The 72,089-nt window shown below is 35.2% G+C and overlaps 1 long non-coding RNA gene across 2 annotated transcripts; it reads right to left on the bottom strand.

Moving 5' to 3' along the window:
• Positions 1 to 23,199: 23,199 nt before the first annotated feature.
• LOC140698925 (uncharacterized) lies at positions 23,200 to 31,597 on the bottom strand. 2 transcript variants are annotated; one of them, XR_012076936.1, is made up of 3 exons: positions 31,198 to 31,597; positions 26,190 to 26,358; positions 23,200 to 23,440 (listed from the first exon to the last, which is right to left on the bottom strand). It is a non-coding gene; the product is annotated as an uncharacterized lncRNA (long non-coding RNA). The 2 variants fall into 2 exon arrangements; XR_012076937.1 differs by lacking the exon at positions 26,190 to 26,358.
• Positions 31,598 to 72,089: the final 40,492 nt, after the last annotated feature.

Here is a 72,089-nt window from a genome sequence, read left to right as displayed (position 1 = left end):
TTTGAATTAAAGGCTAAATATTAAAATGAGTTTTTTTTTATTTTTTGGTGGGGGAAGCAATTAGGTTTATTTATTTTTAGAGGTACTGGGGATTGAACCCAGGACCTCATGCATGCTCTACCCCTTGAGCTATACCCTCCTGCCTAAAATGGGCTTTCAAAATTTAATTAGGTCCCTTATTTGAAGGTGCTTAAGTATTCTACAGCAGTAGCTGTGGAGTATATGATAAACGAAAGTAAAGTCAAATGAAAAATAAACTAAAAAAAAGAAACTAAACATCTTATTTAGCAGGCATTTTCTCAAGTTGTTATGGAAATTATCTTTTCATTGACTATGAAATAAATCATTAAATGTTAATGCACAATTTTATTCAGAATTAGAGTTCTATACCTGAAATGTACAGTCTAAATCCCAAATATAAGGGTAACTCAAATTCCTGTCACTAGTGTTTATAATCATACCTTTTTCTTAATTTTAACAGAAATCATTCTCATATGTTCTCAGGAGGAAAATGCCTTCAAGAGCAATTTTTAGAATGATGTCTGTTGCCATTATCTTACAGTTTTAAACCATAATGTCAAACAGACAGGATTAAAAAAAAAAACCTAACACATTTGATCTCTTGGCTATTTGTCTGTAAGCAGTACTTTGGTGCCAGACTTCTCTCAAAAAATTTCAGGGCTAGACAATGTAAATTAGCATCTAGGAATTTTGCCATTGAATTGATGGCATGAGGAAGGAGACTGTAGAAATTAGAGCTACATCATGGATATAATCGAGTCGATGCTTTTTAATTGTGCTGTATCTTTGCTGCTTAATGGATTCTCTCTCTTGATCATGCAGAGTGCAATGACTTCTATGAGGCATGTGGTAGATGGTAAGTGTGAAACCCAAAGCAACCTGTTTGGGACCCTGATTGTTGAAGGTCGATCAGCAGATGAAGCAGTTTGCTTATTCCCTTTCTCTTCCTAATGAAGAAAGTATAGATTTTGGTCAAAAATCTGTAATTGATCAACTGGAAAAGTTTTAGGGTTGGAAAATAACATTGGAAATAAACTACCCCCCCCCTCATTTTGCCTATTTAATTTCTTCTCAGAACACTAGAGGAGTAATTATAAAGACAAAAATTAGGGAGTAGTTTGAAAGACACAGCTGTGCAAACATATACTCCCCTAATAAGCTTCAGAAAATGCGTGAAGCTGAGAAGAGGGGAAAGAAAATAAGGTGGCTAGAAAGAAAAAAAATATACAGGAAAGTGATAAGACAGAAAGGGGACTTTGTGCAGACTTTCCTCTTCATTTGTATAGTATCAACTAGTTAAAACAAGTGATAATATGAAGGTGCTTTCTAAGGCAGTGTATTTTTTTCCACAAAAGAAAAGTGATTTCACTGAACTGCATGGGAAAAGGAGATACTTTAAAGAAAAGGAATTTCTAAGAATAGAATGATGAGAACATGGAATACATTTGACAAAGCACGTATCAGCCTTCAGTTTATTGCTATTTCATGCACACATTTCCTTTTGCTTAGAAACTGATTAGAATATACTTATATTTTCCATTATTTGTTCCATTTCCTATATTTCCCTGCAAAGACACTTTTTATGCTTGCATCGGGTTGTGTTCATAGGCAAGCATGTATAGCAAGCTGTGAGCATTATGCAGAATGTATACTCCCTGCTGGATGCCAAACTATTGGGTTCTCTCTTAAAACTGGCTTGTTGGATTTTCTGGAATAAAATAGAAAATGAAAATGTAAAGAGACTATTTATATGTGATGGCCAAAATGTCTGCAGTTCAAATAGTATACATATATATGAATATAAATGAATATTACGTATATACGTGTGTGTGTGTGTGTGTGTGTGTGTGTGTATACAGGCAGACTGATTTTGTTTTTGATCCAGAAAAAATTTAAAGACGGTTATCATAGCAATCATGGCTAATAATTGCTACATGCCAGACCATATGTTATTTGCTATACTCACATTGCTTCATTCAGTCCTCTCAAAAACGTTATGAGGTAGACACTGCTAATAACCCTTTTATAAAGATGAAGACACTGATATTTACATAAATCATGTATCTTTCCCACAATCCTACAGCTTGGAAGGGACAGGACAATATTTTCTCTAAAAAAATCTGATGCCATAGTTAAGTCCTATTTTTTCCCTTTAACAACAGCAAACAAAAAAGAGTCAGGGAAAGTAAAGATAGAAAAATAAGGGATGGATCTAAAATGAAGCCATAAGTTAACCTAAATTGTATACCATAAAAGTTATTCTCATCAAATGAGTGGCCACAAAGTAGACTAGACATTTAGAAATGCCTACCTACAAACTCTGGTCAGTTATGCATTTTACAGACTCTACAACATTTTTTGAAAACCTCAAAGTTAATACTATTCTTAGAAACAAGATAATTAGAAATTTCACATGAACACGAGCTTAAAAAGAATGCTAAAAAAACAAAACAAAAGAAAAAAGAAGATACCAGTGAACTTATCTACAAAACAGAAACAGACTCAAAGACATAGTAAACAAACTTATGGTTACCAAGGGGAAAGAGAGTAGGTAGGGATAAATTGGGAGTTCAAGATGTGCAAATACTAACTACTATATAAAAAATAGATTTAAAAATTTCTTCTGTTTAGCACAGGGAGTTATATTCAATATCTTGTAGTAACCTATAATGAAAAAGAATATGAAAACAAATATATGTATGTATATGTATGCCTGAAACATTATGTTGTACACTAGAAATTGACACACTGTAACTGACTATATACTTAAAGAAAAATAAATAAAAGTAAGCAATAATCCAGAAAAAAAGAATGCTATACCAAGTAATGCACAATGTTCTAAAGTAATGATCAAACAATAAATAAAACAACACGGAATACTTAATACAATTATACAAATATAGATGGACTTAATGGAGCCGTTTCTCAAGGCATCCGTCAAAGCAATGCTATCTTCATTAGTCCTCCTGTTCTCACTGGAAGAAGACAGTGAAATACCTGGGAGAATGAACATACTGCATAAGTTTCAAGCTCACTGAATGGCGAAGAGTGGAGATTGCATTTCATTGCCAAGTACTTCCTATAGAGGAAATATTTATCGATGTGTAGAATAGAAATGTCTTCATTAAAAAAAAAGGTCAAGTTAGTATTCTTTAATGAAAACCGAGGGACCTACAGTGGATTCCTGCCATTATAGGAGGATGTGCTAACTCTTCTCAGAGATGAACCAAAGGACATTCGCTGTCAACAGTTAGGGAGAAACCAAAATACACAAGAAAGCTAGTGAAGCATCTTTCACAAAGTCTATGTACAAAAATGGTTGCACTTTATTATTGAAAGGTGTCTTAATATCTTCTTCAGAATGGTTAACTGTTGCTGTATCAGTCCTTCTCAAGTACTGGATTTGTCTAATTTCTCCAGAACAAAGCACAGTCGAAGCAGGAAGTTACAGAGCCCAAAGGGACTGTTAGTAGTAGCCTAAGTGCTAACTCCCAGCAAACAGCTGGAGAAAAGAAAGAACTGCTACAGCAAAATACAATAATTAATTGTATCAATTAATACATAATAATACAAAATAATAAACAAAGGGTGTTCAAGAAAGCAGGAAATGCACAGTATATCAGTTTAAGATTTAAATCAAAATAATACATACACCTTTGTTTAGCAAACTGTGTGGAACATAAAATGAAAGCAAAGCTTTTGTTTATCTATCACCAATACCCTCCCCCTTCCTCTAGAAGTAAATACTGCTTTTCATTTCTTTGAGTGGTCACCAAATATAACTTTAAATAAGATAAATTAAATGATACGCTTATGCCTGTTTTAACACATCTACTTCAAACAATGAATCTGATCACTCTTTGCTATGAAAATGAGGACATTATTTTCCTTCTTTTCATGTGTCCTGGCTTTTTAGTCTACCTGGTTTTATTAGTTATTTTAGTATTTTCTATAATCATGATTTATACTATTTGCACTTTATTCAGTAATGCTAATTAAGTCTCTTCTCTGTTATCACAGCAGAATTTCTAAACGGAGGTCCGGGCCACCTGCATCAGAATCTGGTCTGCTCATGGAAATGCACATTCCTGGGTCTACCTGTAGGGAGCTAATTAAGCAGATCTGCAGTGAGGAACAGGGATCTGCACTTTTAACTATCTCCTTAGGTAGTTCTTATGAATACTAAATATCTAGAAATACTTGGGGATTTCAGTCTAAAACTTAAACCAATAAAATATATACTAAATATGCTTCTATACATATTCTCACTGTAGGGCCAGTAAAAAAGATAAAATACTACACTAGTGAAATCAGTATGTCAAAAGAGAATTTTATTATATCAAGTTCTAATGCAATCCCTTTTTTTTCTTTCTGGCTTCCTTCATTTTTGATCTTACTCAACTACCAGGGATTTGTGTCACGTATCACATTTTGCTCTCTTTCTGAGGATTCTTTTATGGTCAGTGTATATTCTTGAGTAATTTAGTAGGCTCATAACTATTAAATGTATTCTTTTTGCTCTTATACTCCTTGAATAACTTGAGCATCAAATTAAAGTTTCAGGTTTTTTTCCTATCACAAAGGCCTAAAGACATTAATTCATTTTATTCTCGTATCCATGACTCTAATGAGACAAGTGCTACCAGCCTGAAAGTTGTTCCTTTTTTGGTATTCTGATGTTGTTTTGTATGTTTGTCCCTCATGAAGGTATTTATGCTTGAAGCTGTGGAATTTCTCTAGGTGAAAAAGCTTTGCAAGGAATGAGATGTGTTCTTGTGATGGAATAATTTCCTACTGATATCACCAATCTCTAAGTACATTAAAGACATGCAAGTTGTTGAGGTCTCTGTGTGAGATGCATATGAATGCAAAATGAACTTTTTTTTTTAAATGAGTAATAATAGTATATAATTTATAGTTAGCTTTTATCACTTGACATTTGAAACTTTCATCTTTTAGCAATACTGTTTAAAATATATTAGGATTCTCAAAAATAAATGGGTTATGATTCATTCTCTTAAGGTGTAATTAACCTGGTTGCTTTACCTTTCTGTGACTCAGTTTCCTCAGCACAATGACCCAAGTGAATCTCAGGATTTTATTTGTGATTGTATCAGGTTGATGATTCAAAATGTCAACATTTTTCACAGATACATACTAGGAATGTAAGTATATGGATATATGATGCTCCATTCATCCCAGAATTAGGTTAAAAACTTCTTAAGTTTCAAAGTTTTACAACTAGTCTAGTCTTCTAGCTAAAGAACTTATGTATTTCATATAAAATTTTTGTTTAAGTCTCTTTAAGCATGTTCAGTCTGTTTCAGTGAAAAAGAATTATACCATTTTGGAAATATACTTTTCTAATAAATAATGACAATATATGCGATGGTTTATAAGCCTGACTTATAAAATATGCTCACTTAAAATTACTTTGATAGTTGCTTGAAGGGAAAATAATAGGTCAGAATATTCTGCGGATAATAAGGCTTTGATCAGATCCCTTCTTAGTCTATGTGGTTGCATTTGCTTCTCAGAAAAATTTTCATGCATATCAGATAGCCAGACAATTGCTTCACCCATTAAGATTTTGCGGTTTCCCTTCCTTAACTTAATTTCTTGTAACAAGACGATTTTTCAGGGTATTGAAATTTTTTATAACAAGGAGAAATACATGCTCTATTACTTCTTTACAAAGTCATTTACATATAAATGAGCTCCTCCTTTTATCCTTGTCTATTGTCTTCATTCTGCAAACATTTGCATATTTGAACAAGACTTTCAGACCACATATTAAGTTCAAAAATAAAAAGAACTGACAATATTGCATTTTGGAAAATGGTGATGCAATATTATTACTTATTTACTCAGTTCCCATGAATTTCTTCTGAGTTAGAGACTATACCTGCTAGGGAAAAGAAAAAAAAAGAAAGAAATTAAAGGAATAAAATTGATTTGGCACATAAGAATAAGAAGGCCCTCAAGAACTTATATCACACACATACATTTTCTGTGTATTAATTATTAACTCACGTGCGGGGAGTTTAAAAAATTCAGTTTGAATCAGTTTGATAATCTACTTCTTAATCAAATTAACTGATAAAACTTCAGCCCTTTGCCTTTCTTAGCTGGTTCAGAATTGACCTTTCTTAGTTGATGGTTTCTCTTTCCTTAAAAAAAAAAAAAAGTAACTATAATTCACCAGATGTCACCAATTCTGTTTTAGGATATTTATGATGTGATTTTACTCTGATCATCACTGTGATTCTAACTACCCGACACTCAATATTCATGACAAAAGTATGAACTCAGCTAAAAATTATTATTTTAAAGTTCCATGTATTCAATTATTTAACTTGTAAACTTCTTTTCATGTATTTATATAATCATTTGAAATACTATATAGTTTCTAGCGTAATATTTTCTGGTTTATATATATTTTTAATTGCAAACAGTAAGATAAAAAAAAAGGTCACAAAAAAGAGGTACTATTTATACTTAATTCTCACCCCCAGTTCTCTCTTCACAAATAGAGATATATTTTTTATTCACTTAAGAATATATTCACAAATTTGATATTCATGCTAGAGAAAGCATGATCAAATATGCTGTTGTAATTCAGGGAGACACGGTTTTCTCAGTTTAAGGATCAACCCCAAATCAGCACAAATAAGACACACACACACACGTGTGTACACACACACACAGGGAAACAAACCTCTTATCTGGACAATCCCCTCAGTTTTGCATTTAACTCTCACCAGCCATAATCACAAATAAATTGTCCTAATATTTCATTGGCTATAATATATTAAATTTTCCTAAAGAGCATAAACTGCAATATCATTCACAAAACATGCAGGGATATCTCTACCACATCTTCCCATGTGGGTTAAGTACCACCCTTTGGTGCAATCTCTTCCTCTTTTGTGTGTTCTGTTCATCACTTCCTTCAAGTATGACTGATAACTTAACTTCTGTGAATTTAATACCTTGATATTTTCCTCTAGCTACTGCCCTTTTGACATAGCCAGGATATCCTAGGTATTTGTTTGAATTTTTCTAGAGTGAAAGAATAAGAATTTATTCCCTGATCACACCAGTGATTAAAATGCTGCTTCTAATCCCGTCCCTCCCCCTAGGTTACTGTTTATCCGTGTGTGTGCATTATGTGCTGAGAGTAGAAATAGAAGAAAGAGATGGTTGGTAAAGATAGTCTGTCTTGAAATGTCAGAAAGTTAGACTTTTTTTCCCTTTCCCATTACATTCAAAATAAAAGATGAATTGGAGAAAATTGAGGTAACTTTCTAACTTTCAAAGAAATAGAGGGATTATAAACTAGCATTTGTTTCCTGGGAAATAACGTGACATTATATAAAAAGCTACAATCATATGTTTTGAAGAAATAGTATTACTTCTGGCATTATATTACAATAAAATTATTAGAAAGTCAAAGCTTTGTGAGCATTACTACATTGTTCTTACCCACATGCCTATCAATTGATCCTGCTTAGATAAATCGTGGTATATACCTTTGCAAAAGATTCAGTCAGCGAAATAGTGCCTATAAAGAAATGTATTAAGAGAGCTATTAACATTCCAAACTGGCATACGTCAATTTAGTATTAGACAACTACAAGTTATTTTGGAATTTTTAGTAGTCACCAGTAACCCTGGGTGAGGTGCAGTGCTCCTTCAGAATTATCCCACAAAAATGTTGAAATGAAAGCAAATCTCTGACCCTTTCTGCCACACGTGCTGACATTTTAAGCAAGCATTTAATTTAAAAAGTGATGCAAAGCCTTCTATAATCTCTCTGCCTTTTTCAGAGTTCCCAAGACATCCTCTATTAAAACTTCACCTGAGACAAATGGGACCATCTTCCAACTACAGTATTCATCCCGCCATTTATCACAGCCATGTAAAGGGAATTTTCAGAAAAAGGATTAACTATTGACCATGTAGGGATCCAGCCTAAGAGATTTCCCAACATTACATTTTAAAGTGATTCCTAAATTATTATACCAAAGTTGGGGGAGGGTCTCTACAATATTCTAGACAATACATTTATCTTCAAAACCATTTCTAATATTCATGTTGGTAACTAACTAATTTCACCAATAAAAGCGTAGTTCTAACATACATTATGTAAAGCAGGTGGTGCAGGTGGGGCGTAGAGATAGCTAGATTACTCACTGAAGCATCCTCTGTAGCGTGGTATCTTTGATAAATGTTAGTTGACTCCTCGTGGAGTGTGAATTACTGATTTGAGAACTAACAGCTCCTAGAGCATGATTTAAACAATATAATACATTACCCATACTGAAGAATTTCACGTTAATTATAGACATCAAAATGTATGTAACACTATATTTGAAAGTCTAACTATATACACACACACACACACACACATACACTATGATTTCAGGTATATTAAAATGTATAGATGCAAAATAGCACTGGAAAATATACCAAAATGTTAATAATGTTTGATTATAATTATTTGTATTTTCTTCTTTATAGATATGTTTTATTTAATTAAAAAAATCCCTTAATGAATATTGTAGAATAAGTAGGAAAAAAAATTATATCACTTAAAAAGAAAATTCACAGGTTGGTGGAGGAGTGTCTCATGAGTTGTGTTCTAGGCAACTGGGACTCTCCAACTTGATTGTATTAGTCAATCGGGGCTGCTGTAAACAAAAATACCATATATTGGGGGGTTTAAACAGCAGAAATTTATTTCTCCCAATTCTGTCTGGAGGCTGGGAAGTCTGAGATCAAGATGCCAGCAGGTTCAGTGTCCCATGAGGGGCTTCTTCCTCCTTTGCAGAGGGCTGCCTTTCCTTGTGTCCTCACGTGGCAGAGAGAAAGAGAACAAAAAAGCTTTCTCATGGCTGTTGCTATAAGGGGACAAATATCATTCATGACGGCTCCATCCTCATAACCTAATTACTTCCCAAAGGCCCACCTGCTACCGTTAGGTAGTTAGATACGTGGGGGCACTGGGCAGATAGATGGAGGAGAGGCAGTGTGGTCCAGAAGATGGTGTTGTGCCCACCTTCAGTATAAAGGGAGTTCACTTCCTCTAATGAGTGCCAGCAAGAAGCCGGTTAGAACCTGACAGCCGCAACTGTGCCGCAGTGAGAACGACCTAACTGGACATGACCCAGTGCTCACTGTAGCATAATCACCATTGTGGTTTAAGCTCCCGCATGGGTTTTCCTGTGTGCACCATGGGTAAGGACATGTGCAAAGGGGCCAAACACGACTAAGCATTCCAGGGACAAGAGCTGTCAATCAATCAAAAGACCACCTCTAAGCCAGGGTGTTAGAGAAGGGGCAACGACCTCTGTGTTTTTCTCTCTTGGATCAGCTGGCCTCCTATTCTTGGAGGTGTATGTTCCCTTTGCTAACAAATCCTTTAAAATCCTTTGGTACTGTCGACTGAAACAAATGCACAACCTAAAAGTTGAGAGTTATGTTTTATTTGGTGGACATTTCTGAGGACTCCAACCCCTTCGAGCCTGGATGACAGCCTCTCAGATGGCTCTGAGGGACTGCTCCGAAGAGGCAGGGGAGGAGCCAGGATATATAGAAGCTTTACATCGAAGACCAGGTAGTTGGAACAGTAAAAGATTACTCGTTAACTAAAGAAAAGCAGGCATCTCAAGTGAAAGAATTGAGCGCTTGATTTTATGTGTGGGAGGTAGCAAACATTTGGGCTCATTGAATTCATTCCTTTGACAGGCACCCAGCTATCTAGGGCCAGCATCCTGTCCTTTCTTATTCTGAGTCCCCTCAGGGTGCACCACTGTGAGTGGCTGCAGAGACTGGGCTGCAGGCCTGTCTTCACTGGGGGGTGGTGGCAGCCGCTGGTGACTTGATGGCTTCAGCGTTCTGTGTTTACTGATGTGGTCTGCAGTATTTTTCGTTCGCACTGCACAATGTTCCGTTCCCCATCCTGTGAATTCTTATCCTTCGGGTAAGACGAGAACTGGAGTCTTTTACCTTCCTGTGTTGGGGTGACACCACTGCTGTCACACTAGGGCTTACGGTTTCACTCTATGAATTTTTGGGGGGGGGCATCCAGTCCATAGCCCCGATCCTTGGTGTGTGTATATATATATATACACCTGAGAGTCAAGTAGTTCAGGATCATTCCATTGACTATGTCATCAATTAGTAAATAGATGCCTCTGACACTTTCTTGTAAAATATTTGTTATATTTTTGTTTTGTTTAAGGAAAATGGTGGTACTGTTGCCAAAAGATCGGCCCCTGTCCCTGAAGAGCCAAATAACCCAGAGACAAGGTCTTGGATCTTAGAAGAAAAGAGGCAATTTTATCGCTTTGCCGGGCAAAGGGGACTCGCAGCAGGCTAGTGCCTTCAGAACTGTGACCCCACCTCAGGGATGGGGTGGGGTGGTTACATAGCCATAGCTCAAACAATAAAGCATTGAAAACAATCAACAGAATCATTTTCTCATCAGAAGACTTAGAATGGTGACATGATGCCTCCAGGCGACCAATTCTATAGAGGCCAGCAGTTAGATCTCTTTATCTCGTAAACACTCAAAGTGTGGTCTTCTTGGTAATTCAGATTATTTCCTAAAGTTACAGTCCTGGGACCTTCTCCTTGGAGAAGGACTCAAAGACCAAGCATGATTGTTACTTTTAATGACTGGAATAAAGTAGAAACAGTAAGATCAAAAGCTTTACTTTTAACAATGGGCCTGGAACCCTGAGTAGAAACCAATCAGTCAGGTCAGTTGACCGTTTCAAGGGCAAGGAGAAGAATAAGCAATGTTAGCCTAAGTGTGGCCACTTTATTAATCCTCCTCCAGCACTGCAAGGGCATGCACAAATTGAAAATGAAAGACATTTCTCATTGGTGAAGGTAAGGAAAATAATTTTCCTGTTTTCCCTTTTCTTGGAGTCTTTACTTTAGAAAACTTGTAATTGTAAATTCTTTTTCTCTCTCTTTGAACTACATGTAAATTTTTCTACAGCTGAATTCTCCTGCCAGCTCTATGACACAAGAACGTCTTTCCCAAGGACCTGGAAACTACCTTTGAACTGTAATCGTCTAGGGAAGACGGTGCCCCTGTTTTCCAGCGTCTGTTGAAGGGCAGGAGCCTAACTTCAGCAACATTCAGGCTCTGGTTTCTAAAGTTACCTCCTTTAATAAAGATATTAGAAGTTTATCCTTCCTTTGTGTAAAACTGATTGACTAGCGCAGATGGGCAACACAGTTACCAAGTTAATGCAGTGACAAATAGTGGTGTCAAGTCCTCTTACTTGTGAACTGGTTATGGTTTATCTTGAGAACATATGTGTGATGGGTTGTATCTGCTTGGCTAGGCATAAATTGGCGATTTCGTTCCACCTTTGCAGTCTTTCAGTAGATTGCCTGTGATCCACATCACAGTCCGATGTATTCAGTAATAAAATTGTTTTCTTTCCCTTCTACCTTTGTAGAAATGTCTGGGTTGGGAGGATATTTTATTTTTTATTATATTTCCCCCCCAAATACATCCCTTCAAATTTTTTCCTACATATATTTTAAAATCCATCCTTTATAAATATCCAGCATTTCCCCCAAGAAATCACCAGTCACGGTGATATGTTTGTAAATTTGCACCTTTTTCTTCTTGTTTTTGAGAGGATTTTTTAAAACCCTATATATGTTTTAATTACAAGATTAACAGAACAATTTAAGATACAAAAGAATACAAAGGAAAGCATAAAAGGAGTTAAGCTCTACCTCTTTTTCCCTTCACACCCAGCATCTCCACTTCTCTGATGTAACCAAGGCAACCAGGTGATATTTCTTTCCATAGCTTTCTCCATAATCCTGTAATTCCATACACAACATCTTTGTGAGCTGTGTAGTGTTAGATTAAATGCAGGTGATTTTAGAATGCCGTAAGTGTAAGATTTAATAATATAAGGTACATTTCCAAGGCCCTCCTTTCCTGTTCCCATATGTGGGTTTTTGAAAGAGTCAAAGAAAACTTGTACCAGATAGAGTCAAACAGATTGCAGTTAAACTGGAAGAAAATTTTTATTTGAGATCATTATATTTTAAATGAAGACTATTGCAGTATGGGGAGAGAGATGAAAATCAACTCCAAGTGCATTGAAACAGAAGATGAAAGAGTTTTGAAGCCCTGGGATGAGTTAGCGGAAAAAGACTGAAGGACATTAGGGGAGGGACTGGTCAATATAATTAGGCCATCTGTGTTTGCTAACTGGCAGTTATCAAATTAGGCATCAATCATCTCACAAAGATTGGTATAGAGAAACCTTGTCTTTCCTGATGTTATATTTCAAAAAATGGCCCCCAATCCTTGAGAAAGACTTGTCTGGGCTGTAAAACTGTCAAGGGTTGGGACATTTGCATCTCAAAGGGGCAGAGAAAGAATTTATAATTGCTCTAAAGTGAGTGCTCTAAGAAAAGGATTTGTGGTCAGGGACCTGTAGTAGGGAAGAAATGTAGCAAAAATTTAGTCAAATTGAGGGGAATATTGAGGCCATCTTGATGATAGTCAATAGTCTGGCTAGAGTTGGGAAATGACCTGGTAGAAAAAGATAAAATTGCATCAAGCATCAGGTGGCAAATGTAGCTACCCACTTAGCTCCCTTTGAAATGTACCAGGCACATTACAGACCTACGAAGCTCATGTCCTAAAGCCACACTGATCAACAGATGGTTGTAAGAAATCAAGGGGACCCCATATGTGAGTAGCATTTGCCAAAAAAATAATATCAAGTTATATCTTAAGCTAGATCATGACATAATCCACGTGAAATCAGCATCTTCATTTTAACAATACATATTAAGAAGAATAAACCATTATGATCACTTTTACCATTTTAAATAACCAAACACTTTTAATTTTCTCCATGTGATCAGTTTATTGTTTCACCATCCCACTGACTGGAAATGGAAACCAGTTATATTTTTCTAGATATTTCAGGAACTGAAACTGAAAACTAAAATGTCAGTAAATACTGATAGAAATCAGCTCAGTTAGCATAGTCTAATGATCTAATAAATTCCTCTTCTTTTGGGTAGTTCTTAATAGAACTAATTTAAGGAGGCTTTATATTCCCCAACTTCCTGCAACTAACCTTTAACCACATCTCTTCCTAATTAATTTAAATATCAAGAACTCCATCCATTGACAGTTTTATAAAATTATGAAATATTTAGAACACTTCTAAGTGTATGTATGTATAAATCTTTTGGGTATTTACTATTTGAAAATAAAAATAAGCAATCATACATAATTTCTCCCCAAAATACCTGTTCATGTTCAATTTCATAAATGGCATAAGTTCTAAGGATACATTATATTCCCAGGTACTGTGCCGTATCATAATGAAGATAATACTTTTTTTTAACTTCCATTTTGTTTTGTTCTGTTTGTACAATACACAGAAAATCACTCAGCTTGTGGTCTAAAGCCAGCAATTAACACCACTTAGCAGCTGTTAAAATGGGTAATCGCCTGTTGTTATCCTCATGTGGCTTAATTCAAATGCTAATTACTCTCTGAGCACTGATCGTAAACCCACTACATCCTGGACAATCCGAAGACATTTTGAAGTGAAGTAAGTCATACTTTTTTTGGTGTTTGTTTTGGTTGAGGTAGTGATGGTGGGAGAGAGACATGTTCAAGATATTTTACTATCTGGATATAGTGAAATGCAATGAGGTAAATTCAAAAGGGACTTATTTTTGTGGTGCTGTTGTTAGATCAAGTAGAGCTATGATGTCCTGGCCACTTAAACACTCACAGTGAGGCCAGGATATATTTAAATGTGCTGTAAGGGTAAAATACACACCAGACTTCCAACACTTATTGCTAATAAAAAAATGTAAAATAGCTCATTAATTATATTTAGATTTATTACAAGCTGAAATGATAACATTTTGTATATGCTAGATTGAATAAATTACAGCAGTAAAATTAATTTGATCTGTTTCTTCTGTTTAATACGTTTACTAGAAAATTTAAAATGACATGTGACTCACTTTATATTTCTATTTCATAACACTGAAGTAGAGTGTGAACACATTCTCAAGGTGTCTGGAAGGAATAGAACAACTGCTGGGGGAGAAAAGGTTATTGCCTCACACAGGAAAGAATTCAAGAACAAGGCATGGTAAAGAGAGAGCAAGTTTATTCAGAGAGTTACACACTCCATGGACAGAGTGAGGTCTGTCTCACACAGAAAGGAAAATGGCTGAGGAGATACACACTCCATAGGCAGAATGTGGACCATCAAAGAAGGTGAGAGGGAGAGAAGCCGAGGTGTGGGGTGTTTAAAGTAAAAGTAGATACAAACGCCATGGACAGAGTGTGGGCCGTCTCAGAAGGAGAGGGCGACAGAGCGAGAGCGACCATGAGGTGCGGGAGTTGTTAGGTTTCATGGGCTCGGTAATTTCATATGCTAATGAGTAGGAGGATTATTCCAATTACTTTGAGGACGGGCAAGGATTTCCAGGAAACACACCCACCCCTGCCCAATTTTTGACATTTTATGGTCAGCCTGGGAACTGTCGTGGTGCCTGTGGGTGCGCCATGAGGCTCCAGATATCCTGGAAGTCAACTCTTCCACCATCTTGGTTCTAACCAGCTCGTCCTGTCCTCAGCGGCTGTGTCATTCCTTTAATGGTTGTGCCCTGCTCCCTTTCCTCCCACTTCACAACCGTCCTGCTTTAGCAGTTATGTGACCTCTGCTTTATGTTGGAAAGCATAAAAACAGGAAGTAATAAAGCCATATATGCAACCAATGACTTTAGAAAATTGATGCATTACCTTTTTTCAAAGGAAATGAAATATCCTCAAATCTTTAAAAAATTCAGTTAAAATACAATTCCCAAAGCCAGTCAAATTTCAAAAATGTAAAGGATAAATGAAACAAGAAAATGTCATTGAGAGAAGTAAAGTAGGCTGTAATTAATCAATTATTGAATAAATGGGAGGAAACAACATGCATTTTTAAAGTCAGACTTAATAAAATACATTTAATTGTGTGCACTCTGGAGCCTTCACTAGGCAGCGGGAACCAACAGTTCCATCTGTGTGCAATTTGAAGTGAAGGCAGATCCCCACCCCTTCCCCCTTTGGCTCCATGGCTAATGAGAAAATGGAATGTGTTTTGGTCTAAATAGCCTTGTTTGAATAGAACACTATTGATTTCCTCATGACTCACTCTTCATTTTAGTGTCTTGAGAGACAAGAGCTCTTATTGGATGAGACATAAAGCTGAAAGTCCTGACCATTTGTGGTCATTAAGCGTCCCAGGGCACATTTTGCTAGAGAGCAGGATGGTTAGCCTATACCCTGCCCAGTTCCAATCCATGTAAGGAGAGTCTAGTGACCTAAATTCTCTGTGTTTGTGCAAACAAGAAATAGTATCTTCTGAAGTTCCATGCCACAAACTCCAAAGTTTTGGCCATTCTTTGCTAATCTCCTGCTGACTTTCACTCTATAAATGCCTATTTTTTTTTTTTTAGTAAGCTGAATGTCTATTTGAAAATATAAAATCTTTTCTTATAAGACCATTGATATTTTGTAGTGAATTAAAGGATTTTAGTATTATATTGTTGCTGGAGAATTGGTTCTTGCCTCACAGAGGAAAGAATTCAAGAGCAAAGCATGGTAGAGTGAACGCAATTTTATTTAGAGAGATACACATTCCATAGACAGAGTGTCTCAGATGGCAAGAGAATGACCACGAGGTAGAGGGCTGTTAGTTTTTATGGGTTCAGTAATTTCATATGCTAATAAGTTGAAGGATTAATCTAAATATGTGGGGGAAAGGGTGGGGATTTCCAGGAATTGCCCCCCGACCCCACACAATTTTTGACCTTTTATGGTCAGCCGAGGAACTGTCATGGTGCCTGTGGCTGTGCCATGAAGCTCAAGATCTACTGGAAGTCAGATCTTCTGCCATCTTGGTTCTAATCAGTTTGTCCTGTCCTCAGTGGCTGTGTCATTCCTTCAGTGGTTGTGCCCTGCCCCCTTCTCTCCTGTCTCAAAAAAATATGATATATTTGATAAAGATATCATTTTAGAAACATGGTAGAATGTCTGTATACGATGGTCCAGCTTATTTCAGTGAACATATATTAAGTGTCTGCTATGTAAATGTATTATATACTACAGGGTAAAGGTACAAAGAACCAAATATAGTCACTATCTTCAAGAAGCTAAAGGTCTGGTAAAAGAGACAGTCAAGTAAAGAGGTGTTTGCAATAACAATAGTAAAAGTGACCAAAGTTGTAAGTAAGGAAACCAAAGAAGATAATTCCCTGACCTCACAGGGGATGGTTGTGGAAGAGACGTTGTGTAAAGCAGCCCCACGTTTGATAGTTTGGTTAACTTATAAAGCGACTATGAATAGAAATTCAACATAGGAAGGGAAGAGAGAAAGCTGAACATAGAGGGAAAAATACCAGCAAAGTCAAAGAGACTTGACTTGGAATGGGACATGCAATAACTGTCGATGATTTTGTCCTGCGAATAAGACAAGTGAAGCAGGAAACAGCAGGAAAAACATAAGAAAGAAAGAAACAGACCCCCAAAAGGGCTTGGATTGTATCTTTTTTTTTTCTTTGTGTGTCTACAGATTACTTGCTTTAGAATCACCTTGGGGACTTATTAAAACATGAACTCTTGAGCCTCCCCATACTTCCAAGAAGAAAACCTGGGTGTCAGGTCTGCTTCAAGTGAAGCTAGCAGAGTTAGAGGAGGAAGGTAATGAGCAATGAGAACTATTAAAGAGGCTTAAGTAGTGAACATGTTATGATCACATGTTAGACTTGTAGTGTAAATGTTTTTTCTTACAGTTAGGACAATTATAAAAGGATAATTTTGAAAAAGGAAAGACTTTCTTTTTTTTTTTTCAGTGTTCAGGAGACTGTCTTTATTTTTTTTTTTAACATTTTTTATTGATTCATAATCATTTTACAGTGTTGTGTCAAATTCCAGTGTTCAGCACAATTTTTCAGTCATTCATGGACATATACACACTCATTGTCACATTTTTTTCTCTGTGATTTATCATAACATTTTGTGTATATTTCCCTGTGCTATACAGTGTGATCTTGTTTATCTATTCTACAATTTTGAAATCCCAGTCTATCCCTTCCCACCCTCTACCCCCCTGGTAACCACAAGTCTGTATTCTCTGTCCATGAGTCTTTAGATTCCACATATGAGCGATCTCATATGGTATTTTTCTTTCTCTTTCTGGCTTACTTCACTTAGAATGACATTCTCTAGGAGCATCCATGTTGCTGCAAATGGCGTTATGTTGTCGGTTTTTATGGCTGAGTAGTATTCCATTGTATAAATATACCACTTCTTCTTTATCCAGTCACCTATTGATGGACATTTAGGCTGTTTCCATGTTTTGGCTATTGTAAATAGTGCTGCTATGAACATTGGAGTGCAGGTGTCATCCTGAAGTAGATTTCCTTCTGGATACAAGCCCAGGAGTGGGATTCCTGGGTCATATGGTAAGTCTATTCCTAGTCTTTTGAGGAATCTCCACACTGTTTTCCATAGTGGCTGCACCAAACTGCATTCCCACCAGCAGTGTAGGAGGGTTCCCCTTTCTCCACAGCCTCACCAGCATTTGTCATTTTTGGATTTTTGAATGACGGCCATTCTGACTGGTGTGAGGTGATACCTCATTGTAGTTTTGATTTGCATTTCTCTGATAATTAGTGATATTGAGCATTTTTTCATGTGCTTTTTGACCATTTGTATGAAGGAAAGACTTTCTGACGTTAGAAAACTGGCTAGAAATGATAAGAACAATGCTAGAAGTAGAGCCTGCTGGTAAAGTGGTTACTTTTCTTGGAATGTGACCCCAAGTTTTGCAAGGAACAAATAAAAATTGAAAACAAAGCCTAAAAAAATAATTGTTTTTTATATACTCTAACAGATCATTTGTGCCCAGGGCTAGACAGGGATTTTCAGAAAAAGCTAAGCACTGAAGAAATGCCATTATCCCCTTTTCTAAAATATTTTCTAAATTTTGTGGTTGTGTATTTCCATATACTTCATCAATTCCATTTTTTTTTATTTAGTGTTCCATCTTTGACAGGTTTTATGTACTGATTGGGTAACATAATATTGTTGACATTTTTGAAAATTCTTCCAAAATATCTTATTAAACTTTTTCATCTTATTTACTTCAACATCAACAGTATTGAATAATTCAAATTTGGTCTTTTGAGGCCTGGTCTTCAGTTAATAGTACAAACAGCTCCTTAGTTTAAGGGGAGACACCATGAACTGAGAAGCCTCCATCTAAACACAAAATACAAATGAAATTGGGAGCAGCAATAATCAAGATAATTCTGTATATTCTAAGTTTGATTTTTTCATGGAACCAAGTGCACTGCCCACTGACTGGAGGCAGATAATGATTACCATCATTCTACAGCTATACCTTTAAACTAAATGTAACGTTTTATCTAGAAAAAAATCATTTATTTTTTATAAATTCATTAAAACATTTGCATTGGTTTGCTAGGGTTTCCATGACATATTACCACAGACTGAGTGGCTTAAACACAGACATTTATTTTTTCACAGTTCTGGAGGTTCGAAGTTCAAGACCAAGTTGTCATCGAGTTGGTTTCTTCTGAGGCCTCCTTTCTTGGCTTATAGATGGCAGTCTTCCCTCTGGTCCTTCCTATGTATGTCTGGGTTCTAATCTCCTCTTCTTATAAGAACACCAGTCGTATTGAGGTCCTGGAGGTTAGGACTTCAATACATAAATGTGGAGGGGAAACACAAATCAGCCCGTAAAAACATCTAAATCCAAAACATTTATAAAGCTGATCCGAAAGCATTTAAGGCTAAATATTAAAAAGGGTGACATAACACATGACAGAAGAAACAGAAGTTTCTAAATCCATCCGTGTAATGTGCCTCAAAGGGCACTTCTGAGAGAAATCCATTCAAACTGCTCCTGGAATAGGAAAGACTGTCAAATGATTGATAAGTAGGAGGCTATGCAAAAATACAACAGTATGAAAATTAATAGAGGGAAAAAATATGGGAGGAGGAAATCAAGTCTATGAGAAAGTACGCACACTTGAGACGTGGTATCAATCCAGGAAATTGTGAGATTCTGGAGACAGGCAGATACGAACAGAGACGGGGGCTTGAAAGCTAAGAACTTGTGGTTTATTTTTGATACAATGAAAAACCAGGACAGACAAATAGGAAGAGAAATGATTTTTCATCATGAGATTTTTGAAAAGCCTGAAGTAAATGAGCCAGGGTGGGAGAGATGTGAAAAATAAAGTCAGTGAGAAGAGCTGGCCACAGCTCTGTACACAATGATACGATGAATCAGAAGAAATTGCTGACTGTGGAGCAAAGCCTGGGGTGTACCCATAATATTTACTAAATATTGAATACATATTCTGTGCCAAGCATCCTGGCTGAGCAGTTTATAATCATTTTTATCTAATTTCCACAGCAATTCTGACATTCAGTGATTTACCGTTGATCACAAACCAAGCAAGGAGCAAAGCTTGTATTTAAGCCCTGGTTCACCTTCTCCAAGGCCCATGCTCTTAACCACCGTACTCTACTGCTTACCAGGAGCAAGAGCTACAGAAGTGGATTTGAATCTCTTCCAGGAGAGTAAAATAAAGGGCAAAAATAAGAGGCATAAAAGAAAACCATGCTCAGCCTTTACCTTAGATTCTCATTTAATTCTCTATTAGAGTGTTAGGAGTTAAACCATTACTATATACATTTTAAAGATGTGGAAACTGATGCAGAAAACAGTAAATAACTTGCAAAATGATACCCTCCAATACGAGGTGGTAGAGCCAGGATGCATGGCAATATTGTGGGTCCTGCTTACATCTGTACTGTCTCCAAGCTCCAACGTAACTTAAATACGAAGATTGTCAACTCCCAGAGTAATGCCGGTCTGAAGGAAAGTCAAAAAGGTCGAATGAGCAAGGGATCTCAGACACAGTGGTTGGAAGATTCAGCGTTTCCGAGAGAGGTAATTGAATTTCCATATTCCTTTCCCCTTTCACTTGTAAAACTGGTTCAGTACATGCATTAGCTCGCTAGTTTCCGTAACAAAGTAACGCACACTGGGTGGCTTAAACGACAATTTGTTACCCCGTGATACAGGAGGATAGAAATCCAAAGTCAAGGTGTTAAAAGGGTTGGTTACTCATAAGGGGTGTGAAGGGAGGATCTATTCCAGGCTTCTCTTTAGCTTGTAGGTGACCACTTAACATGTTTACAGGACCCTCTCTTTGTGGGTGTACCTGTGTGCAAATCTCCCTCTTTTATACGAGCACCAGTTATACTGGTTTAGAACCCATCCTGATAACCTCATTTTAATTTGATTAACTCTGTAAAGACCCTGCCTCCAAATAATGTCCTGGATGTTAGAACTTCAGTTTTGAACCATTTTCTTGGAAATTTCTTCAGCTAAATGTCCAAGCTCATTATTTAAGAAATCTACTTCCAGTTGAATGGGAATAATAAAAACCAAATTAAATGTGTCAATGAGAGTATTAGAGGATAAAGCAGAAAAGTAGGTTTATGAGGCAAGCTTTGAACAATGAGGAATAAACTTAAATATTCTTATATTTTATATTCCCCTATCAAAATTACAAGGGTAATACTCCATCTGAGAAGAAATTTGAAAGCTCCACATAAGATGTTTAAATAAATGCCAATATATTTTTGCTCCACATAAAATATCTTTAGGTCTTTAAACATTAGGTGAGCATTTTATGTAGAAAATAGATAGGTGTACTGGTTTTAGAAGACAAACAGAGATGAGGGGGCATACTGAAGTTTTTTTAAAAGTGTATTTTTCCCTTATAAGAATGTGTGCTCACTATTAAAAGGAGAGAAAAGAAGAAAAACACCTGTATTCTAATTATGGAAAAATGTAACATTTTAACTTGTTTCTAATATTTTTTATTACTGTTTTCCTTTCTGTTAACCTTGTATGAATATTGTTTTAAAACTTTAAGTTGGCAAGAAAATGAATTTAATTCCTCTAATTATTGCTTCTCTTCACCCCTCTGATACTGTCTTGCACCGACACACACATCATGCCTCCCTTTCCTTCCTGCTGATTGGATGCTCAGTCATACCTTCATCATTGTATGTCTTCACCATTATCATAGAAGCAGGACTTCCTTAACCATAGGCATTCCCTGCACTAATGCACTCACCCTATACACTCCAGGTTCATTTTCTTAAAATCTCAGCCACTCACATTTGAGAAATACTTACCAGGGACAGTTTGCTAGCTTTGCAGTGAAAGTGATGTGTAGGGAAACAGAGATTCACAGTGTAGATGTGTCTCCTTGCCTGTGTGTTCTTAATGAGGAAGCACAACACATGACATTGATTACCATTATTTATTGACTGTAACAACTATTGATGCAACAAACTATTCTAAGCAAATGGAATCAGTGTAAGATTTAAACACAGAGCATAGATAATTCTCTTATGTTCCTTCCATAAGTGAAGATAGATATATAGGACAAAGAGTTGGTCAAGTTATTTCTAAATCTTGTAAGTAGAAAAGAACCATATTAGTTCATAAGCTATACCAAATCTCAGTATCAGGGTCATGTGTAATCCTGTTTCATGATACTGACCAGTCTTCTTTTGTAATTTCTCTTATCCTCTGCTCCCCCCCAAAAATATTTTCTTTGCCAAGATTTGTTCATTTCTATTAAAAACTTCCTTAGATTTCAAGGAACTATTTTTAATTTTAGAGCATTTTATTTAACAAATATTATAGCAATAATATTAAAGAAGATTCCTAAGAAAAAATACTAATTTCTGATTAATTTTATTATTACTTTACAGTTTTTACATACTTGATGACTTTTTTTTCCACAGATGTAAATCCTTGTTCTCCTATAAGTTTGCGTTTTTTTGTAATTGTAATTTGTAATTTAAAATTTCAATTTTTTTTTACAAAATTAACCTGTTTCTCTGTTATTATATATTTACTAGCTCAGTAATATTTCGCCTAGTTGAGGTAGCATGTTATATTTTAACAATTCCAATTCCTCCGTTTAGAAATGACCAGCTTGAATATTAAGTGCTAAAACAGAGCAAAGTGGCAACTTGAGAACTGTTCATATTGCCAGCATTATAAAACGGAAATGGTTGATAACTCATGGTAAACATCACATATCTTCTCTAAGACCATTAGGTACATTAAGACAGAGGGGTTCTAAATCCCAGTAATAACGTTACGTACTGGCTTTCGACTAGAAGGAATTTCTACTAAGGATTGGCAAACTACAGTGCTTTGGAAAGATGCCTGCCTGAGTAAGTGAAATCTCACTGGAATACAGCCATGCTCATTCATTTGCATACTGTCCACGGCCACTTCTGCACTATAATGACAGTTAAATAGTTAGGATGGAGACAGCATGGCCTACAAAACCTAAACTATATGCTATCTGGTCAAAACTTTGATACCAATGTTAAGGTTAATCCCTAACACACTGTCCTATGTTCATAGAATAGCAACAAAAGATACATTTTAGCAAATTAGGTGTTGAGTAGGAGAAAAAGAGATTGTTTGGACCAGTACAATGCTTTCTGCTCCATGAATCAGTCTTTCACCTTGACTATAGATTGACTATTCTAACACCAGGATAATAATGTCACTCCACTGCTGAAAAACTAAGTAGTTACACATAGCTTTCAAATAGAGCTTTAATTTTACAGCATGTTTACAGGTGAAATGTGAAAAGATATTCTGATGTCATCATTAAAGTTTCATTCACAGTAGACATATAAAAATTCCTATGACTGTCAATCAGTAGTTGCATATTATTACTTGATGTTTTATTCATAACTTCTGATGTGTCTAGCTTTCCTTACATGAAATATTTTTGTTCAAAATGTATTATTTTATATATGTTAATCCCCTAGTTGAACGTTTGAATACTGTCAGTGCTTCGTATTTGCATAGTCACAGGTCTTACAATAAAAATTCATGAAAGACTTTTTACACAAAACCTCAATATAATTCTTCAAACAGTGTATTAAACTGAAATATGCCTGCTTTGGGTAAAATCCGAAATCATAAAAATACTAGTCAGTAGCATTACTTTGGCTTAAAATAAGCTCCAAAGTCAACTTTTTATTGAAGTACAGTCACTTCAATAAAAACAAAAATTAAATGCAATTTTGTGATGGATCTTCAAAACGTGAATAATCTCCTTCAAAGTGCTGAACTCGGAACGTAGTTTTGCATGTCCCAAAATTCAGGCTGCTTAGGTTTCTAATAATAAGTAACGTAGGACATATGCATTCTTTGTTTTTCCATCCCCACTCACAATGTCAGGCACAAATCTGGAGCATCTGGAAAATACAGAGTGAATGAATTAATACCAAACATTACGTCCATGTATATAAAAAGAAAGTTAGCCTTTGTGGCTTCAATTCTGGCTAGAAAATTCAGTGTGAAAAAAGTGTTGTCCACCTGGGTATAAGATCAGATAGGTTAAAATTAGTATACCTGGATCCTCTTTATATAATGAAAATTCACAGTGAGTAGTCGGCTTAATGTGAGCTTATCTTGGACAATATCCAAGGTAGATACCAGGAGAATTGAAGGCACCCTTGTTATGCCATGGTTCAAACACATATCCATTACTGCAGAAAGGACCACTCATAACGGTGCAGTGAGGCTTCAGTGAGGGCTTTAATCATCATCACAATGATTAAATAATAATATGCTTGCCCAGGAAATTGTGGAGCAACTAGTAGAACTGTCTGAGAATGTTTCTTGGAGCTCTTTTGAGTTGCCCAAACACACTTGTAGAAGAAGTCTTTCCTACCCAGCAGAAGGAAATGCTATATCCAAGCTCACCTTCCCTGATCCTTGGGGGTCCCCATTCCCATCCACAAGCTTGTCTCAGCAAAAGGCACTGCAAAATCCCATTGGCCTTGGGGTCTCTAGATGCTTGGTAGCTGAAGTCTGTTGATAACTCCTATAGTCACCTGGCCTATAAAATCCAGACTGACACCAAATATTGTATTACACTATTGACAAATCCACATTCATGTTGGACTGACAAGAAGAAAGAAAAAAAACTGACAAGAAAAAAAAAAGTTCTTCCTTTGGAACACAGAACCACACTGTTGGCCCAGCAATACCCACGTCCACCCTCCTTTTCCATAAAATAATGGGAGAGTGTGGATCTGTGTTTTTGAATCTCTTCATGCTACGCTCACTATCATTAAGGATTTTCTATTTCTCCAGGTTACCTATTCTGATACTGTGAGACATCATGGAATTTATCCCAAACCCAGAAGAGCCAACCCTTGGTTATAAAAGCTAAGCAACAGTTTGCAAATTAATATTTTGGTTATCTATGAAAAGATGAAACAGCTATATAACAATGTATGTGTGTAGGGAGATCTATTTGAGTGTGTTTAGGAGTGTACATGGTGAGTCTGAAAAAATGATGAATTTAATAGTGTGCCTTTGAGAGAAAGTAACTAAGGCTTACCTCAAGTCAGGAAAGATTAGTTATTCCAAAGACGACCTTGATCTGAATTATCTTGCCAATTGGTCTAAAAGCCTCAGCCAAAGTAAAGTTAAACTGCAGGAAAATGAAGGTCAAGAAGATTTCAAAAGCTCACATGCCAAATGGCCTGGATGATACTGACCTATATTATACCTCACAGAAACTGGCCATCCAGTTCACTCTTATTTGAATTTCTATTACATAAAGAGGCTTCTGTTGCATTAACCCAGTAGCATTGCTATTGCTTCCCTTGCTGGAATGAGATAACTAATCAGGACATATATTTTTTGAAATAAGGTTGATGCGAGTGCAATGGCAAGAATGGAGCTAACCAAATATAGTTCAGATATTAGATTGTTATTTTCATAGCAGGGCAGTTTCCACCATGACGGACCATAAGGCTGGCTTTCCAATAAAGGTAGGAATTTTCTGCCTAGAAAAGTATACATGTCATACTGAGCCTCTAGGAAGTTTAAATTACAAACACAACATGAACAAGCATAACTGGGAACATAAAATCAAATCTATGGATGAAAGAGTTATTCCAGGCACGGATCCCAGAGGATGGCAAAGGAAGAGGAATTAGGAGGTAGGAAACTCACATGTTGTAGAGATCAAAGGCAGGCTGTGGGTCCAGAGCAGCCCACTAAGGCCACTATACTGGCGCCATCAACTTAAAAACAAACAACCAGGAAAAAAACCATGAACCTTGAAGCTGACCTTTTTGCTAAGAAAAAAGTCAATTTCAAGCTGCAGTCTTGGATGATGTTAGAATGATAGTAAGTAATCTCTGTAGACAACAGTCAAAGATTAAGGTGTTTCTTAATTTAAGTTACTCCCCAGAATACCAAGTAAAATGTGTGATTAGTCCCAAAGTGAAACTATCCTTCTAATTGCTTTTTATAGAAAGAGGGATGCTATAGTGAGCGGGTGCCCCAGCAGAAGCTCAGAACACTTCTGGGTACGTGCCAAAGCAAACCTGTGCGTGAAACATAGTAGAGCAATTTCTCCTTGTTTTGTGCGTAAAACCAATAGATCCCAACTTGAGTCAAGTGTACGGTGGCTGATAGTAAAATTATGGATCCTCAAGTAGAAGTTTGGGCTCACCTAGACTGTACCTCACAGATATAGTGGTCTATAGAGTGAATCCTTTATATACAATTTTATCCTGGAGTCATCATGATCTCAGAGATTGTTTCCACAGGGCCACAATGAGAGCTTGAGGACATGGTGTCCCAGAACTTTACTGGTTGTAAGGTTTATACAACCAGTGTACAGAGTTGTTTTTTTTTTTTAATTTCTATTGGTTTTTGATTTCTTCTCCCACTGAAATTTCTCTGATCTGAAATTATGCTCTTGGTGTTTCTTAAAACCGGTTTCCCCTCTAGAGCATCGATGATTAGTCCAGATTCCATGGAATTCCACCTGCTTTCTGTGAACACTCTGAAGTTGTACGGGATATGTTTTGTTTATATGCGTGTACTTTTTTTTTTTTGGTTTTCTTAATTAGTTTTTTCCCTTAGAGTTTTATTGAGAGATCATTGATACTGACATACAACACAAAGCGAAACACACACCTGGCCCAGGCCCTGGAGAAGCTGAAGAGGATACAGAAGATGGCGGAACAATTGTTCCCAGTTGCTGATTCACACCAAATGAGTCAAGAGGTGAGCTGCACAATGTCTGTGGCTTCCCTTTTGTTCTCCAGATCTCCCACAGAAACATTTCTCCTGTAGCCTGCCCTAGCTGAAAAATACAGGGAAGAGAGTTCTAGGAAAGTAAAGTTCAGCCTAGACAAAGTGAAACAAAAAAGTCATCACAAATGTATTTTCTATTCGGTGATTCTTGTAGGTAATAGTAATTGTGCTCACAGCTATGAGCAAAGTCTCTGCAGATTTGCTAAACTGGCAGGAACTTACAGGAAGCCTCAGTGTCTAGGATATTTTGATTTGTCAAGAGAAGTCAGAATTTTGAATTATGTGAAAACGGTCAATTGCTAAATTTTGAAAACCATTATAATGAAAGTTTAAAACACAAACAAACACACTGCAGATAAAACAAACAGGTTTGTGAGTGGGATTTAACTCACAGATGACATCTTGGGATTTCTGTACTAGAATGTAGGCAACTTGAGTGCTGTATGTTAACTATTTCTGAAGCTCCTGAGATATTTTATGTGCGTGTGTGTGTGTGTGTGTGTGTGTGTGTGTGTTTTAAAGAGCAAAATGAGTACATGTACTACTAAATAAATAAATTGGTAAGTTGGGATCTTTGGAGGGTTTAGACACTGGAAAGACAGTCTAAATATGTCCAGACAATGTAATGCAACCCTGGCTATATCAAAGATGCTCTGATAAAGGTTATTTATCGCTATGTCCAATTCAGAAAAAATCAGTACATTTATTGCTTTGACTCATAATCACAAAGTTAAATGGAGATTAAATTGAGAATACGCTAAACTCTTTGAATAGTTACTCATTCCTTAAAGGGATGAAAAAAAATATGAGGGAAAAGACAAACGGTAAATCTAAAGCTGGAGGAATTCAGTTTTCAGGTCTTGGTGGGCAGATATATTCTTTTATGAATTCTTTATAAACTAATTAAAATAGCATAAATCACCCACTTCTGATGGATGCAGATGGGACTCAGTATTGACAGCACACCAGGAAGGACAGTTTTGACGTGACTGTGAAGTGTTCAGTAATTGCTATCCAGTAGAGCAGTTGAGAATTGTAATTTTGCCTATTTTGTAGCCCAAGTTGAACCAGCATTATGTCAATTAGCAAATGTTAAAGTCTCTTCTTCTTTATTCTCTTGCTGGTAGAGTAGCTGTGCGAAGGAACTGATTGGATCTTTGACAAGCAGGGTATCATAACAATAAAGTTAAAGCAGGCATACTGTGAAAATGGTCGTTCTGAATGTAGAGAGGCACACAGGTCTATGTATGTGTATGTGTACATGCACGTGTGGTTAGAGTGGTTGGTTGGTTTTTAACAAACTACTCAGCCTACTAAAGTCTGCACGCAGATTTGTTTCCATGCTTGGGCAGAGACAGAAAGCACAAGAGCTACTCAGTGGTAGAGCCAGCTATGTGAGATAGAAAGCCCAGTCTGTGCTTCACGAGGAGGAGGGAAAAAGGAAAGACAATTCGTGCATGACTTTTGCTTTTGGAAAAGTAGTAGCGGAATGAAGAGTTTAAGGAGGACCAGAAGGGCAAAGTGGAAAGTGAGAGTAAACCAAAGAATTACAAGAAGTCATAATAAAGTGACAGCGGAAACTGAATGCAAAGAAGTGGGAGGTCATTCAATGACAAGATAATGACCAGTGAAAGCATTGCCCTTTTCCAACGGGATTCAAAACATTGCTGAGAATTCCTGCCTGCAAAAATCTACTGGATTAAGTGAAATAGAGGTCAAACACCTTAAAGTTCACATATGTCTGTTTCCATACCTACTATGATGTACTAATTTCCTAAACTTGCCATAACTCATTACCAAAAGCTTGGTGGCTTAATGCAACAGAGATGTATTCTCTCATAGGTCAGTAGACCAGAAATCCAGGATCAAGGTGTTGGCAGGGTTGATTCTTCTCGAGACTCTGAGAGAGAGATTCTTTCTTGTCTCTCTCCTGGATTGTGGTGATTGCTGTCAATCCTTGGCGTCTCTTGACCTGCAGACTCTCTAATCTCTGCACTCACTGCCGTCTTTGCATCACTGTCCTTTTATGTCTCTTCCAAGGGTATTGTCATTGGATTCAGGGCCCACCCTAATCTAGTATTATCTCACTTCAATACTTAACTCAGTTATACCTGCAAAGATCCTGTGTAAATATGGTCACAGTCTCAGATTCAAGGTAGGCGTGAATTTGAGGGAAACACTACTCAACCTACTACTATAAAATTTTTTTAAAATCTAAAGACAGGTTATTTAATTACGTCCTAGGATTTCCTAAAGAAAAAATTTCTTTGTTCCCATCTTTAATAATCAAGAGTTACATAAACATAAACTCAAATCATTATTTTTTATCAAGTGTTATAAGAATTTTTTATCAAGTGTTATATAGAAACCTACACTAATGCTATACAGTAATATTTGGTGTAACCCATTTATAAAAACTAAATATATTTACTGAATCTATTTTTGTTTTATTCTTAATAAAAATTACTTCCTGAATCCTGTACATAATGATTACTTTACTGTTAGATAGAAAGGTATTAATTGAAGTTGTTGGTTGTCTTTATGTTGGAACAATGCTTGAAAGCACTGCTTTTTAACAAGTTCTCCAGGTGATTCTGGTGTTCACTGAAGTTTAAGAAGCACTATGTTAGAGTAACAAGCAATTTCACTTACATTACCCATTTATTTCTTAGGACAAGCCAATAATTTAGGCATCAATTACAAATTCAGACTAGGAGGCTCCAGGTAAAATCACTTGCGTGAGACGATTCACTGAGTTGATGGCAGAGCTGAACCAATACTTTATTTGTGTCATTAACACAATATTTACTCAGTTTCATGAACTGAAAAAATGTGGGAAGAATACAGGATTAAATAATATGTCGTCCACCAAATTCACCTAACTGGAGTATATCTCATTTACATTTCTATTTCCTTTCTTTTCAGGTTGGGTGCAGCAGGGAAAGCCAAAATCCAGTCCGAGACACCAATTTCGTCAGCTGCCAATGCCTTCTGGTTCCCTTTATGCTCTGCTTCTCAACTGTGTGCTCCAGGGGACACGGGCACTTGGAGGACCCAGTATGCAGAAGCAGTGGCCTGACCTCCATGGTTGGATCACTTACCATCCTACAGGGGAATTCTCAGTGAAGAGGAAATGGCAGGGGACATTTAGATTTGGTTATTAAGATTTATGGCTCTTCCCAGGATAAGTCTCTTCTGTAAAAATGAGTGCTTTGCATTCACTGGTTAGCCACACATAGGAGGAAGTTATTCTTATCCTATGTGTAGCAAACAAACATCAAAACAGTCAGCCTTTCAAATATTGCTCTTTGTTAATCAGCAGGAACTGTGAATTACAACTCATGGAATAAACAGAATCTTAATTGCTCCCTTTCATCTTGCCTGCCAAGTTTCATTTTTTCACCTAGAAAATGTGAAAAAAAAAAGCATGAATTGAAAATAAGATGACTAATATATGAATCACATCATATGGGCCAAAAAAGAGACTATGTAATCATATAATATAGTCAGATCTCTTCCAGGTCTGCTCTTAATATGATCTTTTGACCAATTTGGTATCTTCATTTTGTTAATTGAAGGTAGTATAAATGTTATTGTCTTTCTTATGTATATACTAGAACTCACATAATATATATGTAATGTTAGCATTCTGTCAGAATATTTGGCTAAATGTTTTTATTTTGAGGAATATTCAAGTTTGTGCAGTACGATGGATCTATAAATCACCATATTGTTAAAGGTCTGTTAAAGGGACTATTTCCCTACCTTGCTTAGGGGAGGTAATCTAAAGGGAACTAACAATGCTTAAAATTGCATTATCCCTAAGACCAACTGCACAGGTATAAGAAATTATACAAAGCCTCTGAACTATGAACAATATAATCACTTAGAAAGTCTTACAGGGGTGACTTTAAATTAATAACATTTAGAGACCATCAATAGTTCAAAGAGAATTAGAGCACAACCTTGATTTTTTTTTCATGGTTGATCAACCTCTTGGCGTATGTGAGGTTGTAAAATGTCACATTAGAGAAAAGAATGCTGCCAGTAAAGAAGATCCCTGTAAAAGTGCTTCCTCATGTTAGCACTGAATGTTGCGCAAAGAGGTCCTCAGTACTTGCGTTGATCTAGGTTAAAATAACATCTTCACATTACAAGGCATACTCTACCATCTTAAATAGAAACTGTTTCTCCTTAACCTCAGTTTTCTTGCCTTTAAAATAGAATAATAATAACCCAGCACTGTGATGTTACAAGGATTTTAAAATATAACTTTAAGGACTTTGGAGTTTATCTCAGAATGCCTATGCTACTCAAAATGTTAATCACTAGCCACATGTCGTATTTAAAATCACTTGTATGTGAAATCTAAAAAAAAGACACAAATGAACTTATTTACAAAACAGAGACAAACTCACAGACATAGAAAACAAACTTATGGTTACCAGGTGGGAAAGGGGGTGTAGATGGATAAATTGGGATTTGCAGATACTAACTATTGTATATAAAATAGATAAACAACAGGTCCTCCTGTACAACACAGGGAACTATATTCAATTTCTTGTAGTAACCTATAATGAAAAAGAATATGAAAAGAGATGTATATGTATAAATTAATCACTATGCTGTGCACCAGAAATTAACACAGCACTGTAAATCGACTATACTTCAATAAAAATATTTTGTTGTAACCTATAATGAAAAAGAATATGGAAAAGAATATATATATATGTGGGTATGTCTGTATAACTGAATCACCACGCTATATACCAGAGACCAGCACAGCAATGTAAATAGACTATACTTCAATTAAAAAGGATCGAAAATAAATTAAAATTAACTTACATTAAATAAAATTAAATATTCGGTTTGCAGTTGTGATACTCACATTTGAAATCTTCAATAGGCTGGTGGTTACCGTAATGTACAGCAGAGAGATTTTCCATTACCACGGTAAGTTCTATGTGGTAGTGCTGGTATAGGTTCTTGAAATTTAGATACAAGTGCTTGGTGTTAGGCATGGGCATGACATCCAATTTGCACTTCAGATAATTTATGTAGGAGGAAATGTGAAGAATGGATTGCTTGGTGGATTGAGAGTCTCTAGAAGCAGGGCGACCCAGGTGGATCCTGCGCCTGGGTTTCTGAGTCCCACTGCTGGAAGACTTCCTTGACTTCCCCGGTCTGAAATAAGTCCCCCTTTTCTGTGCCCCCGTGGCTGACTACATTTTCCAAATGCAATAGCCCGGTCTATGTGTTCTTACGATGTGACATTAACACTCATCCACTGTGAGGTGAGGTCTGGAATTTGGAACACTCAGGAAGCTGGGCTACAGTGAGGTGGTACTGCGTGCCTTCTGAGACGGGGTCATAAATGGTGATCGGCCTTCACCTGGCTCTCTCTAGGATGCTGAGGTGCCTCTTGAGCTGATATAGAAGTTTGCCTTTCCTTAAGTGGCCATGCTGGAGAGATTATGTGCAGAGACCTCACAGAGATAAGGAGAGATAACTTGTTCCAGTGCCCAGCTGCCTGAGTTTTCCTAGACCAGACAACTTTGGATGATTCCAGTCCCCAGAAAATGCTGAGTGGAGCCAGAGAGTGGTCATTAGCAAACCCTGCCCAGACTGTACTTTCATCAGCTAAGTAAATATTTGAATCCACTAAGTTCAGGACTGGTTTGTTATGCAGCTCTAGTAACTAACAGCACTCATACTATATTGTGCTATTTAATTACTAATTAGGCTTTATTTGATCACCATAATCAGTCTTTAACTATTTCTTTACATAGACAACTCCCATATGTTATCCTTGAAATCAAGAGTTAATTTTGTATCTCCAATGCCATGATAAGTACCTAGCATTTAGCACAGGATAATCACAGATCTCCTTTAAGTATATCCTTATAGAGACAGAGTCAATGTGAAGAAGTTCTGCCTTGGCTATCATTACAGGGTCTTAGTTACAAGGGTAAGGAAGAGCAAGTTATAAATAACATAATTTATCTTCTGGGTAGATATATCCTTGAGGATGATAAGAGAACTTATCGTAACAGCAAAAGTTTTGAATTGTTATTTTTTTGTCTTCCACAAGTCTCTTATTGTATTTATGTTTCTATATTTCTAATGCATACACCTATTACAAGATGAACATAGAGATGTCATGAATTTTACCACTAAGCATACTGTAGAAGAAAACACACACACACACACACACACACACACATATATATGTATATATCATGTCTATTGGATAAATTAGATTAAATTAGCTAAAAAAATAGGAAATAATGGACCTTCCATAGCACTGAGATTCATTTTGTGATTCAACTATCTGATTATTCAGTGATTGAAACAACAAATCCAGCCCGCTAGTAATGTTTCCTCTTCTTGTCTAATTTAAAGCCAACTTTCTTCCAACTAGGGTCTCAGTCATATTGCAAGTCAGCAGAACAACATTTGTACAATTGCAGGAGAGAGTAATTAAGGAAAAGCAATTCTTAATCGACTCTAAACTTATGACTTAGTGCTGGTGCCCTCTGAATATGATAGATGTTTAAATGTCTGCCCTTTTACCTAGTGCATGCTTTAGGGTTTCCTGAGAGACCTCTTTGACCTGAAGAATGTGAGGTACACCCTGGTTCTCTTCTCTCCTTGTCCCACCCTTTGACCAGTGAGTATCAACATCCAGGAGTAAACCTTTATCCCTGCTTACTTAGTGTGAGTGTTAATCAGCTTGGGGTGTGGGGTGACTCGATATTTGCTCAGACATTATGGATGTTTCTGTGAGAGTGATACTGATTGAGGTTAAGCTTTGAGTCAGTAAACTAAGCAAAGCAGATTGTCCTCCCTGATGTGGGTGGGCCTCATCCAATCAGTCGAAGGCCTGAATATCACAAAATGGCCAACTTTTTCCCAAGTAAGAGATAATTATTCCTGCCTAATGTTTTTTGATTAGGACTTTGATTTTTTTCCTTTAATGAAAAAGAATATGAAAACGAATATATGTATGTATATGCATGACTGGGTCATTTTGCTGTATGCCAGAAATTGACACACTGTAACTGACTGTACTTCAATACAAAAAAGTGATGACTTTTAAGTTACAACAAAAATAATAAGTGGAATTTTCACATAATTATTTTATGATGAAGGATATTTTGGGCAAGACCCTAAAGTTAGGGAATAGTACAAGGGGTTAGGAGAATAGCTAGTCATTCATTCAATTGGGAGTACATGAAAAGGGGTGGAATATTTAAAAATGGTAAACTAAATCAGATCAATGGTTATTCAAGAGCATCTTATTAATCAGGGTAAGGAGTTGTACATTTTGTGTGTGAGGGATATATGTATGAGTGTATGTGTTTGTGTATAGAATGGAAAGCCAATTAAGTTTTGGGAGGCTGAACAGCATTATAATTAGAACTCATTTAAGAAGATTAGTCTGACAGGAAATGTAGAATTAAGAGTGCCTGAATGACTGGGTTGTATTCGTGTCTACTCAACTGTCCATAATATATTATTTAGTCTATTGCAAAGGGTTATATAGTAATTAAAAGACTATTTCAATATCACCAAAAGAGCATGTTTTGAAAAGTAATTCACAAGCTAGTTATTTGTAAATTAGATTTTCTTATATGTAGGCATTATTTTAACAAACATCAGAAGCCCAGAAATGCCTCTTCCTTCCCCGTCCACCCCAGATAATAAAAAGAGAAACCCCATTCAACAAGGGATGAGCAAGGTGCATCATTCCACTGATGTCCAAGTATGAGTCTGCTGAAGTGACTTACGTGTCTTCCTCATTATTACGCACACGCCCATCATTTAGGCTGTTGTATGCTTGATGGAAGAGAATGAACTTCCCAGGTACTATTTTGTGTGTGGAAATATATCAGTGGGTTTGGAAAATTTAAATCCTATAGATATTTTGGTAAGAAGAGATTTAATATGGGCAAATAGAAACTTAAAAAATTAATAGGAAGGCTGAGAGAACAAAGGAGAACAAAGGGGTTTTCAGGAAATCTGATAACGCAGAGAGTTCAAGGATGCCATCCCACAGATTCCACCTGCCTGAAGTGCAGAAGAGATGATTTTCAAATTGTTTGGGAGCTGCTAAAAGTCAATAATAATTTCTGCTACCTACCAAAAGTAGCTACCAGTAAATAATGTTTCCTCTGGTTCTGCCTGGCTTAACCTGCTTGGACTGCTGTAACAAAATGGCATAGATTCGATGCCTTAAACTACAGACATTTATTCTCATAGTTCTTGGGGCTGGGAAATTCAAGATCAAGATTCTGGCTGATTCAGTGCCTCCTGAGAGCCCTTGTCTGACTTGCCTTCTCTCTCTGGTCCTCATACCCAGAGAGAAATCAATCTCCCTGCGTCTTATAAATCCACCGATCCCATAATGAAGGCCACACCCTCATGACCTTATTTAACCCGAATTATCTTTCAAAGTTCTCATCTCCAAATACCACCACATTTGGGGAAAGAGCCCCAGTGTACGAAGTTTCAGGGAATACAAATATACAGGCCGAAAACAATGCCTTTCCAATTTTGCATCCTATTCCTCACCACTGAAATCTGACCAGATTTCCTGCTGATGTAGAAGCCTGGAAAAATCCCTTTATCTACATTTTGATTCTTGAGGTATGGAGAAAAGCTTAGACATTCTGAGAAGGTACTGAGCTTCATCTAATGATACCTGATACATTCAAATCCAACTATTTTATTTTATCCATGTATAAATATCCAGAAAAACGGACCAGTAAAAATAACAATACGAGGATGCCTGCTTTTACCCCAGGAGTCCCTTATGCTTTTACCACATATATACTACATTGTTCTGGGTGTCTTCGCCATTTCAATAAGGCAAGATTAAAGTAAAGGGTTCTAAGAATAAAGTAACTATCTCTATTTTAGACAGTATGATCATCTCAGGAGAGAATCCTCAGGAATACACAAAATTCCTTTTACAATTAATACTTGAATATAGTAAGGTCACAGGATTCATGTTAATATAAAATATTAATTGTATTTTGCACAGTAGCAGCAAGCAATAAAAGACAAGTTTTTTTTTAAAAAGCAATGTGATTCAAAATAACATTTTAAAGTCCATAAAATATTTATGAACAAATTTAACAGAGCACATGCTAAATCTTGTCACTAAAAACTGTAGAATATTGCTGACAGAAACTTAAAAATACTTAAATAAATGGAGACATATACTTTGTTTTTGGAATAGAAGGACTCACTATTATAAAGATGTCACTTATTTTTCAAATTGATGTGGAGGTTCGATGCAACCTCAACCAAAATTCCAGTAGGCTTTTTCCTTACATACTACCTGTCAAGTTAGTTCTAGAATTCATATGGAAATGTAAATGGCCAAGAATGACCAAAGTGACTTTTAAAAGAACATAGTTGGAGGTCTTACATTACCAGATTCGATTAAGTATTTTTATATTAGAACAATCAAGACAGTGTGGTAAGGGAAAGAAAGATAGAAATATACATCATTGAAACATGATAGAAAACCCAGAAGTAGATACTCATGTATTAGAAAATTATGTTTTTGACCAAGATTACAAAATAATTCAATGACGAAAAGAAGGTTTTTTTCCTACAAATTTTGCTAGAAAAACTAGGTATGCATATGAAAATAAACATTAAGATCAAACTATACATCACACTGTAAACAAAATATAATTCAAAATGGATCGGAGGCTTAATGATAAAGGGTGAAACTGTTAAACATCTAAAAGAAAACTTAGAAAACATTCCAGCAGTCTTGGAATAGGCAAATGTTTTGTGTGTTTAGGACACATAAAAAGCACTAAGAATTAAAAAAAAGTGATACAATTAGACTTCACGATAGTTAAAAACCCTCAGAAAGATGCCATTAAGGACACAAAGATGGAAGCTATAGAAAAGAAGAAAATATTAGCAATACACACAAGTGATGAAGAACAAGTGTCTTGAATATATTAAGAACACTAAAAACTCCTAATAATAAGAACAAAAACACCATGATACCAAAATGTGCACAGGATCTGAGTAAATTCACCACAATATATATAGAAATGGCTAATAGCACATGAAAAAATGAGCATCTTTTGTCATTAGAAAAATAGGAATTAAAACCATAAAACCACAATGAGATTTAAATTCACATGCATTAAAATAGCAAAAAAAAAAAAAAAAGAAAGAAAAAGGAGAAAAAGAAAAAAGAGGGGAAAAAGGCAAAAAGAAAAGAGAAAAATCTGACTATACCAAGTGTTGATGAGGATGTGGAATAATTAGAACATTCATACACTGCTTATGGGATATAAAATGAGACAATCACTTTGGAAAGCAGTTTATTCAGAAGTTTAATGTCAACCTACCATACAAAAAAGACATTTTACTCCTTGGTTCTTACCAATAGAGATGAAAACAAATATCTGTATAAAGAATTATCTGAAAATATTGATAGCAGCTTTATTCTCCATAGCTGAAAAATGAGAAACAACTCAAATGTCCATCAACAGATCAACAGATAAATTGTGTTGTAGACAACAGAAAGTTACTTAGAAGTAAAAGCTACAAACTACTGATACAGTAACATGGATAAATATCAACATTACCATGATGAGTAAAAGAAGCTAGACACACAAATTACATATTAAATGGTTACATATATAAGATTCTAGAAAACGCAAACTAAAGTATGCCTACAAGAAGCAGTCAGATGGCTGTCCCTGGGTGTGGGCAGAAGGACAGACGGACTGCAAACAGGCCTGAAAAGTACTCCCGTTGTGATTAAACTTCTAAAAAAATATAGATTTGTGGGTCTATGAGTATACTTTCATAAATGTACACAACTGTCAAAATGGATCAAACTGCACATTTCAAATAAATACAGGCAGTTTTACATGCATTATTTCTCAAAGTTCATTTATGGAAAAAACAATATTGTATCTTTGCCTTACATAATGCTACTATCCTTTGAAAAAATGAGTGTAACTGTGTTTCCTCCCATAAAGGCGAACTCCAATGGTCCATAAGTCAATGCATACATCTCAGTGATATTCATTCCTTGTCTAGATTAGTCACAATTATATGTGAGTTCTTTAACTTAGAAAGCAAACTGTGATATCACTTACATGAAGAATCTAAAACAACAACAACAACAACAAACAAGTGAATATAACAGAAAAGAAACAGACTCAGATGTAGAGAAGGAACTGGCAGTTACCAGTGGGGAGAGGGAAGGGGGAGGGGCAAGAAGCAGGTGGAGGATTAAGAGGTGCAAACTGTCAGGTATAAAATAAGCTACAACGATGTATTGTACAACATGGACAATAGAGCTAATATTTTATAATAACCATAAATGGAGTATAAACTTTAAAAATTGAGAGTTACTGTATCAAATACCTGTAACATATAATATTGTACATCAATTATACTTCAATTTGAAAAATATGATATTGTAAATAAATACATTAATTTAAAAAAGAGATAAAAAATAGATGGATAGATAAAGAAGAGGTGGATAAAGAAGAAATGGAATATTACTCAGCCATTGAAAGGAATGAAATTTAGCGTTTGAAACAACATGAATGGACTTGGAGGGTTTTATGCTAAGTGAAATAAGTCAGACAAATACCGTATGATACCACTTACATGTGGAATCTGAAAAATACAACAAACTAGCGGATATAACAAAAAAGCAGGTTCACAGATATAGAGAACAAACCAGTGGCTACCAGTGGCAAGAGGGTAGTGGGGAGAGTCAATGGGAAGCAGCAGGGGATTGAGAGATACAAGCTATTATGTAAAAATAAACTACAGTAATAGATTGTACAACACAGGGAATATAGACAATATTTTATAATAACTATAAGTTTGTGAATTTGTGAGTAGAATCTGCAAAACTGTGAATCACTCTATTGTACACTTGTAACTTTATATAATTTTGAACATCAACTATACTTGAATAAAAAGTTTCAATAAAAATAAAATTTAGAAATGATGGGGGTTAGCCAACACTAGGACCTCATACTAACTAGTAAGAAAAGAAGTGGAGAGAGGAATTGGTTGATATATTTAAACAGAAATAACAAATCAAGGAAGAAAATTACATAGCTATTAAGGCAGTCATGTCTGCATCTGGATATAGGTCTTAGTTAGCACTCTTCTGTGACTACCCAACCCAGCGCTCCCTTTGCTGTCAGCCAGCTTTTCTGCAGGTTGGGGTACTTTTCTTACTGGAGTGATCTTTTCATTCTGAGAAGATCTTAGGGTCGGAGCCATTTCTAATCCTACCTTGTTAAATTGCTCTCTGTTATCTTTATAACATACTCTGAAATAACAGAGTTTAAGTAGGTGACTGGAGAATTCTCTAAATCTAGGCTGAATCCTCTGTGTTCCATAGGTTAATCATCAGTTCTATTTTCCTTTCATAGTCAGTTTGATCCCTCCAGTCAATAAAGTAATACCCTTCTTTGTACATTGGTAACATGATAAGAAAACCCCAAAGAGGTCAGGTGCTATCATTAGCTTACAGCCCATGGGACCATTTTTCTCATGGGAACAGATGCTTATTAGCTAGAACATCTTCATAGTATTACAAGTCCAAAATAAAAAGGAAAAAGTGAAGAAAACATAAGGTAGTTAAAATAACTAGAAGATTTGACCAAGAAAGAGGAGGTAACTAAGGAATTTAGGAAGGAAATGGTAGAAAGGAAGAAAATTAGGAGTATTTGGTGTTAGTGTATTTCCAGAAGGAACAAGGGTCTAATTTGTGGGACAGTGCTCAAAGTTCTGTTCAGATAAAAAGAGAGAACTGAAAATCCTTGTGTTGTTGACATGTGGAAAGTGAATGAGTGGTATCAACAGGAGTCAGACTAAGGTAGGTTGCAAGCAAAAGGAAGATATGGATGTGGAGAAAGCAAGTGGTGATTGCCTTAGGAAATAATGTGGAAGGGATCAGAGAAATAGCTGGAAAGCTTGGAAGAAAGGGAGTTTTAAATAGTCATCGAATGTTTATATGTGACGATTATGATACACGAGACAGGAAGAAACAAATGATTAGGACAGAACAGAAATAAAAATCCTGTGCAGTGAAATTGGACCCTTTAAGCCTCTCTATATTACACATGTAGGCATATAGGGCACTTAACTTCAATCATCATTTGCTATGTCTCTTGCCTCCTTCCCATTCCTGTAATGGTTGATAATCAGATTAAACCCCTAAAAATCCTTCATTTTGGTCCACCCGGTCCCCTCAATTCCACCAGCTCTGTTGCCTTCGCGTGGTAATTGAGGTACATTTTTGGTGTTGCTGGGATTCTTAAAGTCCCAGAGTCCTAACCCAACTTCCCATTCCTAAAATCGCTTATCTCCGCTCCAAGGGGATATTCTTAATCTGGTATAAATTACTCCTCTTTTTTTTAATGTTTCTTTTATAGTCATTTCCTTCTCTGTTTCTCAAAATCAGTTTTACTAGACTTTGAACACAAATTGAATCATAATCTCCTCAATGGCTTTAAACATTTGTAAACAAAATCCAGAAAGACAAGTGCCTATAGGTACCTCTGCAATCTGCCAAGTCACAAATCTTCCCTCAGGCACAAAAAAGACAATTGCCTAAATAGGGAAGAGAGACACTTAAAAATATATATATATATGTAGAGGAAAATAAAATGAAGCAAAACAACTCTCTCATATCTCACAGTGTCTTCCAATAAATATAAAGATGATATAGATATATAGAGACACTTTCAGGACCACAAGCCAGGTCAGCAAAATCTGCCCTTGAAGCTATTTGACCTAACAGTTTTCTGCCTTTTACAGATACTTTTTTCCCTTCACTGATGAACTTACTGAGTCTCTAAGACTCCAAATTATACTCACAATGGCTCCCTTCTTCACCTGTGAAAAGAACCCAGAACTAGGAAGAGTGCAGGTTGAATGATTCAAAGTCTTATTATTATTGAAGTGTGTAACGTAAAAATCTTAAAATTAAGTGATGTTTTCTAACAAATGATTCAATATCAACTAAAGAAAAAAAAACATTTTCAGCAAATTAAATACAAAACAAAAATGTTTCATCATTTATTCATTTGATCTTTAAGTGCCTACACTTGACAGGGAGTGCACTGTGCTAGAAATGTAGTCATTTTGGACTTAGATTATTCTTAAAGAGCCCAGTTACTGGATGTTTCACTTCATGCCTGAACCACCTAGTGGTGCAAGCTTCTGCATCCAGTTTGTGGAACTCTGATTTGCTAACTTACTCTCAAATGTTTATTAAACATGGGTCATTTAATTAAATTGAAATAAAACATTTAATTAAATGCCATTAATCCATACTTGCACTCTGAGGTGATTTTATTCCAAAGGGCAAATTTTTCTAAGTACAAAAGTTAGTAAGTATATAAGTAATATAAACAAAACACTGACCTTTTTCCCTTGGAATCTGTGCCTGCTGGTTTGGTTAGGATCTATGCCAGTGTTTTGATTCAAGTCTAGAACTTTATTTTGCCCTCAAATAAACTAACATTCTGGCTATGTAGTTTACATTCACAATAGTACAGAGTGAGACAGAGCATAAACCAGTAACAGTGGCACACCCTTAAGTCACGAGTCAATTTTTCTTCCTTTCTTAGGTCATGTTGGAATTTATCCTTTAGGTTTCCTCCTCATTGTCCTTTATGAAAAGGACATAGTGTAATATTGTTCTCATATCCACATTTTTGCAGCAAAGCATCTCACACAAAATAACAAAACATCTTTTACAAGTGTAACGAACAATTTCTGGTTTCTTACCCCGAATGTGGCTCTATGACAAAAGGTTTAGACACACACACATACAGAAATAGCTATACACATTAGACTGGGGATTTTTTTTTCATCAGAAGAAAAATCATTAGTTAAAGAAATGAAAAATGTATTTAAATGAAAATGTTTTCATGTTCCTTTTGTTTTAATTGTGAAAATAGTTTTGACTTGCAAGTAGTCCAGTTAGAAGTGTCAATGGCCACCTGTCCCACCAAACTGCCTTTTAAATACAGCGTATGATGTAAATTTACCGTCTAAGTGGAAACAGCACTGACTGCACTGTCTTATAATCATCGTTAAAGACTAACCTTTGAGCTATATTCTGTCACATAAATACCCTGCTCCTTGTAAATTATTTGACTATCTAGGGTCAAAAACAGAGAGAAGTCCAATGTCAATGCTTGATCAACTGCATTTCCAGTGACAATCTTTGACTTTTTTTTTTTTTTACAGCAAGTTATTAAGGTACCTGCACAATATATCTCACAGAGTCCTTGTGTTCCCTGATCCCTCAGACACCGCACCAGGTGTCTTCTGGGATGCAACACAGTTCAAATCACCATTTTTAAGGAAAGAGGCAGAAACAAGGAAATTTTCAACAGTAAATTTACTTACTATCAAAAATAAGCTATTTGGATTTTTCTTTAATGCAGTTAAAGTTGTTGTAACTGAATCTCCCATGCATCATCTTGATACCTTAAGGACATCTCAGTTTGAATCAGAAATACAGGTGGATGTGAGCTTCACAGAAAAGAGATACAATTTTCTAATTATAGTGGGACTTTAACTAGACTATCAGTTCCCCAAGATCTCAGAAATCAGCTTAATTTTTGTTAAGAATTGAGAAGGAACTAAAGATTTAAGAAATACTGGATCAATTAACAAAAATTTCTCTAATTCCATTCAATTTCATGAGGTGCAGAGTTAGAAAAGGTGGGGAAAAGAATGATGAAGGAAATTAAACTAATTGATCACTTTCTAAATTCTACGTTCACATATACTATATCTCTTAATAAAAAAAAAAACAGAGTACCCTACATATTACTATTTTGCATATGAAATTTTACCGTAACTGTAGTAGATACTGTTGGTGCCCTGTCCCTTATCTTCTAGTCCTTACCACCTCACTGCAACTTAATTGCTAACTTCTAGCTCTAGCATTTCTTTTAAGACTTTCTCTTGATTCTGGACCTTGCTTGCCACATGCTCAAGATACCAATCATAATCTCTCCAATGGTTTTAAGCTTTGGTAAACAAAATTCATAAAGGCAATTGTCTGCAAGAACCTCTACCTTCTTTGGAGTAAATCTTCCCTAAGGAAAGAAAGCAGAGAGCTTTATTAACATCGCTACCTCCCACCCCAACCACCTCCCAGCAGTGACTTATGAAAGTTGGTTTATAAATTCTTGAGTTCTCTCATGCTTCAGATGAGATAAATCTCAGCCAAGTGTTCTTTGCTTTGCTTCTGGAAGTTTCCTGGCAACATTAATCTCCAGGTGCCCACAGAGGTAGCTGACTTGGTAACATACCCTTTTGTGGCTGCCTTTTCTTGTCTCATTTTCCACTCCCCTATCAGAGTTCTCCTTCATACCCCAAATGAATCCCTTCCCTTGAATATTTATTTCTGAAGATATTCAAACAAAAACACTATTTTTAAAATCTAATAACCTATTTTCTTACAAACACTTTTGGCACCAGCACTAGATAAGGACAAATTTAAGTATGATTACTCCACTCCTTCTACAACAACAGAAGGAAGGAGAGAAGAGTAGGTCAAGACTAAAAGCTAAGAATAGTCTCTCTTCTTTCTTTGCGCAAATAAATCAGCAGGTGATGAGTCAGAACAAAATATTCTACTAAGATATTTCATTTGGTATGACTTGGAGTAGTTTAATTTCTCATTGATCTGTTGTTGCTGTTATTTGTTTTAATGACATATGGATTGGAAATCTAGATTTTCAATCCAGGGTAACAGATAATTCAACTAGGAGTCTGTTCTTTCTTTCATCTCATTATGAAATATTTATAAGTATTAATTTTTGTGTTCTAAGCCCCAGGTCTTGACATAAAGTCTTAGTGTTATATGTCATTTTCTCAGGGGAACTGTATCTATATGAGAATATATATTTTCTTAACAAAAATTCTTTTTTTTGGTCATCAGCATTGTATATTTAAACAGGTTAGCCTATATTTGTTAATTATGGCTTAGAAATGACTGAAGAAACAGCCTAAGATAATGATGATCTTTGTCATGTGCAAGAGATTATGGCATTGCATTTCCCACCGGTGTAGGCATCTCACAAGGTCATGCTGGGCTGGATTTTATACCACATTCAAGCAGAAACAGTAAGCAACAGAGGGGTAAGAGCTCAAGTTCAATGTCGAGACAAAATTAGTCTTAATCTTTATTCTGCCTGGTATGAGCTGTGTATCTTGGACAAGTTATTTAATGTATTTGTTCTTTAGTTCCTTCATCATTAAAACAAAAAGATTAAATGTTGTACAACAAGTATTAAATTAAACACTGCAATAAAATACTTAGCACCATGGCCAGGATTAGCATTGTCCAGTAAGAGTGAGTTAGCTTTATCACTGCTACAACTAAGAATAATAAAATGACAACAATGAGCATTTTCTTGTTAACAGTTAAAGCACAGGCGAAGATCAAATGCACTAGAATCCCACACGGCAAACACATGCTTTCCAAAATCTTGAGTGTTGAGGTACACGGATGGCAGAGGAACAAGAACATCTCATATTTAAGCAGTTTAGTTTCCCTGGCCTCATCTATATGAAAATGCTGCATAGTAATTAATCCATCCAAGCTTTCAATCAACTTCTATGAAGATCCCAAATAAAGAATTTTTTTTCCCCTCAAGTTTGAATGGCCTTGCATATGTTTGCTAATTTAAGTATGGATAGCAAATGTTCAAAACAATGGAGTCCTTGCCATTATTTGGATAACAGATACAAACACAAAGAGACTTTTGACAAAAGCCTCCCTCCCCTGCTTCTTCAACAAGCGTCAACTCAGGAAAACCTTTTTATTTTAACATTAATTTGATGCTTTCCAGACACAGTGAGCACAGAAAATGAAAATCCTTTTAATTATTCCTACCCTCAATGCCCAAACACAATAAAAAAAATATAGTGGCAGAGGGAATTAAGCACCAGAAAAATGATTACTTGAAGACAACATCGACTTTTTATTTGCTTATTCCCAAATTGTCTGTACTGAGCAAAAAACTCAATAGCATAAAGCATTCAGTGGAACCTTTCATAAAAGACTCACGTGCTTCTGGGATTGTTGGCCTCATTAATAAGTGACAACCAGACATACTTTTATGTTGTAGCTACCTTTCTGAGACCTACCTTGCTCTCAGGGTATGTGTGTTGAATTACTTACAGGGACTTACTCACACATCAGGGAACTCAACATGGTGTCCACTAGATTTATAGTAAACTGGGTGGTAATGATTGCTTAAATATTTGTCAGCATTTTAAAAACTGGAGTCCCTTCTACTAGGTTGTTTTTCAATAATATGTGAGTTCCAGCATCTTTTATAACCTCCATCTTTATAATGAGGGGAAATTACAGGTTCATTTGAGTATACTCTTATGAACCAGGGACTACAGTGCAGAATTATGAGTTATAAAAGGGATGAACTGTTTAAATGATTGCTTGATGTCACATTAACAAGAAAAATGCATATTATTTAGTTTATTTGAATAAGCTCCTTCAACCTTAAAAATAAAAGAAAAACCCTCACTTCACCTTGCTTTCTGTTCTGCGTAGTATGTTATTTAAAATTTTCCTTCACGGTAAAATTTGTGGAAAAAGAAATTCATGTTTGTTTTTTCAACTTCTCTGTAATCTTGCTCCTCAATCTTCACCAGCTTTCTTTTTTTCCCCTATAATTTTGCTGATACTATTTGTAATGAGATTACCAATCACTGCTGGATTTGGAATCTAGTAGAAAAATTTCAGATTTTCTGTTACTTGACCTCTGTGCAGCATTGACCCTACTAGCCATTTTCTCCTTGATCTCTCCCCCTGTTCTTTGTGATCTTATTTTCTTGACATTCTTTTTGACCTTTATTTCATGCCTGTTTATTTGTCCTTTGCATTGATGACCCAATTAAATCAATGGATCTCAAGCTTCATTATCCATTGGATCACTTTTAATGCTTATTTAAAGAAATTTAAATGGTAAAATTTACAATTCTTGAATCCATCACCAAAATAGATCTGAGGAAAGTTTCAGGGACCCAAATCTTGGAAAAAAAAAAAAAAAGCAAGGATGATTCTGTTGTGTTGCTTTCATCGTAAGGTCACTATTCTATCGACTGACATTATCTGCTCTCAGGTATGGTTTGATGCTGTGCGTCAGTGCTTCTCATCTATTGTTTCTAAACTTTCAGACCGAGATTTCCAACTGTTAACAGATAACTTTACATGACTATCCCACAGGTACCTCAACAAAACATGCCCTACAGTAAGTACATCATTTTTTCTCTCCTCAAATCTGTATATCCTCTTGTGGGACTTCTTTCTGTTGGCTGCATAATCACACATCATTGGAACAAAATATCTCAAGGATTATCCTCATTTTTTCATTCTTGTCCTAAGCACCATACTCCATCCATACTCATTCCCCTCACAATCAACTAATTATTAGTAAATCTTTAGTCAGAGAAAGCAGGGAAAATTAAACTATGATTAACAAATAGAATGTATTATCTCAATGCAGCCTCAAAATTCTGAATTTCTTTTATTGTAAGATCCAGTCTGTGGGAATTTTTGTTCCATTTATTCTATGATCAGAGGATTGTATTTTCTATTTTTAAGCCAAGTCAATATTTTATTTAATAGGATAACTTTTAAACTTAAAATAAGATAAAATTTTTAATATTCCTTATTTCTGTGAAATAATGTCTATAGAAGGCTTAACTATGTCTCTTTCTTTGAGGGAGGAAAGCTAGAAATTGTCTTGGGCATCATGTTATTGTATTAGAGAAAAATTATTTTAAATAATTGATTTTTATTCATGAAAATAATTATTTGTCAAAGAAACTGATTTTTCTTACACAGTTACAAAAAGTATTGTCCATAATTTGCACAAATACATCTTTTCTGTGCTAATATTTTGATTTTGATAATAAAATTTATTAAGAGATTTAAAGAAAGTATATGAAATATTTTGTCTTCAGAGAATCTATTATATGATTAGGTACATAAAAACCTAGTTAATTTCTGCAATAAATATTTAGCAACTAATAAATGAAATAAATATTTTCTATGTCTAAAGACTTGACTTACAATGGAGTAGAAAAAAATCAGTATAACCACATATATGAGATTTAATTTCATAATAATTTTTAATTTAATTATATTTTTCCTTGTTAATACCATAAAATTGCCTTCTATTGCTTTTTCTAGTGTTAATAATATCCTGATGTTGAGTTAAATAATGGTTTGAAGTAAAGATTATTTATTCAGTAATTTTTTTTCAAAAAATTTCTGTACAGAGATTATTTTTTTCTTCTTTTGAAAAATGTGGAAACGTGGTCAAGAGCAATTGGTATTTTCTGTAGTCAACTGGATCTTTTATACTTCAGTCGAGTGTCCAATTTACGAAAATGTTTTCCAGTGTTTATCAAAAGCACCTTGTACTTATCCCAGTGCCAGAGAAAATAAAATGGTAATGGGATCATTTTCATGTAAATGGAGTAGCCGCCATGCCATCTGCTGCACGTGTCTGAAATGCAGACAGTACTGCCTGGTGCTGTCATCTTGAGTCACAACACAAAGTCCATTCTCCTGCCAGAAGGAAGGAAGTAATTTATGTATGGATTTTTTGGACAAGTTCAGTAATTTTATTAACCTCTACTATTTAATTTTCTGAAATATTCATCTTTGATTTGGGGATGAAATGAATATAAATATTTATGTTTCTTCTGTCAGTGACCCTTTAAGACATTAGAATTAGAGTTGTGTTTTGTCTTGATTGAAAAAGATTTAAGGCCAGACTCTTGGAGCTACAATTATTAAGTTAGGTCATTACAACCAGTATTTTTGTCCTATGCTCTCTTTTCTGTTAGGACAGCTCGTTTTCTTATTGTAAGTGTGGGCCTCGTTTTTGGCACTGATGTTCATGACCTAATATTAGCTTAAACCAGCATTTTTACCTAAGGTTGAGTCCTCAGTTTACACTGTACTTTTTTGGTTGTACAATGTTGGTTTCTTTGTTCTTTATATCTCAGAAAGAGACTCAGATAAATTCTTCAGGACTAATGAATTGTTAGTGTGAATATATGTGTGTGTGTGTAATTTTCTATTTTTTAGTGAAAATTTAAAAAAAAGGAGTACATTCTTTCACCATGAGTAGTGCTATAACAAAGTATAGCTACCAGATTTTAGTGCCAGCATTTGCCTTCGTGTTTATAGTTGTAACATCACCAGATGAAACCAAATGATGTCTAGCATGATGTGTCAGTAGATGATTCACAATAATTTGAATATAAAAAAAAAACTGGGAGGACTGAATCATCACTTGGCACACTGTTAAACAGTTAAGTTGAATTCAAAAGAATATGCAAGGTAGCAAGGTCCAATTACGATTCATGATTCCAAGATAAAAATAACCAAGTAAAAATAAGGAAACTATAAAATATACAAATTCCTCTGTCTAATATATCTGATATTGGTGATATAGCTTCCATAAAACAACATTATTTGCAAAACATTAATGCTGTAAATTGAATTTTACTTTTTGTATCTTTTGATATTTTATTGATTAAATGAGTAGGTATTTAACATAAACTATATAACATCAGTCATGAGGTCAAACATTCTGATAGTTTTCTTAGTTTCTATCAGGGGTTATTTTATCTTATCACATTTGTAAGATAAAACCTCCCCACATCTGGTATTTATACACATTACTAGTGGTTCACATAACATATGCATATAAAATCCATGCTGCAAGTGTTCACCAGAGACAAAACAGTGTACACCTGTCAAAAGGGCTTTTTAACATAATACAGCAAAACCATATGTAAAACACATACACTCTTTTCTATAAGTAGAATCATATCAAGAAATTTGTTGCATAAATTGTGTCTCCTAAGCTTACGACAGAGTAGCCAGTTCTCAGCACTGCTGGGCGCCCACACTGGCTGTTTAATTTATCACTGCAAACTGTCCTTTCACATTAAATGCACAACAATCCTACCACTTAAAACCGGGTCAGAGAAACTACATCACATCGTCATTGCCCTGAAACATCAGATCAACTTGTAAGCCCTCCCCAATATTAACAAGGTTTTAAAATATACTTCATGGAATGTTCTTCATGTATCATAGCTGCTCATATCCATGACAGAACAAGCTTTCCATTTCTCTTTTCTTTCTTTACACTGCAGTATTCAGAGTGAAACAGGGCATATTTTTTGTTCGTTTGTTTGGTTTTTTTTCTTTCTTTCTTTTTCCTTCTTCAGGGTTCTGAGATTGCTGACTGAGCTACAGAATAGCTGAGTACCACAGGTCACCACTGCACCTTAAATATTACAAGTGAACAAGTGTCTAACCACTGCTGTTGGTTTTATGTAGATGTCTTTATCATGTGTGGAAATTCTGTATTTCTAGTTTACTGAGTTTTTATCATGAATAGGTGTTGGATTTTGTCAGATGCTTTTTCTTTATCTATTGATATGCTTTTTTGTTTCTTTAGTGTGTTGAGGTAAGGGATTGCATTAATTTTTGAATGTTTAATGAACCTTCTGTACCTGGGCTAAATTCTACAGTTATGGTGTATAATTCTTTTTATCACTATTGGACTTGATTTGCTAATATTCCACTGAGAATTTTTGCATCTATGCAATACATCAATGGAACAGGATAGAGAATGTAGAAATAGACCCACATAAATGAAGGTAGATGATTTTTGACAAGGAGGCAAAGGCAATACAATGAAGCACAGATAATCTTCTCAATAAATGGTGTTAGAATAACTGGGCACCTACATACAAAAGGAAAAGAATCTAGAGGCAGACCATTCACAAAATTAACTCAAAATAGTTTATAAACATAAATGTAAATAAAAAGCAAAACTATAAAATGCCTAGAAGATAACATATGAGAAAATTTAGGTTACCCTGGGTATGGTGATGTCTTTTCAGATACAATACCACAGGCACAATCCATGAAAGAAAGAACTGATAACCTGGACTTCATTAAAGTTAAAAACTTCTGCTCTGTGAAAGATGGCAAGAGAATGAGAGGAAAAGCCACAGGCTGGGAGAAAATATATGCAGAAGATCTCTGATAAAGGACTGTTATCTAAAATAAAGAATATTGTATAAAGAATATATAAAACACAACAGTAAGAAAACAACCAACCAAAAATTACACAAAAGATCTGAACAGAAACTTTAATAAAGAAAGTATACAGATGACAATAAGTTTATGAAAAAATACTTAACATTGTATGCAACTAGAGAAATGTAAATTAAAACAATGGGACCACTACATAACCATTAGAATGGTTGAAATCCAAAATGTTTAAGAAATCAAATGCTGGTGATAATATGAAGTAGGAAGAACTCTCATTCATTGCTGATGGGAAGACAATTTGGCACTTTTAAAACGAAACATACTCTTATCATATGATCCAGTAGTTTATACCTTAGTATTTACTCTAATGAACTAAAAATGCATGTCCACACAAAAAATTGCATATGAATGTTTATAGCTGCTTTATTCATAATTGCCAAAACCTGGTAGCTAAGATATTCTTCAGTAGTTGAATGGATAAGTAGACTGTGGTACATCTAGAAATGGTATATTATTCAGCACTAAAAAGAAATGAGCTACCTAGCCAAAAGCAGACATGGAGAAAACTTAAATAAATATTACTAAGTAAAAGAAGCCAATTTGAAAAGACTACATATTGTATTATTCCAAGTATATGACCTTCTGGAAAAAGTAAAACTATGGAGACACTAAAAAGATCAATGGTTGCCATGGTTGTGGGGAGTGAGGGATGGATAAGCAGAATAGAGAAGATTTTTGGGACTGTGAAAATATTCTGTATGATATGATAATCATAGATAGATGTCATGTATTTACCAACACCCATAAAACATACAACACCAAGAGTGAAAGCTAAATGTAAATTATAGATGGGGTGATAATGATGGGTCAGTGTACATTCACTGACTCTAACAAATGTACTACTGTAGTTCAAGATTTGCAGTAGGGAGGTTATGTGTGTTTGGGGAGAGGGCATCTATGGGAACTCTGTAATTCCTGCCCAATTTTGCTGTGAATCTAAAACTACTCTAAAATTTTCAAGAATTTTGCAAGTGAGTTAAAGTCACATTGATAGTCTGAAATCAGATTCACCAAGGAAATCTGTGAAGTGCTACCTTTCTGAGCCTTTTGCTTTCTAGGGAGCTAGTTCTTAAATATCTACCAGCACACTATTGAGTAAATTTACTTAAAAATGAGTGTAGGCATTATAAATGAAAATACAGCTTTAAAAAGAACAAACAGGAGGGAGACTCAGCCAAATCTTAGAAAATCATGAAAGCTTTCCAGGGAACTAAGATATAACTTAAGATGATGTGGAAAGTAAGGAGTAGAGGGTGAAGGATGCTGGCAGCTGAGGCTGGGAGTGGTAAACAGAGGCCTGAATTTGCAGAGATTTGTTAGCCCTGCAAAGAAATTTTAAATGAAACCTGAGACATACTTAGTAAGGTGCAACTGAGAGGGCATTGTGATTGATGTGATTTGGAAAAAAGAGTCTTGTCTCTTGAGTTTAGGCAGATAGCAACTGGATGGAGCCTAATATCACTTCTGGAGCTAAGGCACAAGAGCAAAACAAGTTAAGGAATTAAAGGTGGTAAAGATGAGTTCTGTTATTGACTGTTGAGTGTCAGGCCCATGGAACAATCCAGAGGAGAAGTACATAGACCATAGGATGTGTATCAGTCTGAAACTCGAAAGAGATATTTAGGCCAAAGACTGATTTGGGGCATTTTAACACAAAAATGGTCACAGTGGATGAGATCACCTTGGAGAGTTTCTAAACATTCTGTACATGACGGATTCTTCAAAGAAACTGATGAAACTGTCAAGAATACACAAAAAGTTTGCCTATATATTCTGGGAATTTAGGAACATTCTAAAAGTTGTCTCTGTCCCCCAGTCTATGAACTGCTGATGCATTCTGAGAAAAATTAAGTGATATAGGTAATAGGCCTAGGAAAGAAAATTCCAAAGCAAAATATTTGGCAATAATTCAGGTCCTGCCAATTTTAGGTATGATGAAAATCAGTAACTGGTGTTTTTATTATAATGAGAAACAGTAGTTGAATTGTGATCTATATGTAGAAGGGATCAGGGTTTTTGTAAGTCTACTTAACCAACCTAATAACCTCATTGGAACACTGGCTGCTTTTTTATTTTTTGAAGAATTTCTGATGTTCTTGTATTTTAAAGATCACATAATCAAATGCGATGTTTAGAAAAATGAAGTGATTTATTTTTATAACTCCAACTACAAAGTATCTTGATTGCTCATGAATAAAGTAAATATTAATTTATTCTGGCATTTCAGTTACAAAATAAATCATTCTCCATTTTTGATAGCAACCTCAGTGAGAGAACTATGCATTAGGCACCATGCGTTTCTCATGTAATATAAGTGAGTAATTATATTACTTTCTGGATTTCCAATCTGTTCCATAATCTTGCTCGAAAACAAACCCAATAGAATAAGCCCAATAGAAATATTTACAAAATATAGTACTCAGCATTCTGTTCAAATAACATTTTCAACTTTGTCAGAGTAGTATTAAACTAGACCCTGTGGGATTCCAAAAAAAAGACTATTTCAAAGTTTATAGAAAAGTAAAATATCCTTTCATAAAACTTTTAGAAAATAGTATGTTCATGGTCTAGTTTAAAGTACAGTTGTGTTACGTAACTGCATATGGATATATTCAAATCAATGTCATGTTTATTGACAACTGACTAAATATTGTACCAGACTCTGGACAGGAATTGGCAAACTTTTATCCTGTAAAAGGCTAGCTAGTGAATATACACTTTGTGGTCCATAAAGTCTCTGTCTCAGTTATTCAACTCTGCCATTGTAGTACAAAATAGTAAAGCAAAAATACATAAATCAGTGGTTTTCCAATAATACTAACAGGTGGCTGGTTGGATTCCACGCATGAGGTCTGCTTTAGGAGATAGAAAATGGACTAGAGAGGGTGAGTGTACTCAAAAAAAAAAAAACCTCACAAAATTGATCTCATATTTATTCTCACATTTGATTTGCTGTTTTAAAATAATAATTTTTGTAAAAAAATACATGCTCATGACATATATAAAGAGAAACAGCTACAAATCCTCTAAAATCCCAAGACCTAGGGATAAATTAATGATATTTGCTTAACATGAGTCCAGGAATATTTCCATGTATATGTTTATTTGGATAAATGGATAGATAGACTACAAATATTCAGAAAAAATTACAGGGATAAGATCATACTATTTGTACTATTTTGAAATTAATAGTGTAATTTTTTTCTTAAATTTTAGAAAGGAAAATAACAAAAACTAAGTAACTATAAATTTCAAATAAGTATTTCTTTACAGAAAAAAAGAAAAGACAAGAAAAATAAATAAAAACTATTAGGATGGAAGCCATATGAATTTCCTACCATGTGTTCCACTTTTAGACACAATCAGTTACATTTCTGCTTTAGAAGAGTATGTGAAAAGGAAGATCATACTGTTTCAGGTGGTAATATGTACAAAAATTACACTAATCCAAAGATGTAAATAAAAAGCAATATTACAGAAAAATAAATATCACTGTGAAAACATAAAATTTAAGAGCTTATTTTTTGAAATGATTAATCGGTGAAGGCTTAATTAAGGAATTTTATCATGTGAGAGGAACCTTAAAGAATGGATGGTGATAATGCTAACAATCGCATTTTATAGTTAAAAATTACATTTGCACCAATTATCTAATTTGGATTTAGAGAGATACTGACAAGTGGTATATTTGAAGCCAAGAGCTCAATTTGAACAAAGATAAGAGAGCAAGAATTTACAAGTCATGTTGGGGAATAAGTGAAGACCCTGACTTGGTGAAACTACGGGGCTAAGTATTTTGTCTGAAATAAAAGAGAATAGAGTCAGAATGGGAAATGCACAGAATTTACACAGTAGGATTTAGGCAACGTAGAGACTCCTGTTTAAGTACTCCTACTTAAGCAGCATCGTGATGAATCAGAGCTGTGCTTACAAGAATATTCACACAGCAACTTCAGTTTGATAGATTGTAATGGTTGCACAATGGAGGTAGCATAATAAATTAAAACCTAACTGCAGAACATTATATATGACAAGGATCAAATTCCTAAATCAAGGAATTGGCAGAGGACATGGAAAACCATGAGTGTTGGTGGCAACATACACTGGGAGCATAACAATAAACTGACACAGCCAGTGGTTTTTTTTTTTTTTTTAATATCTACGACTTTTTTTTTTTAATTGATGTATAGTCAGTTCCAGTATGTCAATTTCTGGTGTACAGCAGAATGTCACAGTCATGCATATATATACATATATTCTTTTTCATATTCTTTTTCATTAAAAGTTATTACAGGGTATTGAATATAGTTCTCTGAGTTATACAGAAGCAATTTTTATATCTATTTTTATACATAGTGGCTAACATTTGCAAATCTCAAACTCCCAGATTTATCCCTTCCTTCCCCCTTTTCCTCCAGTAACCATAAGATTGTTTATGATGTCTGTGAGTCTGTTTTTTTTTTTTTTGTAAATGAGTTCATTAGTGTCCTCCTTTTTTTTCTTTTTTTTTTTTAGATTCCACTTATGAGTGATATCATATGGTACTTTTTTTCTCTTTCTGGCTGACTTCATATAGAATGACAATTTCTAGGTCCACCCATGTTGTTGCAAACACATTCTCTGACATAAATCTCAGCCAGTGCTTTTGATTCACACTTTCAAAAGAGCAACTTCTTTTCTTTGATGTGAATTCACATCTCAGTCCATATGATTCTGGGGAGTAAACTATTCAGATTCTTCCTTCATACCCATACTCTCTCTCCCTTTCCCCTTGGTGTTCAGCCTTGATCTGACCTGAGCAGTAGAAGCCTTCCCCTCAAAAAGGCTAGCCTTTGGTTGATGGGGGAAGCCTCCTCTGACTCTCCTATCATAATAATGATACGAATAACAACAATAAATGGTAATAGTACTTTGAATACTTACCATGTGTGAGACACTCCATGTGATTTATAAACGTGAACTCATTTGGGTCTAAGCTGTTAGTGGAAATAAAAAGAAATGAGACACATTTGGAGAAGCAGATTCCTGGTGATATTAAGATCACAATTTTCCTTTATATGGTCCTGTTTCCTGCAGCTCTTTCTTTTGATTCTGTGAGTTCCCCCAAATACTTCTCAGCTATGTGGGTCAATAATCCCATTTTCCTGAAGCTATTTTCAGGTAGTTTCCTAACAGCAGAAATAAAGGTGTACCAACAAATATAGTTCTTAACTCATTAGGCACGAAAGCACAGAAAAAGGAATAAATAGAAGATGATTCTGCAGTTTGGAGTCATACTGACCGTGAAAAGTGAATACATGGAGGAAAGACTAATAGGCATCTACTATAGGAGATGGTATATCAGTTCCGAGGGATCAGCGAGATATTTGTAGTATAAGGGGAATTAATTAATGGAAAGAAAGCCCAGACCACCAATGCTGGTTTCCTGGCTGTGCCACTACCCACGCCCCCAGAGCCCCTCACTCAGGACTACATCCTTGATTTAACGATGTGCTTTCACTCTCTTGAAATTCTTAATTGTATCTTGGAACTTGATTTTCCAATGGGACAAAAGAACACATATGTGAGGAGAGGAAACATGTTCCTGTGCACGTCTGCCATTCCTTGGTGTTCCATTTGCATGGACCGTTCACTGTTGTCACATAAGCACAGAATTCCGGGGGTCCTTTAATGCCTGGGAGTTCAGTGAGTCTCATAGTGAGTATTGTTGGGGAGGGAAACTTTTTCTCTGCCTTTCTAGGTTCTTCTGGTTGGTCTATGAATTAAATTGACATGAGACAGATCAACAGGATTAAACAAAATACTTATGTAGGTATGGACTTCCATAAGAATACGAGGCCCAAAGGAATGACCAAAGCTTTTATACCTTTTCGAAAAAGAAATAAATTTGTGAAGAACAGACATGACAAAGAAACTTTGGCTTGAGTACTAGTTAGTCAGGAACCCAAGCAGAGTCTGTTTGCACGGACTCAGCCCTGAGTTCCCTACCTGTGGTGATGACGATGTCTCTTTATGTCCTGGTACCTTTCACACGAGAGATTAATTTCCTGCTTTCAGGGGACAGAGAGGAAGTTCAGAATGCCCTTCTTGTACAGCTGTCCGTCAAGTAACTTTAATACAAAACAATCTATCTGTGAAAGTGGCATATTTTGGGGTGGCCCGCCCTGAACTCCATCAGTACAAATTAAGTGTATTACACCAGTGAGCAATTAAGCAGGGGTGCTGACAACCCCGAGACCACATTTTCTGCCTGAACCAGAACTGACTCAGAATGTAGAAAGGAGATGATGGTATTCTAAAAAACCCAGATGACTTAGAAACCCTCTCATTTTTTCTTATTCATGTTACTTCTATGACTTAGCGAACCACTTACACTGAAAATGAAAACACAGAAGCATAGGGAATGATTAAGCAATCCATGATTCCTTTTCCTTTTATTCCTTCCTTCTTAACTCATTAATAAGCCAAAAGTAGAGAGTGTTGGTAGACTGTGCATGCACTAACTAAAAAAAAAAATCATTTGAATTAGTTTGGTGAAACATTTCTATTATTCCAGTAAAAATGAAATACACATGCACATATATGCTACAAAATATGAAATGTGTCATTAGGTGATTCTGCACATTGGTTGAAATCTCTTATATTTTCATTTAAAACTGGAATTCCTTAATATAGAAATAAATGGTAAAATTCATATTAATAATTTAACAGTTTAATTTCTCTTTAGCTAGAACAGTACTAAATACGAATTAAAAACAGCATGTCAGGTCGAGGAGAGACCATGAAAGAAAGAAAAAGCTTCATATTTTAGTGCCTTTAATGGCACTATTTTTCGGGTTTTTTTTAACAAAGGACCCTGCATTTTTCATTTTGCACTGGGCCTTGCAAATTACAGAGCTGACTTTGAAGTCCACACTAAAAATTATAAAGCACAGGCACGCACACCACCTCCATTTGCTTGGAGCGCTTAGCCGCCCAGGCCAAGGTGACTTCAGAGGAATCAAGGCTAGAGAATGAGGGGGCACTAAAGCATGGTGGTAAACAGTGAGATAGAGAAGCATGCAAATATAAGAGGTAACCAGGATTCTGCCGTCAGTGAACCAGTTAAAGAAACCAATGGAATATCGCCCAGAGGGGTAGATGGCAGAGTTTTAAAGTAACCTATTCCCCAGTCCTTACGTATTCATGAAGGCATTTCTGTGCCCAGAAGGAACCAACTTTGGAGGAACATTTCTGCTCTCCGTTTCATCTGTTACACTTCATCCCTCCATGAAAGGGGTGATTAATCAGATGTTGAGAATCTATTATGCACGCATCCACTTTTCTCTATTGAATGGAACAAAGGTACTAAATGTTGTTATTATCATCTCTTTCTCTTTCTTTTCTCTGTGCTATTGCCTGCCCATAGCAATCAAGCTCCTCTCTCCTGAGTATGGCAAGATTACTAGAGTAAGCTCCTTTCCAGCCAGTGGGAAACCTGCAAATATGGGCACCTACATTTACAATATGCAGCATGCCTATGACTGTAGATTCAAGTTTGCTCTGCAGCCTAACATTACTTGTGATTAAAAACAAAGGCTGTATATGATATGTATTTATATGCAATATAATGTGTATGTGCAGTCGAACTGTCATAATTCTACACAATAAAACTGAAAAAGGAAAAAAAAAGAAAGGCTGATGTTTCAATCCCTATTTAAGGGTTTTGTTTATTTTTGAGTGGTTTAAACTCATAGAAGATAGTTGGGATAAATTATTATCTGTGGGAAAATTATAGACCTTAAATTCTTTTTTTATATTTTGGGGTAATTAGGTTTATTTTTATTTTTTATTTATTCATTTTTTAATGGAGGCACTGGGGATGGAGCCTAGGACCTCATGCATGCTAAGCACATACTCTACCACTGAGCTATACCCTCCACCCAGCCCATTAAATCCTTTAAACACACATATCAGAAGGTAAAGCATGAGTCGAAGGTTTATAAAAGTGAGGTAGGGTTGTTGCGAAAATATACAGGTGTGGTCACCTTGAGTTGAGTTTTATGTGCTCACATTGGCTTTTTAAAAAGAAAGAGAAACCAAAGACTTGAGAGAACTTCAGGGCTCCTGAGAAGTCGGTACTATTGTTGAAGACCTTTAAAATTTAAAATATATGTAAGATTTGTACTCTCATCTCCCCGTATATGGAGTCGTTCAATGGAACACCAGTTATGGGGAGGGGGGAAGAGTGGAAAAGTAGGAAGCTAGTGGAAACACCCCCTCCTACAGTCAAACTGCCTAAGAAGCATTACTAAATAAGTGACTAGCAGTTTGGAATAGAGGAGAGAAATATGGGCAAGATGCCTGATACTACCATCCATCAATCACCACTTCTTTTCACCAAAAAAATATGGTGGTTTTAGAAAAGAATCAGGATGAACTCGGAAGAAACATGTTTGGAGCAGCATAAATCTTTGGATCATTTATCCATTATTATCATTCATATTATCATCCATGACTTTTATTACAGCAGTCATTTGTGCCCAGTTTCTTATAACATACAGGTGCAAACATAAAAAACATAAAGTTTACATATCCTTGGGGTTTTAAAGATTAGTAAAAAGACAGTACAGCATTAGGGCAATAACTGATTATTAACACACAGATATTTGAAACTACAGATAATTCTTTTAAGCATATCCTATAAAAGCTAAGCTATTTCCCAAATGAACTGTTTTTTTCTAAAATGATTTTCCTAAATCTGAATTGTAGGGAACATGTCAAATGCAGTTCCATAAAACAGAGACATCACAGCATGAAATACTGCTTTTCTGAGGCCTAAGACTGTAACTTATAAGCAGATACATTCTATGTCTAGGAAAATATAAGAGTAAGGCTACTTAAGGAAGATTAAATTGTGTGGTTATTACTTGCAAATCTAGAAAAGGTCTTACAGGTTCATTTTTTTTCAGACACTAAAACTGAAAACGATTGAGTCTAATTTTGGTATGGATGGTTGTTTTAAGAATAAATATTTTTTTAACCTGACCCATTCCAACCTCCTGACAGATAATTTCTGAAGCAAATCCAAATCTGTCAAAAAATACTATTTATCTACATTTATGTTGGCTCTGGCAAGTATAAATTGTCTAAACATTGAGGCATGGCATTCATGAGCATGAATCTTTTCTTATCCATGAACCATTATGTAATGAATAGAGAGTAAGGTGAATTGTTAATTCTTTGTGCATTTATCATGCCTTTGTGAACATCTTAAATGTGTTTTAAGATGCATTATTTCTTACATTTAGTTGGAAAGCCTGCTCAAGTCTTTTTCTTTTTTTTTTTTTTTCAAGTTGGGAAACTACGTGTGAGAATAAATAAAATTTTAAAGTAACATATCAAAAAGAATCAAACAAAAAAACTCTTGGTCTACTGAGGATTTCCTGCCAGAGTGTTTTTTGTGCAACCAGCCTTATATGTTAAGCCTATTGAACATGCTTTATAGTATGCATGTTTTTTCTTGGTATATGCTAGTTACAGATGCTTATTGGTAAAATAATTTTAATATGAGTGGCTTAGAGATTCCTTGGCTGAGAGATAAAGCAAATCACACAAGGTTAACCACTCAAGTAAACTGGGCAAATTGTCAGATTTGAGAGAACAACCTAAAATAAAGCATTAATATACCACCCCCTCTTTGTGTACAAGGCTGACCTTAAAAACCAGTCCTGAGTCAACACATCCTTATTGGCCCAATACCCAGCGCAAGACAATTTTATATCGCATTTCACATCCTTTCCTTAATTTTTTTTTTTTTGGTGGGGTGGGTAATTAGGTTTGTTTGTTTATTTATTTTTAGTGGAGGTGCTGGGGATTGAACCCAGGACCTTGTGCATGCTAAGCACACACTCTACCACTGAGCTATATCCCCCTACCCCAAAGTTCCACATCCTTCAGAGAGAGAAATCTGCCAAGTCTCTAATCATGTAGTAGGGATCAGACTTCCATCCTTAGACATGTGGCTAAGTGAGTGTGCTTGATGCGAGTACATCCTGCGGGACACACTTGATTTGAGCTTTTAGGGAGGATTTACTGAGGAAAGGCACCCTACAGTACCCGGTTTATTGAAAACTTGAAATGGATACGGCTATGTCGCAATAGGGGCGAGAGCAGTCATGAAATTAATTAGAAGTGAATGAAATCTATACCTGTGCCAGGAACTACAGGAACATTACATCTAATTTAATATCTTTGCTTATCAGTTATTAATAATAAAGACAATGCATATCCTTTCATATTTCCTGTGTTTACCTTTGCCCAGGTAATTTAGTTCATGACTCTGTACTGGCATGATTATGAGGAGCACCCTTTATCACTCTCAGAAAGATCCTGGCTTGACAATATATTATATGGTTACTCTGGCTATTCTCATACACAGTTCTTCATTCCCTATATTTATTACCTCATTTAATCCTTATTATGACATTTTAAGTTAGGAGATTTTATTACTCCCATTATAAAGATTAAAAAGGCCAAACCTAAAGTCAAGAAGTATGAGTGCCAAAGAGAGATTTCTATCAGATAGGATAACTCTGTAATCCCAGCTCCCATTTATGTCCTTTGGACTTTTAGAACCAAAACTTTGAGTAGTTGAACATGATCTTTTCTCTAAGTTTAAGGCAGTTACAATGTGGAAAATTATTCACCTTCTGTTCATAGAAATAAGATGGCCCTGGTCTGTATGTATGTATGTGTATGTATATGTATATACACACATACACACACACAAGCTGAAAGCAAAAAAGAAGAAGGAAACCAGGAAGAAGCTACGCAATGTAATCAGACCTTTGGAGTTGACAATATTTTTCTTAGGCTCCTGTATTAGTTTGATAATGTTGCCAAAACAAAGCACAACAGACTGAGTGACTTAACACATTTGCCTTCTCATAATTCTGGATGCTGGAGTTCGAGATCAAGGTGTTGGCATGCATGATTTCTTCCAAGACCTTTCTCTTGCTTTTATAGCTGGTTATCTTCTTCTGGCGTCTTCCCATACGACTCTGGTCTGTCTCTTAATCTTGTCTTATAGGACACCAGACATTTTCCATTAGCATCACCCTAATGACTTTATTTGAACTTAATTACTCTTTAAATGCCTTATCTTTCAATAGAGTCACATTCTGAGGTATCAGCAGTAAAGGCTTCAGCATGTGGTTTTTAGGGGGCTACAATTAAACCCATAATAGCTGAAAAAATAGTACCCTAGAAAAGAGATGATTTCCATGATACCTGCATGTTCTTTAAAGGTGTTGTGTTCTCCTTAGGTTATAAGAAACAGCTTTGAAAATCTTAGCATGCCACAATTGTGCAAAGCAAAATCAATAAAATGTTTTTAGATCAAATGTTGAAGATGCAAGCAGAAGAAATGTAGGCATCTTTTAGATAATATATTTATGAATAATCTACGTACTCCTTACTTATTGCTTCTTTCTTCCTTCAGTTTTAAATATGGGCAAGATTTTGGAGAGCTACCTCTAACCTTCTGGGTTCCAGAAGAACAAGATAGAAGGAAATTGAATCTCTGACTGCCCTCAAGGAGCAACCCTCTTCCCACACGCCCGTACCTTGGAACTCTTACCTCTATTTGTTACGTCAACTTGGTCTATATCTTAATCAACACAATATGCATTTTCTTTATTTATATCTTTGATGAAAATAATAGGTATAGAATAGTTCTTTAACTTTACTGGAAGAATAATCTGGAATTAATATTTAAAGGCAGATTCATGTGGTCCTCCCCAGGGTATTCTAAGTTTGGGCTAGATTGGGACCCAGCTATTTCAGATGAATTTTAAACACGACGTTTAGAGATCGAGTTTTTAGACAAATTTTTCTAGTATTCTGTTTTGGGATCTGAGCCAATCACTGATTTTTTTCTTTCCACATTACACACATATGTCTAAAAATGTTGTTTTGCACTCTTTTTCAATAAAGGAGATGAATTTATTGTAAAACATGAAGCATAGAGAATAAATATGTGATCACTCTGTATTAGGAGGTTTTTAAAAAGGTGTATCCTATATAGGATGACTTATATGTTAAGGAACACAGAAGAGAATGCTATATGTTTCCAGAGATAAACAGATGCCTACTGTCTTTCAGCAGAAAAATGCCATTGAGGGTAAGTAATCTTGTACAATTGCAAAGTCAACAGCATACATTCAATTCTTTACACAAAGGTTCTACTAAATTCTTGTCATCCTTGTATTTTAATTATCACTTTAACCATGGCATCCATTCCAAACAATGTGAATAGTTCTCAACATTCACTCTAAAAATGAATTTCATTGGTTTTGCTTTGTGCAATTGTAGCATGCTAAGATTTTCAAAGATACTTATCACATTTCAGAATTTCTATTCTTAAAATATTTGAAATATATTCAAAATGAGAAATCATTTGCCATTTGCTTATCTAGGAACCCCAAATTTCCTAGTTGATAAATCAGTATTTGCAAAGCCAATTATAATGAAGGTTTGCAGAAAATCCACTAGGTGTGAAATAGTTGGTGTCATTTCCAACACCCAATGCATTTTTATGCCTCCTTGTTTTTTCTCCTACTTTCTTCTGAATCTGAAATGTCATTTCCGTGACTGGCTGACTGAAGAATTCTTACCAGTTCTTCAGATGTTTCTTTAAGATAAGCCTTCACACTGATCCTTCACAGGCATGCCGTTTATCTTCATGAAATTTCCGCTAATTTTTCTCAACACTCTCGTCACACCCACAAGTGGAGTTAATTAGTCCTCCTTTGTGCTCCAGTAGCATTATTTATACTTTTATTCTATATGATAACATAATATAAGTAGTTCTTTCTCATAACTCAGGCTTACAGTCAGTATGCTCTTCAGGGCTGAAACAGTGTTGCACAGGATTTTCTTTCCCTATTACCTGGAGCAGTGAGTGTCTAGAAATTAGAAGGTGAACAAGTAGTGTTTATTATTATTATTATTTTGGATTGTTATTATGGCTAACTCATTTCTTCTTTCCTTCATGCAGAAAAGATACTTTTTTTCAAAATAATTTCTTCCTCCATCAGTGTCTCTATGAGATGCTAGGATATAAGATTATTATATTCTGTGGAGGCAATCAGAGAGGAAAAAGTTGATTTTAAAAATAATAAAGTTTCCCTTTGTCTTTTGTATAGTGAAATATCATTTTCTTATAATCTAAGGTTATATACATAATAGTTATATAATTTGTAACATACATCATCGTGAATACATTCTGTACATAAGCACTTAGAATCTGTGGAACTGAGGCAGTAACTACTTTCATGTTACTAATAAAATTAAAGCTCTCAAATTAAATTGAGCTGAAACATTTACAAATGTTTGTATATGACTCTTACTTGACAACTCTAGTTATTATTATTATTATTATTATTATTATTATTATTATTATTATTATTATTATTTTCTCTCTAGATAACAATTTAAACCAATATAAATAATGAGCCTGTATGCAAATGTCAGCCTAAAGGCAAAATGTCATTTCTGTCATAAACACAAGCTTTTCCACTGACATTACAATTCTCCTTTACTAGTAACAAATGTAAGCAATTTTTTTTTCCTTTTTTCTTCTTCTCTTTTCTGGATTTGAAAATGTAAGCAATTTTATTCTGTAGTCTCGAACTGTGTTGAAAAACATTTGATAATACTAAGAAAAATATTTTATTCAAATATGCACATTTTATACAAAATTAAAGCTATTTGTAAACCTTGAAAATCTGGAGTTCACTACAAAATAGAATCTTACTTTGAATTTTAAAGATAAAGACTGTGTGATCAGGTCAACTATTTGAAGGACAATTAATGAACTGGTTTATTCATCCCACTGTCAATCTTTTGTCCTTTCATTCAAGAATGAGTCAGTTTCTCAGTAATTATTGTGTGTCTAACACTTGTAGAGATGTAGAGAATCAGACACGAGTGCAGCTCTCAAATAAGTTATAATGCAGTGGAGATATGTGCAAAATTAACTGCAGTGCAAGATACAATGTGATAAGGACCTTAACTAAGAACTGACTTCTGAAGTAAAAGAATTTCTTCGGTCTGAGACTCTTCAGATCAGAGAATGTTACACTGAGAAGATGGCATTTAAGGGGAGACTTGACAGGATATACGGGAGTCACACATTTTAATATGCAAACACAAGACTGAAGAATAAGTGAACGCACCTTATCACACACACAGACACACAAAAACCAGAACCCAGGACCAAACTAGAGTAATTGAGAAAACAGAAAAAGAGTGATTTTATAAAGCATCTTTGCATCTAGATTCCATCATCTGGAACAAATTACTTAATTTTTGATTATCAGTGTCTCCACATGATGAACACATTTTTGTTATGGAGATTAAGTATGATTATTTACATAAATCACATAGTTGATGCTAGTTGCATAATTGAAGACACTCCCCTAAAGTTGTGTTCATAAAGGCAATACCACTCTTCCTTCTTAAAAAGAGAGAACCAGCTATAATGTGTATTTGCTTCCACTCTCCTGACGTGCCTTCCCCCTCCTCCTCCTCCTATGTAAATCCCCATGCTCCTCTTCCAGGATTTCATCATTTTAAGGTTTTTCAAATCAAAAGCTCAAACTTAATCCATCCTGATTCTCTCAACTGAGTTATTATTTAGAGGTTATTTTTGTCACGTCAATAAATAGGAGGGAACTTCTGATCCCTTATCAAATGTGTTTTTGTGCAGCAATGTACATGCTGGTAAGTATTTGTTAATGGTACATGACACTGCTTTGAAAGAAAAAGAAAAACATCACATACTCATCTTTTTCAGTCTAAATAAAAAGGCAGAACAGGTGTCACACTTATTTCTTATCCAGCCAACTAATCAGTGCTTTTCTCTTCACCTAGATACTTAAATTTTCTTTTCAGGACATTTTGTTTGAAAACAACCTTCAGTGTGATATGAGGAAAGAAAGATTTTCAAACTGACTTTGCAGCATACTGAAGGATTGAATTAGATAGAAAAGCTGCATGAAACATTTCACATGCATATAAAAATAGATAGCCTCTTAAATTAAAGAGACACATTTTTGTCCTTGAATATTCTTAGGGATTTCAAGTGGAACAAAAGTTTACAAGAAAACCAATTTTTGCCTTCCCAAAATAGATTTATGGCACAGGCTCAATGTTAGCATTTTACAAGAGTCCAATTTTAGCATTTGCATATTTCGTTTTAAAGAAGGGTTCTCTTCAAGGTACTTATTCACAGCATTCTACCTTAGATTCTTATACACAGATGAACTGGAAGGGAGGCCTGAGAAATTCATATCTGATAGCCTGAATATAATTTATTTAAATCAGTAATCAAATTTTCTTTTGCTGTGTAGTTATTGTGTTGTTTTAGCCTATAAAATATATTCAATAAATTTAATTATTATATATAATTTTAGAAGTCAAATGATGCTCATACAGCTGAACACTGCTCAAATGTATTTTAAGGAATGTTGATCTATTTTGAAAGCATTATTCTAATTCATGAATAATTGAGGTCTTTGTATTTTCACACCATAAATTCCATTTAAGGAAAAAATGGAGCAAAGTGATTTTGGTTAAACAGAGATTAGATCAATAATTCATGAGCATCTGCATAGAATGATAGCTAAACTATTTACATGTCAGGAAAACACTGAAACGAAACCATAATAAGAAATTATGTTAATTATACCACATTGCAAGATTTTATCAAACTAAAAATGCTTTAACCTGCCTTTAAAATTTACAATTAGTCACTAACCTAAATGTCATTTTCTCCCCAAATATAAGATATATATCATAACTTTGGTCAAGACAATCATCACATGACAACAGGGTAAAAATGAATTATTAAGGGGCAATTATTTATGTGTAAGGAGTTTATACTACATGTACACATAAGCAGAATAGATAAACCATAGCGATTTTAAACAAACACTTTCAACGTAGATTAATGTAACTTGGCATGATTTTGCCCACTGGTACCCTTGACCCTTGGCACATCGCTCTCTCTGTTTCATTTTCCTCAACTGTAACATGAAGATAATAGTATCTACCTTGTGAGTTCGTTGTATGGATTTATTTAGGAAATGCATCTACTAAATTTCCTTGCACAGGGTCTGGTAATATAAGACACTTATGTTAGTTTCTGCTTAACAGGAAATATAAATTAAAAAAAACTTAGACATTCAAAATTTTATAGGAATAAATGCTTAGCAATTTCTTCTTATATTAGTAATTGATAAATAAATAGGAAATATAGCAAATAATACTGTTAGAGCCAATTCTTTCAGTGGTTTTAATAGAGTGTACTTTTGAATGATGACAGTGGTGTCAAATGGTTACCAAATTTCTTGTCAAGCTATAGGATTAGTCTTGTAAAAGCCAAAAAAGATTCTGTCTGTAAAGCGCATAGTTGTTTTAGTATTCTTTCGTGACATTCGCAGTATCAAAAGTTGGGAAATTGTGTCTTTCAAACTCAGTTCTATTAGACCTTTCTAAACATTTTATTTCAAATTAACTCTGCGAAGGTTGGAAGGAAAGGCATGTGGGAGAGTACACGCAGGAAGGACAGGCATGTGATAGCCTAGACTAAGCAGAGAGTTCCGCACAGGGCACAAGGATGTCCTACAGCTATACTTCTGAAACTACCCACCTGCCTTGATCATTGTTTTTTCAAATAAAACCACATTTTACCTTGGCGTGGCCCGAAAAAACTAACAGTCTGGTTAGTTACCCATCTGATCACTTTTTACTTCATTCATACCAAGGAGATTTTAGAATGGAGTCTATTTTTAAAATTTCAGTTGTTTTATGAAGTCAGCTCTACATTTCAAGGACAACTTTTTCGTTTTTGTTGGATTTCTTTGAAAAGTCTAGAGTCTAGTTAGAAAAATATATCTTTCTCTTTTTTTAATTGAAGTACAGTCAGTTTACAATGTTGTGTCAATTTCTGGTGTACAGCATAATATTTCAGTCCTACATATATAAACATATATTTGTTTCCATATTCTTTTTCATTATAGGTTATTACAAGATATTGAATACAGTTCCCTGTGCTATACAGAAGAACCTTGTGTTTACCTACTTTATATACAACAGTTAGTATCTGCAAATCTAGAACTCCCCGTTTATCCCTTCCCATTCACTCCTCCCCCTGGTAGTCATAAGTTTTTTTTCTATGTCTGTGAGTCTGTTTCTGTTTTGTAAATAAGTCCTTCATTTGTCTTTTTTTAAGATTCCACATATAAGTGATATCATATGGTATTTTTCTTTAGAAGAATATGTCTTAAGAGAACAGACCTAACAAAGTACTCTGCCTTTCTTCTTCACGTATCTCCTAATTATTGGTAAAGTTCAAGGGTACTCGGAACCAGATAATTTGGGACTTCTTTATCCATTTTAAGTTTTAATATAAACCAGATCTCAACAAGAAGATAGTTCCTGGAGGATGGGGAGAAAAATGTGAAAGACACTGCACACAGAAGCAGAAGATGCAATAATGAAGAGGGGTAAAGGAATCCTTCAGATTACAGCCAAAGATGACGCATGGTACCACAGATGGAGAAGGCTGCCAAATTAGATTAGAATGTTGTATATAGGAAAACAGACTCCAAGAAGGACACCCTTAGGAATATTAATTAATGAAATAAAAGATATGTCTAAACTTCAAGGGGGGCATTTAAATAAATGGTGAAGGTTAGTTGTTTTCTATTTTTTAATGAAAATTACATGAACAGGAAGTTAAAAAAATCATACAATTGACAGACTTCTAGGAAAATAAAAAGCTGTGTAGGAAGGAAGGTTAATTATGACAAACTAAAGGGCTCAGATATGAACAGGGTTTAGAGCGTCATAGCAAAGTAAACAATGAACGTTGATTTAACCAAAATCTCAACGTGGTCATGTTTCAACCATAGGTGAAAGGGGAGAGAACGCATGTGTGATGAGCGAGGTTGGAAGATGGGGTGTGTGTGGAAATACAACTAAATACCTGTGTTCTGCAGAGGGAGTGAATAGCTCATGCTTAACATTAAAAAATAAAGAAGCAACATTAGCATGTGTTTTTAGAGGTATGTATATAAATGCCAAAGTGATTACCTAAAAGAGATTAAAAATTGGTTGGCTCTGGTAAGAGAGAAATGAACAAAAGTGAAGCAGGGGAACTGTTTTTTTCCACTCACTGTTAACACGTTCATGAAACTATTTTAAAATTAGACACTAAAAATATTCAGAAGGTAAATAAATATAAAAGACATACAAATTGGGCTCTATCTACTTTTAGGTTTCCATGATGTGTTGTTTCCTAAAAAGGCCATTCTCTCTTGTCTGTGGATAACTATCAGTACCGTATTTCAGAACATTTATCCATTAAATTTACTGTCTTACATAGGCTCAGTTCATGGTGCCCCTAAACAATGAGAATAGTAACATCAAAGATCACAAATCACAGATCACTGTAGCAGATATACTAATAAGGAAAAATCTGAAATATTGTGCAAATTACCAAGTGTGACACCGAGACACAAAGTGAGCAAATGCTGTTGGAAAATGATGCCGATAGACTTGCTTGATTCAGGGTTGCCAGGAACCTTCAATCTCTAAAAAAGGCAGCATCTGTGAAGTGCAATAGAACAAGGTGTTCCTGTGTATAGTTATATTAACATATTTGTTTTTAGAAATCAAACCCCTGTGAAAAGATACCTAAAAAAGTGGCACACACTCCTGTAACCGGTGTTACTCATCTCTTCCAGGCAGCCAGTCTTCAGTGGTGTTTGTTTCATCCTTCTTGTCTTCTTTTTTTGTTTAAAAGCAGATTTCCTCCTTTTTTCTTACAAAAATGACATGTATTTTTTCAATCATCTTTAGAGCATTTTTTTTAAAAAGCAGTTTAAGGTTTAAAGCAGAGTTAAAAGGAACCCACTGACACAATTTGAGCACTAATTTAAAACTCAAATTCTTGCTTTTTTTTTTATTCTTTAAAACCAATTCTAATCATTTTTCTTTTTGAATAATATTTTCAATGGCATTCTTAATTTTGAGTTATTTAATTATCCTTTTATTTAGAAATGCTTATTTAGTCAATTGGTGAATATTCCTGTATAGTTTTAATTTACATCAATAAAATACTCCGTAGGTAGTCCAACATTATGGGTATATATCTGACAATATTTCTTGCTTACCTTCAATGTGCTACAAATGGTCCTGAAATAGAAACCTCCATAATGAAGATGATTTGGCAAGGATTCATGCATCAAGTCAGAGTCTGAATCACCTACATTCTAATATCCTTTATTCTGAATATTAAATTATATTTTTGAAGACTTCAGTTGGATAATTAGGTACATAAGTGCAATTATATTTGCTCTAATTGTCATAACCCATGACCATTTTACTGGTTTTACATTTTAAACAAAAAGAGATTATAGATACAGATAATGTATGAGTGAAAAATATATGTAGAATGTGAGATGTTTTTAAAGAATGTAAGTTATAAAAATAAAAGAGATTTGGATAGCAGTAGGAAAGGTTTGGTGTATATCAATTAAGATAGAGAAAAGTGAGGTGGCTGAGACTAGTGATGACAACCATGAACATGTGACACCAGTGTCACCTGAATCGAATCAAAAGAAATTTCAGAATCTCTAAACTTCATTGTCTAATTCACTTTTGCAATATAAGTGTGCTTATTTCTACATTCCATATAAAGGAAGTTAAACTGAGAGGAGTTATATACATGATCCAAGGGGACACAATAATTTAAAGAACAACCCAGTTCAATCTGGTTACATATCCAAAGTTCAGTACCTGACATCATGCTATGCTTTTGTCTTATGCCACTCAGGCGGGTGTTTCTGATTGTTCTGTCAGTGTTGCAAAACATAATGTACTACTGCCATCATCATTGCCACTGCGCTGGGATACTAAATTGCAGGTATAGGCAATTGGTAGAAACTTTCCCACACTTGTTTTTGCCTAGAGGGACCTAGTATACACCCATTGCATCAATTAACTCAGTGTTCTGTACATCTTTGGTGTTAAGTGTACCTCCTTTGATAAATAAGTGCATGAAAAAAATAAATATATTTTGATGTTAAAACTTTGACAATTGGATGATTTTTTCCTAAGGGGGAAATTATTATGTTTTGGCAAAAACTATCATATTGTCCTGGTCAGAAGGAGAATATTCAGGTCTCATTGTACTATTTTTCTGATTCACGGTGGTATTCTCTATTTTCTTTCAAGACTATATTCCTATATGCATTTAATGAAAAAGTCACTTACTGAAACTTTGGAGCCTAGTTATGTAATAACATGCAGAATCCCGAATTGTAGATCAGATAATGTTTTTTAGGCACAGATTTTTCAATGACATGGTTTTTATTTAATGGTCCTTTGCTTATTTTTCTTTTTCTTTCCTGTTATGAATAGCAACGTAAGGAAAATAAATGAAAATTGAAGCAAACAGCCTTGGGCTTGATTCACTAAACTTGATTTGAGGAAATACATTTTCATTATATAGTATATTTCCTCTGAAGTAAAATTTCCATATTTTGTGAGAGGTATCTAAAAAAATTTAAACCAATAATTCATGTACTCTTCTACATTATAATGTCAAATAAAAATTCCATTGTACTTCCAAAGTCTGTAATTCATTGAGACATATATTAAAATACAATTTGCTATACTGTCAATTCAAACCCATCTGAGAAATAGAACACTGTAACCTTCTCTCATTCAATGTTAAAAACATGATCTAACGTGGGTGTTCAAAATATACGTAAAAATTACCTAACTGAAACATCTTACACAATGCCATGTACATGGTATATATTTGAGAAATAAACACAAAGAATAAATACATGAAAGAAAAACAAAAGAAAGGAAGGAAGGATAGAGGATTTCATACACTCTTCCCAATATACTATAAATACAAATAACACTATGTATTGTTTTCCGTATAAATAACTTCACAGCAGTGGTTATTATGCACATAGGTAACCTTAGCACACACCTGAAACAACAGTAACAATCAGGGCTAATCAAAATTAGCCAAATCTTTTTTTTTTCAAAAGGCACATATTTAAGCTACCATTCCATTCATCTTTATAGTTTATAAAGACAAACTGATATGTAAGATCACAGGCAACTGTCAAACACAATTGAAAATTTTTCCTGATTAAAATTATAGGCGATCTTCTGTTTGCTGAGGAAAAAGAGGGAAGCTGAGAAAAAGGAAAAAAAAAATAAAAATCAGCCTAAGTGCTAAGGGCCCCAGGTCACACAGATAAAGCAGTATGTGCAAACCAGGACAGTCCAATGGACGGCTGGCCGTTAGGTAAGCACTGTAAATCCGAATAAGGATCAAAGTCTCTGCCATCAAGGAAAAAGTAACAACATAACTTCAGTGAAACAAGTGTCCTCAGGAATGTCAGTGTTCAATCATACAGAGGAAACTTTAAGTTACTTAAGAGTGAAAATGGCTGATGGTGATTGAAATGAAATAAGAAATATAAATCACGGGGAACTATATTCAATATCTTGTAATGGCCTGTAATGAAAAAGAATATGAAAAGGAATATACATACATACGTATAAATGAATCACTATGCTGTGCACTAGAAATTAACACAACATTGTAAATTGACTATAATTCAATTAAAGTGAATTTTAAAAAGGACTAAAAAAGAACAAATTAAATCAATACTAAAGACTTATTTTGATATATTAATTTTGTTTTTTTAATTTTAGCAGCATGAAATTTGTAAAAATATGCTTTATAGGACTACTGCAAATAAAGATGCTTTTGATCTATTGAAAAAAAGAAATATCAGTCAAAGCTTATAGATATTACAATAGGAGAAGATGCAGGGCAGATCTCGAGCACAGTGAAAATATGCAAACTCCTCCTCGGAATGACTTCACGATTCAAGCACCTGAGTGTGTGGACAGGTTCATCTTACATCAAGGTAAGTAACTTTACTCGTGCACTTCCCTGGCTTTCAGTTCACCCATTTTGTGAAGTAGCCACTCAGGACACACACACACACACACAAACACACACACACACACACACACGTAAAATAAACATAAACTCTAGGGCACTCATACAATGGAATTTTATATACCTGTTAAAATAAATAAGGAAGGATCCCTAAAAGCTGATCCAGAGTGATTTTCAGAATATATTGCTAAGTAAGAAAGCGATATGAAGAAGAATAGGAATGCTCATCCATTGCTGGGGGGAATACAAAATGGTAGGGCCACTTTGGACAACATTTTAGCATTTTCTTACAGAACTGAACATACTCGTACCATAGGATCCAGCAATCACTCTCTTAGGTATTTACACAAAGTAGTAGAAAATTGATGTCTGTGAAATCTAAACAAAAAATCAAATGAACATAAAACAGAAACAGAGTTGTAGATACAGAGTATGAACATGTGGTTGCCAGAGGGGAGTAGGTGGGAGGAGGAAAGAATTAGGTGAAGGAGATTAAGAGGTACAAACTTCTAGATGC

The sequence above is a fragment of the Vicugna pacos genome, chromosome 10, assembly GCF_048564905.1.
Source record: "Vicugna pacos chromosome 10, VicPac4, whole genome shotgun sequence".
Lineage (NCBI taxonomy): Eukaryota > Metazoa > Chordata > Mammalia > Artiodactyla > Camelidae > Vicugna > Vicugna pacos.
This window is presented reverse-complemented; position numbering and strand designations above follow the sequence as displayed.